General features: G+C 50.2%; 1 protein-coding gene across 1 annotated transcript; it reads left to right on the top strand.

Moving 5' to 3' along the window:
* The first annotated feature begins 9,939 nt into the window (after positions 1-9,939).
* Positions 9,940-47,111, top strand: LOC308571960 (solute carrier family 2, facilitated glucose transporter member 5-like). Its single transcript, XM_081167615.1, has 13 exons — positions 9,940-10,274; positions 12,888-12,969; positions 13,878-13,973; positions 15,203-15,348; positions 16,495-16,619; positions 17,189-17,341; positions 18,743-18,868; positions 22,008-22,195; positions 40,379-40,486; positions 41,249-41,350; positions 43,289-43,364; positions 45,211-45,338; positions 46,878-47,111. Exons 2-13 carry the CDS (start codon positions 12,901-12,903, stop codon positions 47,094-47,096), a joined length of 1,536 nt encoding a protein of 511 aa, XP_081023741.1. The 5' UTR covers positions 9,940-10,274; positions 12,888-12,900; the 3' UTR covers positions 47,097-47,111.
* The last annotated feature ends 11,997 nt before the right edge of the window (positions 47,112-59,108 follow it).

Below are 59,108 nucleotides of genomic sequence, written 5' to 3' on the forward strand. Positions count from 1 at the left end.
AACCCTATCTCGAACCCTAACCGAAACGGTAACCCTAACCCTAACCCTAACCCTAACCCTAACCGAAAAGGAAACCCTAACCCTAACCCTAACCCTAAACCTAACCCTAACCCCAATCCTAACCCTAACCCTAACCCTAACCGTAACCGTAACCCTAACCCTAACCCCAATCCTAACCCTAACCCTAACCCTAACCGAAACGCTAACCCTAACCCTGACCCTAACCATAAAACTAACCGTAAACCTAACCCTAACCCTAACCCTAACCTTGACCCTAACCCTAACCCCAATCCTAACCCTAACCCTAACAATAACCGTTACCCTAACCCTAACCCTAAGCCATCCGAAATGCTAACCCTAACCCTAACAATAACCCTAACCCTAACCAAAACGCTAACCCTAACCGAAATCTAACTTTACCCTAACCCTAACCCTAACCCTAACCCTAACCCTAACGCTAACCCTAACCCTAACCCTAACCCTAACCCTAACCCTAACCCTAACCCTAACCGAAACGCTAAACCTAACCCTAACCCTAACCCTAACCCTAACCCTAACCCTAACCCTAACTCTAACTCTAACCCTAACCCTAACCCTAAACCTAATCCTAACCCTAACCTTAACCCTAACCGAAATGCTAAACCTAACCCTAACCCATACCCCAACCCTAACCCCAACCCTAACCCTAACTCTAACTCTCACCCTAACCCCAACCCTAACCCTAACCCTAATACAAACCCTAACCCTAACCCTAACCGAAACGCTAACCCTAACCGTTACGCTAACCGTTACTGTCACGGGCTGCCTCTGGTCTCAGCTCACAAAAGACCAACGCCAAGCTCTTCTTATATACAAGGATGTTTATTGCAGTTCATTATTGGTTCCACAACCGAGGCGTGCAGCCCCGAGTGTCTAACGTCAGACATTTGAAGTCCCCTCTGACTCGGTCCCGCCCCTGCACCAACTTATGAGGCTTGTGCTAGACCACCGCTTCCTGTCTTTCCTTTTCCGCAGGGTCTTTCTGCCCCCCTGGGTTCCTTCCCTCCTGCTCTCTCCCGAAGCGGATTCCTGAGATGCCTCTTCCCCCCTCCTTCGTGCTTTGGGGCTGGGCTCCTCCTCCGGGCTTTCTCCATTTCCGCGCGCCTCCACATTTGAACTTGGCGCGCGCTCGCTACCCCTGACCTTCCTTTTGACACTGACACTACTCCCTGTACTACTCTCCCCCTCTTCCGGCAGGACGTTCTCCCCAGATCTCCTTCCCCTGTCTCTTTCCTGCTCCGCTCCGTGTGTCACACTGGGAACCCCCCTCTCTTCCCTTCGTTCCTGCTGGGAAGCCGGTCCCGATCTCCCACTCCCGCTCGGGGTTTCCCTGCTGCTTCCCTGCTCCTGGCAGGTCCCCCCTGTGACCCCCCTTGTCCTGACTAGGGGCGCCCCCTCCTGAGAATCCTCCGATTCACTTGAGAGACTCATGGAAGATCTCAAGTCATTGTCATCCTCTTCCTCACTGTCCTGGGATTCTTCCTCGTCGCTCTCCGTCTCCTCCCTCACCTGTGCCTCTGTCTCTGAACCCCTGACATCCATCCCCCCCTCGAAGCCCCCCCTTCCCCCCTCCCGCTGCTCGGGCGCAGGTTCCGGGGGCTCCGTCGTTGCGGAGGTCGCTGCCGGACACAGGTCGTCGACGTCGATCTCCTCTGCTTCCAGTTCATTGTTTGTGTACTCGAACCCATTGTCCTCTCCCAACATGTTCACGTCCTCCCCTAACCCTTTTGCCTGGGTGGGGTCTGCTTGCCAAGGACCCACCCGCCACCTCATGCGCCAGTCCTCTTCTGGTTGGTCGTCCCACCAGTAAGAAGGGTCGGTGTCCACCCCCGAACACGATCCCCTTGGAGGGCTCGACTCTGGCGTCGTCTCCTCTGCGGAGGAGAACCCTCGGAAGGTGCTGGCGGAAAGTGTGGGCGTAAAAAGCCAATCGTCGAAAAACTGTTGGCATGGGCCTGTGTGGGAAAAGGGCATGGAACTCGTCCTTGAGGAGGGGTTCGTCCAAAGCGTAGTCTGGCACCCAACTGTTGGTGCTGGCCGGGGCGCCCTCCCTGGCGAGAAAATATTCTACTCCCTCTTCCCCCCATCTTGAGTCCAGAATCTCTGTGACCTCGTTGACTGGTTCGTCCTTAGGTGACCTCCCCCTCTTGGGCGACTCCCTGCTTGGTTCTGGTGCCGTCCCTGACTCCTGAAATCTGTGTGGGGCCTTGTAGGGGGTGAGCATCGACCTATGAAAGACCGGGTGCATTCTGGAACCCTCGGGGAGGGCCAATCGAAACGCTACGGGATTGATCCTGGCCTCAACTTGGTACGGCCCTAGTTGCCTGTGTCCTAGCTTCTTTTTAGCTAACGACTTGGCCGGCACCGCTTGGGCCGCTAACCATACCCAGTCTCCCACCTGGATGTCTTCCCCCTCCCTCCTGTGTTTGTCCGCCTGCACCTTATAGGCTTGTTTAGCTAGCTCTAAATGTCTCCGTAGCTCATCGTGCACCTCTTGCAATTCTGCTGCGAAATGGTCGGCTTCCTGTGGCTCCCCCTCCCCCGTCGTTACGAGCCCCGGGAAGGTTCTGGGATGCCTTCCATTGTTAGCGAAGAACGGCGTCACCCCCGTAGACGCGTGCTTCGTGTTGTTGTAGGCAAACTCAGCCATCGGCAGGTAATCCACCCAAGCCGCGGGTCGCTGATTGGCGTAACATCTCAGGTACTGCTGCATGATCGCGTTGACCCTCTCTGCTTGGCCGTTGGTCTGCGGATGTCTCGCCGACGACAGGTTGATTTTGACGTGCAGGATCCCTAGGAGCTTCCGCCAGAAACTGGACACAAACTGGCGCCCCCTGTCGGACAGAATGGACCGTGGCAACCCATGCACCTTGAACACGTGGTCGATGAACAGTTTGGCTGTCTGCTCCGCTGTCGCCACCTTCGCGCAAGGAATGAAATGCGCCATCTTGGTGAACAGGTCTACAACCACAAGCACCGCCGTCTTGCCTCGCGAACTGGGCAGATCAGTGACAAAGTCCAGCGCCACCCTCTCCCACGGTTGCAGTGGCGTTTCCAGCGGTTCCAGCAGTCCCGCTGGCTTCTGGTGCACTGGCTTGGACCTTTGGCACGTGTCACACCTGGCGACGTACTCCGCGACCTCCCCTCGCATCTGGGGCCACCAAAAGTCTCTGGCCACTAATTCTGTCGTCTTTTCCTTGCCGAAGTGGCCAGCGCTGGGTGCGTCGTGCAACTGCTGCAGAACTTTCGCGCGGAGATCGTCTCCCGGAATGTAGAGAGCACCTTTACGGGTCAGCAGGCCGTCGCGTATCTGGAACTCGTCGTCCTTCGCTGTGCCCCTCCGCACCTCTTCCATCTTGGACTGTGCGAACGGATCCGCCTGCAACGCGTGACGCACCGCCTCCAGGTCCACGGCGGCTGAAGCGCACGCCCACGCCTGCGGTGCAAAAATGTGCTTGGCTGCCACCGGTGCCGCTGCCTCGAGATACTGCGGTTTCCTGGAGAGCGCATCTGCTATGACATTGCTGTCGCCTGGGATGTACTCTATCCTGAAATCGAAATCCGCAAAGAACTCCGCCCAGCGTATGTGCCTCTGGCTCTGTAGCTTCGCCGTGCGCCAGTACTCTAGGTTCTTGTGGTCCGTGCGGACCTGCACGGTGTGCTTGGCTCCGATGAGAAAGTGCCTCCACGCCTTGAAAGCTGCGTGTATGGCCAGCAACTCCCTGTCCCAAATGGTGTAGTTCTGCTCCGACTTGCTGAGCTTTCTGGAGTAGAAAGCACAGGGCCTCCAGTTTCCCTGCGGGTCTTCCTGTAAGAGGACGGCCCCCACCGCTCTGTCAGATGCGTCAGTCTCCACCCTCATGGGCCTGCCAGGATTCACGTGTAGCAGCTGTTCTTCGGACGCGAAGAGACTCTTAAGTCTCCTGAAGGACTGCTCCGCTTGGTCCGTCCAGGTGAACTTCTTCTTCTTGGAGCTGAGAGTGTCCGTGATAGCTGCCGTCTCCTTGGCGAAACCCCTGATGAACTTGCGGTAAAAGTTGGCGAAGCCGACGAACCTCTGGACCTCTTTCCGATTTCGCGGGCTCTTCCAGTCCAACACCGCGCGGACCTTGGCGCTGTCCATGGCTAGTCCCCTTTCGGACAGCCTATAGCCCAGAAAATCCACCTCCGTCACGTCGAATTGGCACTTCTCCAACTTGGCGTAGAGCCTGTGCTCCCGTAGCCTCTGCAGGACCTCCTTCACGTCGCTCTCGTGAGCCTCCGGCGATTCTGAGAAGATCAGAATGTCGTCGAGGAAACATACGCACGTCTTGTAGAGGAGTCCCGCTAGCACATGATGCATAAAAGCTTGGAAAAAGTGGGAGCCATTTTGGAGACCAAACGGCATAACTCTGTATTCGTAGGTGCCCAACGGCGTGAACATGGCCGTCTTCCACTCATCACCCTCTCGCACGCGTATGAGATTGTAAGCTCCGCGGAGATCCAACTTGGTGAAGATCTTCCCTTTCCGCACCGTCGCGAGCAGGTCGTCGATCTTGGGCATGGGAAAGGCCACGGGCTTTGTCTTTGAGTTTATGAATCTGAAGTCTACGATCAGTCTCTTTTGGGGCGTGTTTTTCTTCTTCACAAAAAACACAGGACTGCCCCCTACAGCCTTCGATTCTCGGATGAATCCCCGCTGTAGATTGTGATCTATGAATTCCCGGAGCTCCTGCAGCTCCTCCTCGGACATGGAATACAGCCTCACAGGCGGCAGCGTTGTCCCTGGCAAGAGGTCAATAGCGCAATCGTAGGGCCGGTGAGGTGGCAACTGGTCAGCCTCCTTCTCGCAGAAAACCTCCAAAAACCCCTTGTACTTGAGGGGTACTGCTTGCGCCATGCTGAGACGTAGCTGCTGCCCCTCCTCTTGACCCTCCTCCTCCTGACCGGTCTGGATGCAATGCTGCGCGCAATAGGACGAGCCCAAGGTGAGCTGTCGCTGGTACCACGCCATGGTCGGGCTGTGCCTATCCAGCCAACTCATGCCTAACACTATAGGCGTGTCTGAGAGGCGGGTGACGTTGAAACTGATGACTTCTCGGTGATTGCCAATCTGCATCACCATGGGCGGCGTCTGTTGTACCACTTGCCCCCCCAGCAGCTTCCTGCCATCCACTGTGACGACGTTCAATGGCAGCGTGGCTGGTAGGAGCTCTATGCGATGCTGCTTGATGAACTGCACCCCCACGAAGTCTGCGTTGCTCCCACTGTCAATTGTGATGGGAACCTCCAGGGTGCGTCCATTAGGTAGCTGGAGGGTTGCAGTGAGCTGCACTACGGGTTTGGGTGGCAGGGGGTCTGTAGGCTGCAAAGGCGCTGGGGACTGCTCTATTGACTTGCCTGGCTGTGCCCCAACATTGCTGATTCCAGCCAGGCATTGTCGTTTCCCTGATACAGCTCTTCATGTTGTGCTGCTGCATTTACTGTCGCCAAGGCTGCAGTGTGCTGCCGGAGCCTCTGGGGACACTCTTTGGCCATGTGCGTTGCACTGTCACAGACGTAACACTTCCTGTTCCCTCTAGGAGGCTGCTTCTTGACTGTTCCGGACGCTGGGGCTCCGGCCACTGACTGAGCCTTTGCACTCCCCAGTTCCATAGGCTCCTCCCCTGGCTGCAGCTGAGGGGAGAGACGCGGACGTCCTGGATTTCTGGGAAACAAAGGAGGCACTCTAGACGGTGCGTGAAGCTGGCTACCCCCCTCATTGCGCCAAGGGCGTTCTTCCTGGCGCACTCCAATGGCAAGCGCACGCTGCACCACGTCTGCCAGGGTTTTAGGTCTGTCCCCCCTAGCCAATTCGTCCTTCACCGGGCCAGAGAGCCCCTCCCAAAATAAGTCTCTGACAGCCAGAGAATCTTTCTCCCATCGCAGCACATTCAGTAAGGCGAAAAAGCGAGCATGGTACTGACGCACGGAAGCCTTGCCTTGCCTTAAACCATGGAGCTGCTGGCGTGCCACATCCACATCCACACTAGACTGGAAACAAGCGTCCATGCATTTGATAAATTCATCAGAGTCCCTTCGAGCAGGGCAATCCTCGCGCCACAGATTGCGCAGCCAAGCCCTCGCTTCCCCATGCAAGTGGGACACAATGAAACCCACTTTTTCCTCTTCATCTTTAAAGTCGTCGCGAAGCAAATGCAACGCATATTCTACGTCTGCCTTAAAACTGGGGTATTGCTGCAGGTTCCCATCGAAGTGGGCTACTAAGTTGCCCCCTCTTCTGCCCAGTGCTACTCCAGCAGCTTTGGTCCCCGGGAACCCCACTTGGCATGCATGATCCCACCTGGCTTGCAGATCTTGGCACCGCTTTTCCGCCTCTTCTCCCCTCTTCTGGGAGATCGTTACCGCAGTGGTAAGCTGGGAGACTGCGTCGCGTAGCTCAGCTATCTGCTGGTCCATACTCATGGCTGCCAAACTTCGTGAGCTTTGCAAAAAAAAAATTTCTGCGTAGTTTTGAGAGGGGACTTACTGTCACGGGCTGCCTCTGGTCTCAGCTCACAAAAGACCAACGCCAAGCTCTTCTTATATACAAGGATGTTTATTGCAGTTCATTATTGGTTCCACAACCGAGGCGTGCAGCCCCGAGTGTCTAACGTCAGACATTTGAAGTCCCCTCTGACTCGGTCCCGCCCCTGCACCAACTTATGAGGCTTGTGCTAGACCACCGCTTCCTGTCTTTCCTTTTCCGCAGGGTCTTTCTGCCCCCCTGGGTTCCTTCCCTCCTGCTCTCTCCCGAAGCGGATTCCTGAGATGCCTCTTCCCCCCTCCTTCGTGCTTTGGGGCTGGGCTCCTCCTCCGGGCTTTCTCCATTTCCGCGCGCCTCCACATTTGAACTTGGCGCGCGCTCGCTACCCCTGACCTTCCTTTTGACACTGACACTACTCCCTGTACTACTCTCCCCCTCTTCCGGCAGGACGTTCTCCCCAGATCTCCTTCCCCTGTCTCTTTCCTGCTCCGCTCCGTGTGTCACACTGGGAACCCCCCTCTCTTCCCTTCGTTCCTGCTGGGAAGCCGGTCCCGATCTCCCACTCCCGCTCGGGGTTTCCCTGCTGCTTCCCTGCTCCTGGCAGGTCCCCCCTGTGACCCCCCTTGTCCTGACTAGGGGCGCCCCCTCCTGAGAATCCTCCGATTCACTTGAGAGACTCATGGAAGATCTCAAGTCATTGTCATCCTCTTCCTCACTGTCCTGGGATTCTTCCTCGTCGCTCTCCGTCTCCTCCCTCACCTGTGCCTCTGTCTCTGAACCCCTGACAGTTACCCTAACCCTAACCCCAACGCTAACCCGAACCCTATTCCTAACCCTAATCCTAACCCTAACCCTAACCCTAACCCCGAACCCAACCCTAACCCTAACTCTAACTCTCACCCTAACCCCAACCCTAACCCTAACCGAAACGCTAACCCTAACCGTAACGCTAACCGTAACCGTAACCCTAACCCCAACGCTAACCCTAACCCTAACCCTATTCCTTACCCTAATCCTAACCCTAACCCTAACCCTAACCCTAACCGAAACCCTAACCGAAACCCTAACCCTAACCCTAACCCTAACCCTAACCGAAACGCTAACCCCAACCGAAACGCTAACCCTAACCCAAGTCCTAACCCTAACCCTAACCCTAAGCCTACCCGTAACTCTAACCGTAACCCAAACCCAAACCCTAACCGTAACCCTAACCCTAACCGAAACCCTAACCCTAACCCTAAACCTAACCCTAACCCTAACCCTAACCCTAACCCCGATCCTGACCCTGACCCTGACCCTGACCCTAACCCTAACCCTAATCCTAACCCTAACGCTAGCCCTAGCCCTAACCCTAACCCTAGCAAAGCGAAGTATAATAAGCCACACAGGTTGTTCGGTGGTCATTCACCCCGACCCTAACCCTAACCCTAACCCTAACCCTAACCCTAACCGTAACCCTAACCCTAACCCTAACCCTAACCGTAACACTAACCGTAACCCTAACCGTAACCGTAACCGTCACCGTAACCGTAACCCTAACCCTAACCCTAACCCTAACCCTAACCCTAATCCTAACCCTAACCCTAACCCCAATCCTAACCCTAACCCTAACCGTTACCGTTACCCTAACTCTAACTCTAACCCTAACCCTAACCCCAATCCTAATCCTAACCCTAACCCTAACCGAAACACTAACCGCAACCGAAACGCTAAGCCTAAGCCTAAGCCTAACCCTAACCCAAATCCTAACCCTAACCCTAACCCTAACCCTAAGCCTACCCGTAACACTAACCGTAACCCTAACCCTAACCGTAACCCTAACCCTAGCCCTAACCATAAAACTAACCGTAACCCAAACCCTAACCGTAACCCTAACCCTAACCCTCACCCTCACCCTATCCCTAACCCTAACCCTATCCCTATCCCGAACCCTAACCCTAACCCTAACCCTAACCCTAACCCTAACCCTAACCCTAACCCTAACCGAAACGGTAACCCTAACCCTAACCCTAACTGTGGGGTCCCAGAGCGGCTGATCTTCATAAAAGGGGAGGGGGAGGGAAGAGAAGGGAAATAAAAGATCAGGCTGAATTCAAATTAAAGGCCAGGCGGAATAGCTCTGTCTTACAGGCCCAATGGAAGGAGGTTAAATCCTGAAGGGCCCTAGTCTCATGGGACAGAGCATTCCACCAGGTCGGAGCCATCACTGAAAAGTCCCTGGCCCTGGTGGAGGATAGCCTGACTTCCTTAGGGCCCGGGACCTCTAAACTATGGTTATTCATGGACCTTAGGTCCTCTGTGGGGCATACCAGGAGAGGTGGTCCCGTAAAGAGAGGTGGCATTGGGGGGTTGCTGGCTTCCAAGGAGCATGCTGGGGCTGTTGCTCTCACCATGGCAGGGGCAGCAGCCAATGCATTCGCTGGAGGCCGAATCTGCTGTCCCTATGAATGCTGCCTCCTAAGGCGGTTGCCTCAACTTGCCTCATGGTTGGGCCGGCCTTGCCAAATCCTTACAGGACTGAGGGGCCCACAACAGTAAGCTTTGTCATGTACACAATTTCCCAGTTCCCACCCACCCAATCTACTGTAGTTGGAAGATTTTTGTTTTTCCAGAATTGGGCCTTGCATCATCATCATCTTGTCCCAATCAGCACACAACTGAGCATTTCTGTATTAGGGGCTCTTAGCTTCTTGTTTGCAATGTTTTGAGATTTCCTGTGACTGCATCCGGGAGAACTGCCTAAAAAAAACGTGTCTGTCGGGGGAAATTTGCCCCAAACCCCTGATGAATCTTTGTGAGGACTTTAAATATCAGAAACCAGTTTAATCCCCACAACAACCCTGTGAGGTAGGTTAGGCTGGTCCAAGGTCAAGAGCAGGGGATCCGAACCCAGGTCACCTACGTCCTAGTCTCCGGAGCCGCATGTGGCTCTTTTACACCTTTGCTGCGGCTCCGGGGCGGATACTAGCGAGGGCAGGAGGCGCATTGTGCGCCCCGACACTCCCCACTGTGGCGGGCGCTGTGCTGGCTGTGGCGTCGCATGGGGGCGGTGCGTGTGTTAGTCATGCACTGTACCGACGTCACCTTCCCACCCGCTCGTTCGCCCGCTACATTGTAAGGGGCATGTACGCTGGTCACTGCATTGAAAGGGGGCATGTATGCTGGTCACTGTTTTGAAGGGGAGTGAAGAACACACACACACAAAAAGGTAACTTGTTAATTTAACGTTTATTTCTATGAGGAGGAGTAATTCTGAGGGGTCAAACAAAGAAATAATAAAAAAGGGACAAAAAAGTTATTTTTATAATGACGAGTCTTGCAGCTCCCAGTTTTTTTTTCTTCAGAAATGGGTCCAAGTGGCTCTTTTTGTCTTAAAGGTTGCAGACCCCTGTCCTAGTCCAACTTCCCAACCACTACGCCATGCTGGCTCTTTCAGTGGGTCTACTCTGAGTAGGGCTCGGCTAGCGACAACCCAATAATAACAATATTGCATGTGGCTGAGTTAAGGCCGCCTGGCATGCTCACTGCTCAGCTGCTCAGCCACGATGGGATCCTGGTATACCTAATTCAATCACCTGGCCTTCCAACTGCCAACAGCTCCCCCAAATGGAATCTTTCAGCATCCTTCCTCTGATTGGCTCTTGCAATACTGCCTACCCTTTGATGTCTTTCAAGAGAAAACAGGGCAGGGCTGATTTCACCCCTCTACTTCCAAGAACAGAAAGCTGCGGTAAGTTTCTGTGCCTTGCATAGCTGTCAGCCTTCCCTTTTTGGGTGGGAAATTCCCTTATTCCAGCGCCGTTTCCCGCTGCTTCCTGCTGCTATCTTGGATTGTTAGATATCCCATAGACTGTCCCCGGGATAAGTGAGGCTGCTGATCCCTTATTTTCAAGGCTGCTGATCCCTTTTCAAAATTGAAAGTTGACAGCTATGGTGCCTTGAGGGGGTGGGTTGGCTCCCTACAGACAGACTTCACCGCTACCCACTTCTGGGACTGTTGACCCAATGGATTACCTTGGAAGACAACTGCTTCAGTTTTCCCTCCATCGTTTCTGACTTGGTTTAAATCTGGGAGTAGGAAACTTGTTGCGCCCACCCCCCCCAGGTGTGGTTGGACCACGACTCCTACCCCTGCTTCCTGTTGGCCATGCTGGCTGGGCCTGATGGGAGTTGAAGTCCAAGAACAGATGGAGCCCATAGGCTCCCTATCCCTGCCTTAATCAGTTGTAATAAAAAGCCAGAACAGGCACTCATGCAGAGACTGAGCAGGAAGCCTCCTTGTCTGGGTGGGGCTCCCAGGAGTCTGCCTCTCTGTGTTCGTGATTTCTTTAAACATTCAGGAGACAAGTCACAGGCTTTCAGTATGTCCCTGCCATGAGCATTCACTACCACAAGATATAGCCCCTAGCTTTTTAGACCTTTTTTGTTTCCCTGGGACTAAAAATATTCAGTGAAAAGTGAGCTATAAACACCACTATTAAGTAAGTAAGTAAATACATTTTGCAGGAGGGTTTCCAGCACATAGCAGAAATTTAGGTTTGTGCAATTGAAGTGGATTAAAAGGCAATATCACCCCGGAGCAATAAACACATTTTTGAAAAGAAAAAAGACTTTTTGCAGTTTGGAAAATGACGTGGAAATGCCTAGAAAAGTATAGAAGGAAGGAATGCCTGACAAGCAAATCAGGCTGAGTGCTGAGCTCACCATCATATCACCATCACCCTGCGAACAATGTGGTATAGTGGTTAGAGTGTCGGACTAAGACCCAGATGGCCAGGATTCAAATGCCTACTCGGCTGTGAAGCTCACTAGGTGACCTTGGGCTGGTCACTGTCCTCTCAGCCTAACCTGCCTCCCAGGGCTGTCATGGGGAGGTGGAGACACATATATGTCACTTTAAGCTTCTTGGAGATAAAGGTGGGATGTAGACTGGATAACTTATTTTAAAAAGAATAAGTGAGGAGGGTGGTGAAATTAAGTTTCAAAAGTTTGAAGAACTGTCAAGTATGTTAATAAACTGGTTGCAATATTATCATCTAAATGAATTGTTTAAAACAGATAAAAAGTTAGGTTTTGGGAACCAATCATTCCAGTTGGAGAGAGACCTGCTAGATATTAGTAATATTAAGGTAATTTCAGAAACGTATAAGATATGCAAACAAAAGATGAGCAAGTGAAATCTTCTATGATACACTGGGCAATGGATAGCGAAAATGTATAAATCTGAATCGAATATTTGCTGGAAGTGCAAAGAAAAAGAAGGTACCTTTTTCCATATGTAGTGGGAAATGATATACAATGAGCTGAAAAAAATGTTCAAGGTAACTTTTTATAAGAAACCAGAGGCTTTTCTTTTAGAGATTAGAGATACCTAAACAATATAAAAACTTGTTTATATATGTGACCACAGCTGCTCGTATGATATTTGTCCAAAGATGGAAAGAAGACAACGTCCCAACCAAAGAAGAATGGCAGCAAAAAACTATTGGAATATGTAGAAATGGCGAAACTCACCGGAAGAATAAGAAATCAATACGACAGTGTCTTTGATTTAGAGTGGAAAACGTTTATTGAATATTTTATAAACTATTGCAAACAGATACACTCATTAGCAGGTTTAACGTAAAGACGTGCAGCGTGATAAAACTAATTTCGAATATATAGGTCAACTAATAATTAGGCTTAAACTGGGAGTTGCAATAAAGATACTATAAATATAAGAAATTGCAGAAAGGGAGGAAGGAGGCAGAAATGGGGTTTTGAAATTTGATGTAAAACTATATCTTTTTTGTTTGATGGAAACTGCAAAATGATACACACACGCGCGCACACAAATATATATAGGAGAAAGGTGGTATATAAATGCAATTTAAAAAATCGATAAATCAAAGTGAACTCTCAGCAAAGACTGGTGATACATTTAAAGGGGACTGTAGCTTGTAAAGGGTTCAGGGAACTGTAGGTCCATAAGGGGCAAACTATAGTTCCCATTATCCTTTGGCGTAAGCCATAGGGTTTAAATGCGTGGTGTGTACATAGCCATAATCAAACCTCTGCAAAAACAAATCAGGAGGGATGCCCAATAAACAGGCTGTCAGGAGGAGCTGTCCATGGACCATTTAGTCAGGCATGGGCAAACTCTGGCCCTCCAGATGTTTTGGAACTACAATTCCCATCATCCCTAGCTAACAGGACCAGTGGTCAGGGATGATGGGAACTGTAGTCTCAAAACATCTGGAGGGCCGGAGTTTGCCTATGCCAGGTTTAGCTATTCTTATGTTCTTAAAGAAGTTGCAAGAGATAATAACCGCCTGACAAAATGTCCCTCTTCTTCCCCCCACAGCTGAGACTCAATTATGGAAACTACCGGAAGAAGCATTGATAGCAAGGCAGTGCCAGAACCAAAGCCCATAGTCCGCAAATGGGTGAGTTTGGACATGGCCAACCCCCTGCAATGCAGGAATATGCAGCTTTCCCACATGGGGATTGAACTTGCAACCTTGGCATTATCCCCACCATGCTCTAACCGTCCAATTTGACCTAGGAGGCCATTTTAAAAATTCAACCCTCCCACATCAAACAAGTGACATCACACAACCAGAATACTGGGGAGCGTTCTGCTTTTGCACTCAGGTCCTGCTACGTTCTTTTATAAATGGTGCTGCCAGCTCCCAGAAGCCTTTAGTCCAGCAATAGGGGGATCTGTGGGCCTTCTAGATACTGCTGGACTGCAGCTCCCACTAGCCCTGACTACTGACCATGCTGGCTTGGGGCTGATGGGAAATGGAGTCCAGCAATACCTGGAGGGCCACAGGTTATATCACCTTGCACCATAAACACTCCTCCTATGAGCAGAACTCTGCCCACACTGCCTTAAGATCCAAGCCATTTGTCTTTCATGAACTATGTCCTATGCATTGATGGGGACACGGGTGGCGCTGTGGGTTAAACCACAGAGCCTAGGGCTTGCCGATCAGAAGGTTGGCGGTTCGAATCCCCGTGACGGGGTGAGCTCCCATTGCTCGGTCCCTGCTCCTGCCAACCTAGCAGTTCGAAAGCACATCAAAGTGCAAGTAGATAAATAGGTACCACTCTGGCGGGAAGGTAAACTGTGTTTCCATGCGCTGCTCTGGTTCGCCAGAAGCGGCTTAGTCATGCTGGCCACATGACCCGGAAGCTGTACGCCGGCTCCCTCGGCCAATAAAGCGAGATGAGCGCCGCAACCCCAGAGTCGGTCACAACTGGACCTAACGGTCAGGGGTCCTTTTACCTTATGCATTGATGAACGCTTTGCCTGACAGATGCTCTTATCTGCTGCTTTGATTTCCTGCAGGAGGTGACAAATTCGCTTCTCCGAACAGTGCTGGTCACCAGCTTGGGATCTATCCAATATGGTTACAACCTCTGGATGGTCTATTCCCCAGTGCTGGTAAGATGACCCTGCAGTACAGGCGGTTTCTTACAACAGGGGCTTCTGACTAAGCTTCTGGGAGTCAGCGAGTCATGGAACAGTAGAGTAGGAAGAGACCCCCAACAGTCATGTAGTTGAGCCCCCTGCGATCCAGGAATCACAGCTAAAGTCATCAGAGATATTTTCAGGTTGTATCTAGGGGTGGAGAGAAATCTGAAATAGTTTGTGTTTTAAGGGCACATCTACATAGAACACACATTCCAAAACAAGTTGCCAACTGGAACACCTGTCAAAATTCTTCTCAGAATTTTGTGGTGCAATGCTTCAGCTAGTGTACAGTGGTACCTCGGGTTACATACGCTTCAGGTTACAGGCTCTGCTAACCCATAAATACAGTAGTACCTCGGGTTAAGAACTTTGCTTCAGGATGAGAACAGAAATTGTGCGGCGGTGGCACAGCAGCAGCAGGAGGAGGCCCCATTAGCTAAAGTGGTGCTTCAGGTTAAGAACAGTTTCAGGTTAAGAACGGACCTCCAGAACGAATTAAGTTCTTAACCTGAGGTACCACTGTGTACAAAAAATAAAATGTGTATATTAGTGCAGATAAATGCATATGTATTAGTTAAAATAAGATAGGCTTCTCACCAAGTTTTACTCAGCGTAGAGCCATAGGGGTCTCCTAACAACTCTCAGCATCCTTAACAAATAAATCATTTGGTGACGATGGAGCCTTGGTCTCTTGCAGCAAAAACTCAAAAGAGTCTAGTGGGACTTTAAAACAGGTGTGGAAGATCTTTCTTCAGCCAAGGCTCACATTCCCTTCTGAGCAACCATTAGTAGATGCCGTTGGTGGAAAAGGCTGGAGGAAGAACCGTTTACAGAAAGAAGAAAACAATGAAATGCTTAGGGTTTTATTTTACAAAGTTGAAATCAACTATTTAAAACCTTTTTAAAAAATTAAAATCAACGGTAAGCTGAAAACCAGATTCAAACAGACACCAACGCTCTATGTGTCTGTATAGGCTTTCTCAAAAGAAAACGTTTTTAGCAGTCGCCGAAAAGAATACAGTGAAGGCGCCTGCTTGATATCAAGAGGCAGGGAGTTCCAAAGTGCAAATGCTGCCACTCTAATAGAGAGAAGTTCTACATATGAGTATTATGTGGCACCTGCAGGGGTGCCAGTTCCTTCTGATTAGGATGTGTTGTGGATACACTAACCCTGCCCATGATATGATTTCCTCTCTTAGCTCATGGAAGACATGGGTCATGCTGCGAAGAATCCAGGAGAGCAGCAGTATCTGCACTTCATGCTAGGCCTTGCCATCAGTTTGTTCCCTATTGGAGGCCTTACTGGAGCACTCATCGCAGGAGTCATGGTGGATGAATATGGAAGGTATATATAGATGACCTGGTGATTAGTGAACTTCCAGTCCTAACTTTGGACGTGGGGCAGGTGGGCAGGGGAGTGGGGCTTCTGCTGAGCCCTGTCTCCCCAGCTGAGGCTCGATTTAACTTCTGGCTGAGGAGGTTCACCCTGTAAAAAGGCATCCCACATTTTAACAAAAGATATTCAGCCAGCTGAAGTAATGCTATCGTCTGGGTGGCATTCGACAAAGCAGACCCATTCAAATGAATGAGCCAGCCTGAGCGAGCCCCCCCTGATTTCATTGGGTCATCTCTGAGCAAAACTCAGCCAATGACTGCCCTTAGATTTTAATCAGAAATGCAAGGAATCTTGCCAAAGACATATTGCCATTGAGATGGCTGGTGTGGATCAGACACCGCATCAAAGGAAAGGAAAGAAGTATCCAGCCTCTGCTTCATGGTTCCCCTTGTTCTGTGGACTTTCTCCATGCTCATAGGGCTGCGTACATACCATGTATTCGAAGCACAAGGCTTTCCCCAAAGAAACCCGAAGACTGCAGTGTACCTTTCACAGTGCTACACTTCCTGGCACCCTTAACAAGCTACCATTCCCAGGATTCTTTGGATTACAGGAACCACTGTTTAGAAAGTGCCCAAGTTTTTATTTTGATTTTCCTATTCCCTCCATATCCCTTTTCCTTCCGTGACTTCTGTTGTTGTTGTGGGAGGGGTCTTTTTAGATTGTAAGCCTGCAGGTAGGGACTGGCTGCCTTGCTTTGGTTTTACTAAGCCTCCCTGGGATCCCTTTTGGTATAAAATTAAGCTAAACATATGACCAGAATTAAATAAGTCTTGAAAATAAGTAGCCGGGTTGCCAGGTTATACGGCTTTATGATCCCAACTACGGTCATTCCCCTTCCCTCTCTGGTCCTGCACCCACCATGTCCTTGGAGGATTCTTCTGGGATGAACAAGTGACGCAGGTGTATCTTTGACTGAGCCGGGATTAGAGATTTAACGCCGGCAAAGCCAGAAATCAGCCCGCTGAGACGCATGACCTCCCAAACTGCTCCTCCTGGCAGATCTTGCTTCCCCCAAAGGATGCGGGGAACTCTTCCAATCATTCCACATGTTCCTTGGCCCAGTCATTCCCTTCCTTTCCCCACTCTTTCCAGGAAAGGGGCCTTGCTGATCAATTGCTTCTGCTCCATGGTGTCCTCTATGTTTATGGTTTGCGCCACTGTGGTGCAAGCCTTCCTGTTTACGATGCTTTCACGCTTCATCGTTGGAATAACCATAGGTGAGTTGGACTACTTCCTGGATTTAGTGAGGGTGTGGGGTTAAGAGAAAATTCCCTGTTCTGAAATCTGAGTTGGGAAGGAACCAGTGCTTGCAATTCAAAGACATCTCAAAAGAAGAACCTCCCCACCACCACCACCTCCATATACTGCTTTGGGGAGCCTCCAGCCCATGGGCCAAACCTGGCCCACCAGCAGGGATGTAGCTGACAATAATGATAGCAATTATAAATATTTTTTAAAAGACCGTTTAGAAAGAGCAACAGCACACACATCGGCCAGATTTGGATCCAAGACAGATACCAGCTACTGAAATAGCAAGTGCCAAAAAGGCAATAGAGAAGGCGCCTGCCTGATACGCAGTGGGAGGGAGTTCCAGAGGCTACGTGCCGCCAAACTAAAGGCCTGATTCTGGCCATCATGTGGAATGGACCTCCTGGTAGGATGGCATCTGCAGGATGCCCTCTCTTGCAGAACACAATGACTAGTTGGGTAAGTGGGAGATGTTTGTATGCTTCTATGGCTGTCACATGCCTACTGTGAATAATGCCTTGATTTATCCCCTAACCAGGCATCTTCTACATCGTGGTCCCATTGTACCTCATAGAGATCTCCCCACTGAACATGAGGGGAGCCATTGGCATGCTGCCGCATTTCTTTCTAGCTGTAGGTGTCCTCCTGGCTCAGATACTCTCTTTTCCTGAAATGCTGGGGAACGAAGAAGGTAAATCAGAGAGGAGCATCTCTTAGCCCAAAGGTCATGGTAGAATTGTAGAGATGGAAGGTATTGCCAGGGGTCATTTAGTCCAACATGCTGCAATGCTGGAAAGAGTCCCCAACAGATGACTCAACTCCCAATGAAGAAGAGCTCGCCACCTTCTGAGGGAGACAGTTCCACGACCCCTCCAGTTCCATGTAGTGCTCACAAGCACCAGTGAACCCCCACCAGTACCACCTATGGTGCCCACAAAAAGTCTTACATGTGCCCACTTGGATCCCAGGATCGGACAGCCAGCGACCCATCAGTTCTGAACAGAGGAGAAGTACAGTGGTAGCTTGGTTCTCAAACTTAATCTATTCCGGAAGTGCATTCCAAAACCAAAGCATTCCAAAACCAAGGCGTGCTTTCCCATAGAAAGTAATGCAAAATGAATTGATCCGTTCCAGACTTTTAAAGACAACTCCTAAAACAGCAATTCAACATGAATTTTACTAACGAGACCATTGATCCATAAAATGAAAGCAATAAACAATGTACTGCAGGCACACAATCAATCAGTAGCTGAACTGGGTTCCACACAGTCACAAAAACAAAAAAAGAGCCACAAAAACGCAAAATAAATAACAAAAACAAACAGACCTCAGCGTACCACTCAAAACGGAAGTGTGGCACTCAAACCAGTGTAACACTTAAAACAGAGGACATTCGGCTTCCGAAAAAAGTTCGCAAACTGGAATACTTACTTCTGGGTTTGCAGTGTTTGGGTTCTAAGTTGTTTTGAGTACCAAGGCGTTTGAGAACCAAGGTACCACTGTACAGAGACCTTCTCTCTGTGAGCAAGCATAGCGATGGCTAATATAGGTGCCTCCCCCTGCCTGTTGATGTGGGGCACACCCATGGTTATGTCTCTTTTCTTTGCTTTTCCCCCCTTTTAAACGTGGCCACCATAACGCCCTGCTTCCACAGCAGCCATTTCCCCACATCCCCACGGCAGCCATTTTGTATTATACCCCCATGGCAGCCATTTTGTCTCATGCCACACTTTCCCTCATGGCAGCCAATGGCTAGCACCGACGGCACTTCCCCAAAGGTGCCCACTGACCCAGGAAGGCCATTGATTCCCTCCCTTAGCGTTGGGCAATTCTGTTGTGCCATCTGAGCTGATACTTTTCAAGAGCCAGGGTGGCATGGTAGTTAGAGTGCCGGGCTAGGACCTGGGAGGCCAGGGTTCAAATCCTGGCTCAGACATTGGGCCATTCCCAGTCTCTCAGCCTAACCTCCCTCACAGGGTTGTTGTGAGGATAAGATGGGGAGGAAGAGAACCACGTACGCCACCTTGAACTCCTTCGAGGAAAGGTGGGGTGTCAATGTAATAAATAAAATGAATTGCTCCTTCTTGCGCAGATTGGCCAATACTGACAAGTGTCCCTGGAATACTGGCATTATTTCAGACCATTGTCGTTCCTTCCTTCCCCGAAAGCCCCAGGTATCTACTGATTCAGAAAAATGATGAAGAAAAGGCCATGCTAGGTAACCACATACATGAACCACTTACATATTGGAGGGTGAGGGATAATAACATTCAAAGTCTTATTAGTGTTGACCTGAGGAGGCAATCTGAGAATACAACTGATAGCGCCTAGTGCTTTTTCTGGATGAAACATGGTGTTGTATGTTTGGTGGGGTGAGTCTGGATGGCCTCTTAGGCAACACCCCAAATCTGTCATTCTTGGTTCTCAGAGAGAGAACAGCTGAAATCATTATACTGAATCATACCATTGGTCCATCTAGCTCAGTATTGCTTACACGGACTGGCAGCAGCTCTCTGGGGTTTCAGGCAGGGATCTCACCTAACCCTTCCCGGCGAGCCTTTTCAGTGGTGGCTCCCCTCTTGTGGAGGGCTCCAGTTTCTTCTTTCGAGGCGACCTCAGTTGTGTTTGTGGCATGTAATCCCTTGGTGCAGTCAAATGCAACATTCCTTGTTTCCCTAGAGTGGGCACAGGCAGGGGACATCCAGGGTAACTTCCTCTTCCACTGGTCTGGAGCATCCTCCCCCTGCATGTGACCTGGGAGATGGGCATGGCTCTGGCTGACTCCATCAAAGAGCCGAGTCATGCAGCTATTTTCTCAGTCTTAATTACTTGCTTCACTTGCTCTCTTGCTTGCTGCTCTCCTGCAGCCATTTTGTTCTCTTATTAATGTACCGTATTTTTCCGTCTATAAGACGCCCCCATGTATAAGACGCCCCCATTTGGGGGGACTTTGATTTAAGAAAATGGGAAAGATCTATCCGTGTATAAGACGCCCCCAAATTTTGGACATTATTTTTTAGGGAAGAAACCTACCGTAGTCTTATACACGGAAAAATACGGTATTTTTTGCTGTCTACTGTCACTCAGCCAGCTCTGAACAACAACAAGCAACATGTTGGCTAATAATATACTGACAATATTTTTTATAACACTACAGTGGTGCCTCGCAAGACGAAATCAATTCGTTCCGCAAGTCTCTTCGTCTTGCGGTTTTTTCGTCTTGCGATGCACGGTTTCCCATAGGAATGCATTGAAAATCAATTAATGCGTTCCTAGGGAAACCGCCTTCAGACCAGGTCCGGGGACAGTCTGTCCCCGGACCTCTTCTGAAGGCTGGGGGGGGGACAAGGGCTTTTCTACTCACCCCCAGCATTTTAAAAAACCCTGGGACAGCGGAGGACTTCTCCGCTGTCCGGGGCGATTTAAAAGCCCCTGGGAAAGCAGGCAGGGGGGGACAAAGACTTTCGCCCCCCGCCCGCCTTCAGAAGGTGTTCCCACCCCCCCGCCCGGCTTCGCAGCAGCGCTACGAAGCCCGGCGGCTGGGGCAGGTGCTCCCGCCCCCCCACCCCGCTTCGGAGCAGCGTTCCGAAGCGGGGTGGCTGGGGCAGGTGTTCCCACCCCCCGCCCGGCTTCGCAGCAGCGCTACGAAGCCCGGCGGCTGGGGCAGGTGCTCCCGCCCCCCCACCCCGCTTCGGAGCAGCGTTCCGAAGCGGTGTGGCTGGGGCAGGTGTTCCCACCCCCCGCCCGGCTTCGCAGCAGCGCTACGAAGCCGGGCGGCTGGGGCAGGTGCTCCCGCCCCCCCACCCCGCTTCGGAGCAGCGTTCCGAAGCGGGGTGGCTGGGGCAGGTGTTCCCACCCCCCGCCCGGCTTCGCAGCAGCGCTACGAAGCCCGGCGGCTGGGGCAGGTGCTCCCGCCCCCCCACCCCGCTTCGCAGCAGCATTCCGAAGCGGGGTGGCTGGGGCAGGTGTTCCCACCCCCCCACCCGGCTTCGGAGCACGGGGAGATCGCTTCTCCCCACCGCCCCTTGCTTCAAAAGAGAAGACCCGCTGTCCCCGGGGCAAGCTTCGTTTTGCGAAGCAAGCCCATAGGGAAATTCATCTTGCGAGGCAACTCGAAAACGAAAAAACCTTTCGTTTTGCGAGTTTTTCGTCTCGCGAGGCGTTCGTCTTGCGGGGTACCACTGTATAAACAGAAGACATATAATATGTGCATGGAGTCACAAACTAATAAGAATCGGATAAATTTTCCATAACCAGGAATGGTAGGATTGGTAAGTCACTGTCAAGGATGACTGAAATAGAGGCAGAATGCCTTTCCACAGTCAATATCCTATCCAAAATATAGTTGGAAGTGAGTTGGAGCATGGTGGTGCTACGGGCACAACACTACAAACGTGAGGTGATGGGTGCGCCAAATGTCACAATAGGGTGCAGCAGACAGAACAGTTCTTTCAGGATAATGAACTGTTTCAATGATGGATCTTCACCAGCAAATTAATAATCCCCAAAGGTACATCAAATGGCCATGGATCAGCTATCACTCAAAAGTAAGCTCTCAGCCAGCAGCACATGAGTTCAGTCTTCATATGAGATGAACTCACAGTTTGTTGGGTAACCGCTAAGTATAGCTTGCCTTTCTGGGATCAAATTGTGAACTGAAATGTGAGTAAACTTTTTGTTAGTTTACTCAGAAAGACTCTTGTGTCTTTATTCTTTTAAGCGGGAATAAACTTACCGTAACTAGGAGATTCAAAAGAATCTGCAAACTAGCTTTCAGCTATATTGAGGGGAATTTGCTCTGCTACACCACTTCACTAGCCTGAGTGAAGGAAGGATAATACTTATTCAATATATCCTTTCCTACTATCTTTAACATTCCCACAGTGTTTTCTGTGAAGCTCCATTGAATGTAGCAGAACACCCATCAATTGATTGATTGATTGATTGATTGATTGATTGATTGACAGGTAATAGAACTAGAACACCATTCTCTTGAAACGGAGGCAGCTTATGTTTGCAGTGCTCCCAAACGCTTAGCTTTGGCGCATGCAGAACAGCTCCTCCTTGGTGTCTTTCTCCAGAGTGACCCTAGGAGCCAGTCCTCAGTGGCCGACTCACCTGTCTTCACTTAGATTGGCTCCAAGCATCACAACGGGTGAGGCGGAACATCTTCTCAGTGGCCAAAAAGCTGGCTGGGTGTCTCTGGGATGCTGGAGACCGGGAACCCACTGCAGAATTTGTAACTGGTCTTTGGCCCCCCTCCACTACACCTCTTGTGTTTGGTACTGCAAGAAACTCTCCCCACCAGCCTCCATCCCCTGCTATTCAAAGGCTTTTCCCTTGCTGCTTCTTTCCAGCCTTGCAGAAGCTGAGGCACAATGAGGACGTGCAGGAGGAGATAGAAGAGCTGCAGCAGGAGAAGATGGCTGAGAAGACGGAGAAGAGCATGAACTCACTTATGCTGCTGTGCTTCCCAAGCCTGCGGTGGCAAGTCGTCTCAGTCATTATCTTGATGTGTGGCCAACAGCTCTCTGGAGTCAACGCAGTAAGGAAGGCAATATCCACAAGCGGTTAGAACAAGGGAGGGGAAGTGGGACCTTGGGTCATCCAGGTGTGGCTGGACTACAGCTCCCATCAACCCCAGCAAGGACGGCCAATGGCTGCGGGTGTTGAGAGTTGGCATTCCAAGGAAGCTGAGCGTTGGAAGATTCAGGACGGAGGAAAGGAAGGACTTCTTCATAGTTAAACTATGGAACTATGGCCCTACACAGGAGGCCGCGATGGCCACCAGCTCAGGCGGCTTTAAAGGAGGATTGGGCAAATTCGTGGCACAGGCAGCACTGCATTTAGGGTCACAAACAGTATGGGCAGAGCTTGTTTTGCATCCAAGCTCCGTCAGCCTTTTGGGGGCCCAGCAGTGGCGTAGCGTGGGTTGTCAGCACCCGGGGCAAGGCAAGTAATTTGCGCCCCCTAACCCGTGGATTTGCGCCCCCTAACCCGTGGATTTACGCACCCTAACCCCCAGATGTTGCACCCGGTGCGGCCAGCCCCCCCCTGCACCCCCCCACGCTACGCCACTGGGGCCCAGTGGCCATGTTTGGAATGTTGAGGGGAGTGCCGTGGGCACCAGTCACAAAATGGCTGCTGGGTGGGGAGGAGACATGAAACAAAATGGCTGCCACATCCAAAAGAGCAGAAAAGGGGGCATCACAACAGCTGCCCCACCAACGGAGGCGGGGAGGAAGGCACCTACATCAGCAACTCTCTCCGAGACAGAAGCTCTTTGATGCTTGTGCTTGGCTTGTGGGTTTCCTGTAGGCATCTGGGTGGCCACTGTGGGAACAGGGGTGTTTTTATGAGCACAAAGAGGAAACAATCTCAAGCAGATTGTAGATTTCTGAGAAGATATTTACCAAGAGCGTTCACAGGCACCACAAGGGGTACTGGTAGTGAGGCATCAGGCATAAGCCTGCATTTTATTAATGTTTGATCAGGACTTGTATATTAAAGAGGGCTTAGATTTTCAAAAGTTTCATGCCAGGCAAGAAGGCTAGCTGCTTAAGAAAATACTGACAGTGTTTTCTTCCTCTTAGACAAAGGGGCCCCTTTTGATTGATAGCAGAAAACAAATCTCAAAGTCGTAAAAGCTGAAATTACAGACTGAGAGTAAGGACACTGACCCTACATGTTATAGAAGATAAAAAAGGCAGAGATAAACATGATTAGGAATGAGTAAATAGTAAAATGATGCCAATGTGCCTCCCAGTAAAATGAGCCAGATCTTCTAAGGTTAAAAAGGCCAAGACCAAATGGAGAAGCATCTAGCTGGGAAGTCTTTTTAAAGCTGTTTCTTAAACTGAGAGAGTTTCAATAAATGTTGGGAAGAGCTAATGGAAACAAAGCAGCTGGCTGAAGCAGCTGGCTGAAGGGGGGGGGAATGTAAACTAAAGAGGTTTCTTCTGAAACTGTTTTAAACTGAGTTCTTTTTTCTTTCTCTCTCTACTTTAAAAAGGCCTTATTCCTTTTAAGAGGCTATCTGTGTTGTGTATTAAATATATTGGCTTAAATGTAATTATGCAAAGGATTTAGAAATGCTAGATTCTTATTTCATATAGTTGTAAAGAGTTGTATTTATCCTGGAATTAAGTCAGACACCAGCCCAGCCCTCTTGCTAGACAAAGAGACGCCATCTGGGCTGTCCTGATATATTAGCTGTCAGACATTTGTTTAGGAACCTTCAAATGAAGGATATCTTTCAATGTTGATGTGAAACTCAAGATCCTTGACATATGTTTAAGATAAAAATTTAAGATTAACCATTTGTTTTAGAAGGCAATAGGGCAAGGAGGGCAAGAGGTGAGCTGGTAATTAAGATTCCTTGTTGAGACACATGTAAGATATATTACTACTTATTTGTCATTTATAGATGTAACAATATATAGCTCTTTGTCCTCCATATAAGGACAGGAGGATATGGGTGTATCTTTTTGTGATTGGTTCTAGCAATCAGCCAATAGGAAATCCAACCAGGCTGATTGGACAGAGGCAGCCAAAGGAGGAGCAAAGGGGGCTGGATTAAGGGAATATAAGGGCTGGCCATAATGGCAGGAGCCAGGCCAGAGCTTGGTAACCATATACCACTGTGCCTCTCATTTATTTGTCTGACAAATAAATAATTATTTTAATTTCTCTATTGCTGCGTTGAATATTTCATTCCAGCTAAGCGTTAACCACAAGCAGGGTGCTACATTTTATGGTGCTCCTGTGACTCGGATAAGTGGTCTGCTGGAACGCAGCCCCTTCGCCCTATTGGGCAGGGTACAAGAGAGAGGATCTCTAAACTGCTTACCCAAGCGCGCACTGGTAAATTTTTCCAGGGGGGACGCAGAAGTCTCGTCTGTCTGATACCCTGCTCACTGGCGGCGACGGACCGGGGGGAAACGGAACCAACCAAGGGTAAGTGCACAAAGGGATTTTTGGCCCTCCAATTAACTGGGAGGAAGAGAAGTCTTGATCAAACTTCTGCGTCTCAGTAAGTGGGAACTGAGTACGCTAGGTGGTTGGATACATCAGATGGTGATCTGGTGGGGGAAAAGGGAAGAATGGGAGGTAGTGTGTGGTGAAGTATCTAGCGCATTGTATGTGTGAGAAAGTACAGAGCAATCTGTAGCTGACCTGAGTGTGGAGTGGGCAGTACTTCGGTTCCTGGTAAGGCGACTTCACCAGGCAAGGAAACCCACGAAGCGTGTGTGTGAGTGACTGAGTGGATACTTCACAGGGCCATACAATGGGAGTTGGGGGTTCAAAAGGGGAAAATACACCTCTTGAATGTATGTTAAATAATTTTAAGAAAGCCTTCTCAGGGGCATATGGAGTCAAAATGACGCCAGAGCGCCTGAGAACGTTATGTGAATTAGAGTGGCCAAAGCAAAATACTGAATGGCCATCTCAAGGAACCTTTGATATAAATTTAGTAAGCAAACTTTGGTCTAACATCGCCAAAGAAATTGGAGGGTGCCCAGAACAATTTTCATATATAGATTCCTGGCTGAGCACATTAAATAAAAATCCTCCATGGATAAGGGAATGCAAAGTCCAACGATGCAAATTATTGGCTGTAAAAGCCGAAGCTAGGAAAGGAATCTTGCCAAATAAACTCAAACCCATTTTTGAGGGACCAGAGGAAGAGCTGCTTCCACCTCCACCCTATGCTCCACATCGAAGGGAGCCTAATCCAAACACTCCACCAGTTGTAACCCCAAGGCAAGAAAGTGGAATGAATAATGGGGCTGGAGTCACAGAACTTGATTCCTTGATAGATTATGATAAATATCTTCAGGAGGCATTGGAGACCTATAATAAAGCCCAAGCAGAAGTGGTTATTCCATCTGTGAGTCCCAGTAGAACTCCATCTACAGTCTCTTTTAGTGAAACAACTGATTGCCTACCCCAAACTCCTGTACATCCAAATCCTAGAGAATTATTACAGAAGTTACAGGGAGACCTTAATCGGTCAGCAAGCAATACAGCCAGGCGTATAAAGCTGCTAAAAGAACGCCTTGGGACAAATACCATCCCCTATGATTTGAGGCCCCTAGAGCAAAGCGAAGAGAAAGATCACGTAGTAGCCCCTCTCAGAAGAGTATTTGATGCACTTGAGGAGCCTGTGCTGGTTAACGGGCAACTCGGACCACGGCCACCTCGAACTTCGACCCTCCAGTACATTCCATTCACAACTACGGATCTGATGAATTGGAAAACACACACCCCATCTTTTGCAGAAAAACCTCAGGCTATGATGGACTTGGTGACTTCAATAATAAATACTCATAGTCCTACTTGGACAGATTGCCGCCAGCTCCTGAATACTCTGTTCACCACTGAGGAAAGGAGAGACATAATTGAAAAGGCACAGATATATTTGCGTGAGCAGGCCAGAGTGGGAAATATTTATAATATTGACCGTCATCTCCAAGACAACTTTCCCTTGGAAGACCCTAATTGGGATCCAAACAATGTAATTCACCTGGCCAGACTTACCACCTACCGCCAGACGCTTGTGCAAGGTATCCGCAGGGCATGCCAGAAGCCCACTAATATGTCTAAAGTCTCAGAAGTAGAACAGAAACCAAATGAGAGTCCAGGAGACTTTTTAGAGAGGCTGCAAGAAGCCTATCGTATATGGACTCCTTTTGACCCTGAAGCCCCTGAAAACAGCAGAATGATTACTGCTACATTTGTGGCCCAGTGCGCTTCTGACATTCGTAAGAAAATTCAGAAATCAGAAGGATGGGAAGGGATGCTGATGAGCCAAATTATGGCCATTGCACGCCGAGTTTATCGGAATAGGGATGAGGCTGAGAAACAAGAGAAGAAGAAGTGGCAGAAGGAAAAGATGGTAATGCTAGCCACAGCAGTGAAGCAAGACTACCGCCCCTTAAATGGAGGAAGAGGGCGGGGAAGGAATCCACCACTGGGAAGGAATCAATGTGCGAATTGCAAGAAGGAGGGTCATTGGAAGCGGGAATGTCCTGAACCCCTGAGGTTGGAAGAAGTACGCCCAGGCCCAGGCCCAGGCCCAGGCTCCGGCCCAAGAAACCAGGGACGGGGACGGGGAATGATCCGAGATGGAAGATATCAGAGACCTGGACAAGGACGGAGTAGGGACAATGTCATTGGACTGGCAGAGGAGGATTTTACCCAAGACTAGGAAAGACCGGACTCCATAAAGTTAGCCTTCCAGGAGCCCACGGTCACGATTCAATTAGGAAGCCATTTAATAGACTTTATGATTGATACTGGGGCTGAATACTCAGTACTCCCAGAACTATTGCAGAAAAAGGCATCCAAAAGTGTAGTCATTAAAAGTGCCACTGGTCAGTCAGCTAAGAGGTCTTTCCTCCAACCTTTGGAATGCCAGATTGGGGGACATCGTTTAACCCATCAGTTTTTGTATATACCTGAGTGTCCAATACCTCTCTTAGGTAGAGATATGCTGTCCAAATTGCAGGCCCAAATCACCTTCACTCCTCGAGGTCCAGAAATGAAATTGCCATCAAAGGCAGCAGGAATAATTTCCCTCTCAGTACCTAAGGAACAATCATGGCGCCTAATGTCAGCCCTGCAAGTCCAACCCACATTGGATACAGAGTTAAACAAGCTCCTCCGAACTCTACAGGTGCCACCAGGAGTATGGGCCGAAAATAGCCCACCAGGAATGGCCAAGAATATAGCTCCAATTGTAGTAACCTTAAAACCTATGGCTACCCCTGTATCTGTAAAGCAATATCCTTTACCCCGGCGAGCAGCAGAGGGCATCCAGAAACATTTGGACCGCCTATTAAAATATGGTCTGCTTAAGCCCTGCCAATCAGAATGGAACACACCCCTTTTGCCTGTTCGAAAACCTGGGACAGATGAATACAGGCCAGTGCAGGACTTGAGGCTCGTAAACCAGGCTATCGAGACCTTGCACCCAAATGTACCAAACCCATACACCCTGCTGAGTTTGATCCCACCAGAAGCAACATTTTTTACTGTATTGGACTTGAAAGATGCATTCTTCTGTTGCCGGCTGGCACCACAGAGCCAACCTATATTTGCCTTCCAGTGGGAAGACCCTTTAACAGGAACAAAAGGCCAGCTAACCTGGACGAGATTGCCCCAGGGATTCAAAAATTCCCCAACTTTATTTGGCACTGCCTTGGCGAAGGATCTAACAAGTTACCCCTCAATACCTGGAGAAAAGGTGGTTCTGCAATATGTAGATGACCTTATACTAGCAGCAAAGGATTTTGATACCTGTAAAGAAGGTACAGAGGAACTGCTCCACTTGCTCTGGGAAGCTGGCTACCGAGTTTCCCAGAAAAAGGCACAGTTATGTTTAGAAAAGGTCAAATATTTGGGCTTTGACATCTCACACCAACAACGAGCATTGAGACCAGAGAGGAAAGAAGCTATTTGCCTTATCAAGGAACCTACCACAAGGAAACAACTCAGAGGATTCCTGGGAACAGCAGGGTTTTGTAGACTATGGATACCTGATGTCAGGGGTTTAGGAGCAGAGGCACGGGCAAGGGAGGAAACAGAGAGCGAAGGGGAGGAGGCAGAAGAAAAGATGAGTGATGACGACGACCCGAGATCTCCTAGTCTTTCCAGTGAATCAGAGGATTCACAGAAAGGAGCACCAGTGGCCAGGGCAAGGGGGGAGTCAAGGGGGGCACCCCAGGAAGATAGAGCCAGAAGGGACTCAGGGGGGAGCAGCTGGAAATCGGGACCAGCGTCACCGCCAGGAAGCAGGGAAGAGGAAGGGAGCCAGGGGGGAAGCGCTGGCAGCTCACCACAGGAGGGAGGGCATGAGTCAGGAGTGGCCACACCTCCATCGGGGAGCGAAGAAACGGTTAAGAGGAAGGTGGAAGGTTGGGCGCGCGCGCCAAGTTCAAATGCAGAGGAAGGCGGCGCAGTAAGCAGCCCCGAAAGGGAACCAGGTCCTAAAGCCCGGCGCAAGGAGGCAGGAGGGTCCGGGTCAGCGTCAGAAGAATCCCGGAAGGAAGAAGCCCCGGGGGGTAGAGGGACCCAGAGGAGGACAGTCAGGCGGAAAAGGTGGAGCAAGGCTAGGATATTAAGTTGGTGCACACGGGGCGGAGACTCAGACGGAGCTTCGCCGATCTAGCTACTAGACGTAGAGTTTGCGCGCAGCAGCGTGAGAATGGAAACTGTAATTCAATAAAGACTTTTACTCAATGATCGCTGGCTAGCGTGATCCTCTGTGAGCTAGGATCTTCAAGCAGCTCTGACAGTAAGCTCCGTCTCTCCATTGTGGGCATCTACAGCCTCGAGGAGGGGAGAGAAACAGGTGCCTACTAGCGAGCTCACGAACGGCAGACGACATGACGGCTGAGCAGCAGATAGAGGACCTCAGAAAAGCAGTGGCACAACTGAACGCCGAGGTTCTCGCATCCAGGAAGAGAGAGGAGGAGGCAGCTGCCGCCTGCAGGGATCTCCAGGTCAGGTTAGACGTGCTGACAAAGCAGACACCCCGGCAGGAGGGAATTGGGTTGGCGAGACGGGCAGGCGGGCTGGTCTCTCACTTCGATGGGAACCTGCAACAGTATCCCAACTTTAGAGCCGACGTACTGTGCGCACTGCAACTGCCGCATAAAGACTTTAGAGATGAACAAGAGAGAGTGGGGTTCATCATGTCCCATCTGCATGGGGATGCGAAAGCATGGCTACGCAATTTATGGAGAGATAAGGATCCGGCGCTCCAGAATGCGGATGCCTTTATTAAAGCGATGGATGGGTGCTTTTTATCAAGTATTGACGTGGATCTTGCACGGAAGGAGGTGCATGGGCTGAGACAAGGGAGGGCCAGCGTCAGGCAGTATCATGCCCGCTTTTTCGCCTTGGTCAGTGCCCTGGAATGGGACAGAGATTCGGCTCCTGTAAGAGACCTCTTTTGGGAAGGGCTGCACAACTCGATTAAAGATGAGATCGCGAGGGGGGAGAGACCCCGAACCACCCAGGAGGTCGTTCAGAGGGCACTGGCAGTGGGGGTGAGGCTGGAAGGACGTCCGTGGAGCAAGGACGAAGGGCGTGGAGGGCGCGAACCAGCCGGGGGCCCCTCCTTCCTTCCCAGAGAAGCAGCGCGGGCGCAATCCACGCCTCCGCCAGGAGGAGGAGCCGAACCTATGGAGGTTGGAGGTGCAAGGGCTCAGTCAGCAACCAGAGCCCTAGCACCGGCAGCAGTGAAAGCGAAGCCTCCTAGAGGGAACAGGAAGTGTTACGTCTGTGAGGAACCAGGGCATATGGCAAAAGAGTGTCCCCAGAGGCCCCACAAGCTCACTGCAGCCTCAGCAATGGTGACTGCAGCAACGCAGCAAGGAGGACCACAGCAGGGAAACGACGCAGTCTGGCTGGAGGAAGAGGCACTGGGGCCCAGCCAGACGTGTTAGTGACGCAGTCCCCAGAGATTTTACAGCCCGTGAACCCCCTCCCGCCCAAACCAGTAGTGAGGCTCACAGCATCTCTCCAGCTGCCCAATGGAATCACCATAGACGTGCCAATCACCATTGACTCAGGCAGCAATGCGGACTTTATAGGGCAGGACTTTGTCGACAGGCACGCTGTGCAGTTGCTGCCGGCCACACTGCCCCTGCAGGTTGTCACGGTGGATGGCAGGGAGCTGCTCGGGGGGCAAGTGGTGAAGCAGACGCCACCAATGGTGATGCGACTTGGGAATCACAGAGAAATCATCAGCTTCAACGTCACTCAACTATCTGACACGCCCGTTGTATTGGGCATGAGTTGGCTGGACAAGCACAGCCCAACGATGGCTTGGTACCAGAGGCAGCTGACCTTCGGCTCTTCCTTTTGTGCGGAACACTGCATCGTGCCCAGGCAGGAAGGAGAGGAAGAGGAGTCACAACTGCTGCTAGGCACGCTGCAAGCGATTCCCCACAAGTACGCTGAATTTTTGGAAGTTTTCTGCGAGAAGGAGGCAGACAGGCTACCCCCTCACAGACCATATGACTGCAAAATTGACCTGCTGCCGGGGGCGGCGCTGCCTAAAGGGAGACTGTATTCCATGTCAGAGGACGAACTGCAAGAACTCAAGGAGTTCATTGATCATAATTTGCAGCGCGGCTTCATCCGGGAGTCCAAGGCAGTGGGGGGCAGTCCCGTATTCTTTGTTAAGAAGCGGGACACGCCCCAAAAGAGACTCGTAGTGGATTACAGGATTTTGAACAGTGTGACTAGGCCATCGGACTTCCCCATGCCCCGAATTGACGACCTCCTCGCAAAGGTACGGAAGGGCAGAGTGTTCACCAAGTTGGACCTGCGGGGGGCGTACAACCTCATTCGCATGCGGGAGGGTGATGAGTGGAAGACAGCCATGTTCACGCCACTGGGGACCTACGAATATAGAGTTATGCCTTTTGGATTGCAAAATGGCTCCCACGTTTTTCAAGCATTTATGCATCACGTGTTGGCGGGACTTCTCTACAAGACGTGCGTCTGTTTCTTAGATGACATCCTGATCTTTTCGGAGTCGCAGCAGGAGCATGACAAACACGTCAAGGAAGTGCTGAGCAGGCTAAAGCAACATAGGCTCTACGCCAAGCTGGAGAAGTGCCAATTTGACGTGCCGGAGGTGGATTTTCTGGGCTACAAGCTGTCTGACAAGGGGCTCGCCATGGACAGCGCCAAGGTTCGAGCGGTGTTGGATTGGAAGAGCCCGCGCAACCGGAAGGAGGTCCAACGGTTTGTCGGCTTTGCGAACTTCTATCGCAAGTTTATCAAGGGCTTCGCGATGCAGACGGCGGCCATCACTGACACGCTTAGCTCCAAGAAAAAGAAGTTCATTTGGACAGAGCAGGCGGAGCAGTCCTTTCAGGCACTCAAGCGTCTCTTCGCGTCGGAAGAGCAGCTGCTTCATGTCAACCCCAGCAAGCCGATGAGGGTGGAGACAGACGCTTCGGACAGAGCCGTGGGGGCGGTCCTGCTGCAGAAAGACCCGCAGGGGGTGTGGCGACCGGGAGCGTTTTACTCCAGGAAGCTCAGCAAGTCCGAGCAGAACTACACCATATGGGACAGGGAGTTGCTGGCCATTCACGCAGCGTTCAAGGCGTGGAGGCACTTTCTGATCGGCGCCAAGCACACGGTGCAGGTTTGCACGGACCACAAGAATCTAGAGCACTGGCGCACGGCACAGTTCCTGAACCAAAGGCAGATACGTTGGGCTGAGTTCTTTGCGAACTTCGACTTCCGAATAGAGTATGTCCCGGGGGACACCAACATCATGGCAGACGCTCTCTCCCGTAAGCCACAGTATCTGGAGGACGCAACACCAGCGGCCGCCATGCACATCTTCGCACCGACAGTGTGGGCGTGCGCCGCGGCGACCGTGGACCTAGAGGCGGTGCGACGAGCGTTGCAGGGGGACTCCTTCGCACAAGCAAAGATGGCAGAGGTGCAAAGGGGCAAGGCAGCGGCCGACGGTTTCCAGCTAAGAGATGGATTGCTCATCCGTAAAGGGGCCATCTACGTGCCGGGAGACGAACTTCGAGCCAAGGTGCTGCAGCAGCTGCACGACGCGCCCACGGCCGGGCACTTTGGCAAGGAGAAGACGGTGGAATTAGTAGCCAGGGATTTCTGGTGGCCTGGAATGAGAGGGGAGGTCGCAGACTACGTGGCGAGGTGTGACACCTGCCAGAGGGCCAAACCAGTGCACAGACCGCCGGCCGGACTGTTGGAACCGCTGCAAACTCCGGTCGAACCTTGGGAAAGGGTGGCCCTGGACTTTGTCACGGATCTGCCCAGCTCAAGGGGCAAGACGGCAGTGCTGGTGGTGGTGGACCTGTTTTCCAAGATGGCCCATTTCATTCCGTGTGCTAAGGTGGCCACGGCGGAGCAAACCGCCAAACTGTTCATAGACCACGTGTTCAAGGTTCACGGTCTGCCACGGTCTATTCTGTCCGACCGGGGGCGGCAGTTCATCTCGAATTTCTGGCAGAAGCTGATGGGCTTCCTGAACGTCAAGATCAACCTGGCGTCGGCGAGACACCCGCAGACCAACGGGCAAGCGGAGCGGGTCAATGCCATCATGCAGCAGTACCTGAGATGTTATGCAAATCAACAGCCTGCGACGTGGGTGGATTACCTGCCGCTTGCCGAGTTCGCCTACAACAACACGAAGCACGTGTCCACGGGGGTCACGCCGTTCTTCGCCAACAACGGGAGGCACCCCAGAACCTTCCCGGGACTGGAAAGAATGGGGGAGGGGGAGCCGCAGACAGCAGATGCGTTCGCGTCGGAGCTGCAGGAAGTCCACGATCAGCTGAGGCGCCACCTGGAGCTGGCCAAGCACGCATACAAGGTACAAGCAGACAAGCACAGAAGGGTTGGAGAAGAGCTCCACGTGGGAGACTGGGTTTGGTTAGCAGCCCACGCAGTGCCGGCCAGGTCGTTGGCCAAGAAGAAACTAGGGCATAAGCAACTGGGGCCCTACCAAGTCGAAGAACAGGTCAACCCGGTAGCTTTCAGACTGGCACTTCCGGAGGGTTCCAGAATGCATCCGGTATTCCACAGATCGGTGCTCACTCCCTACAAGGCACCGCACAGGTTCCAGGAACCCGGAACGGCGCCGAGTCCGGCCAGAGACAGAACAGGGCACGCGGGAGTGGCACAGAAGGAGCGCATCAACGAAGTCACGGAGATTTTGGACTCCAGATGGGGGGAAGAGGGGGTAGAATACTTTCTCGCCAAGGAGGGCACCCCGGCCAGTGCGAACAGCTGGGTGCCGGGCTACGCCTTAGACGAACCTCTGCTCAAAGACGAGTTTCATGCCCTCTTCCCACATAGACCTATGCCAGCAGACTTTTTCGACGACTGGCTTTTCACGCCCACGCTTTCGGCCAGCACGTTCCGGGGGTTCGACTCGGACGAGGAACCGACACGAGACGTCCGTTCCCCGGAGGGGTCACCCTCGGGATCCGCCTCAGAACCCTCGTATTGGTGGGACGATAGGCCAGAGGAGCAGTTCCGCAGAAAGTGGCTGGAATGCTCAGGACGAGCAACGCCGCCAGGAGGAAGTGAGGGAGAGACGGACATGGACATTTTCGGGGACGACCCTGGTTTCGAGCACGGCGGCACAGAGATGGAAGCGGAGGTGACCGTCGTCGACGAGAGCAGGGAGGAAGAACCGGAAGACTTCAGATGGAGGCCCGCCACGGGAAGCGACCGATATCCGACGTTCGTCCCTTTGCAACAGCAGCCCCCAGCTCCAGCACCGGAAGGAGGGGAGGGGGGAATGGGGGGCTTCGAGGGGGGGATGGATGTCAGGGGTTTAGGAGCAGAGGCACGGGCAAGGGAGGAAACAGAGAGCGAAGGGGAGGAGGCAGAAGAAAAGATGAGTGATGACGACGACCCGAGATCTCCTAGTCTTTCCAGTGAATCAGAGGATTCACAGAAAGGAGCACCAGTGGCCAGGGCAAGGGGGGAGTCAAGGGGGGCACCCCAGGAAGATAGAGCCAGAAGGGACTCAGGGGGGAGCAGCTGGAAATCGGGACCAGCGTCACCGCCAGGAAGCAGGGAAGAGGAAGGGAGCCAGGGGGGAAGCGCTGGCAGCTCACCACAGGAGGGAGGGCATGAGTCAGGAGTGGCCACACCTCCATCGGGGAGCGAAGAAACGGTTAAGAGGAAGGTGGAAGGTTGGGCGCGCGCGCCAAGTTCAAATGCAGAGGAAGGCGGCGCAGTAAGCAGCCCCGAAAGGGAACCAGGTCCTAAAGCCCGGCGCAAGGAGGCAGGAGGGTCCGGGTCAGCGTCAGAAGAATCCCGGAAGGAAGAAGCCCCGGGGGGTAGAGGGACCCAGAGGAGGACAGTCAGGCGGAAAAGGTGGAGCAAGGCTAGGATATTAAGTTGGTGCACACGGGGCGGAGACTCAGACGGAGCTTCGCCGATCTAGCTACTAGACGTAGAGTTTGCGCGCAGCAGCGTGAGAATGGAAACTGTAATTCAATAAAGACTTTTACTCAATGATCGCTGGCTAGCGTGATCCTCTGTGAGCTAGGATCTTCAAGCAGCTCTGACACCTGATTTCAGCAGTCTGGCCAAACCCTTACATGAAAGCACTCGAGGTGCAGAAAAGGACCCATTCGTATGGGGACCTGAGCAGCAACAAGCCTTTTTAGTTATCAAACAACGACTTATGGAGGCCCCAGCCCTTGGACTGCCTAATTCGGAAAAACCCTTTCAGCTGTATGTACATGAACAGAATGGGATTGCAGCGGCAGTCCTGACCCAGAGATTAGGAAGTTGGAACCGTCCAGTAGCTTATTTGTCAAAACAATTGGACTCAGTAGCAAAAGGATGGCCTCCATGCCTAAGGGCAGTAGCGGCCACTGCAAGCCTTGTCAAAGAAGCTGATAAATTTACCTTCGGCCAGACGATGTATGTGAATGTACCTCATGCTGTTCTGACACTCATGGAATATAAGGGTAGTTATTGGCTAACGAACCCAAGGATGGCTAGGTACCAAGGCCTATTGTGTGAAAATCCCAGGATTCATCTACGAGTAGTGAATATGCTCAATCCAGCGACTTTGCTGCCCCTACCAGAGGTAGATGATGAAGAATCACATGATTGTCTCCAAATAATGGATGAAGTTTATTCCAGTAGACCCGATCTGAAAGATGAACCATTGAAAAATCCAGATGTTGTATATTATACTGATGGTAGCAGTTACCTGCATGAAGGTGCCAGACGAGCAGGATATGCTGTGGTCACCAATGAGGAAGTTGTGGAAGCTGAAGCTTTGCCTGCTGGCACCTCAGCACAAAAAGCTGAACTTATAGGTTTAACTAGAGCTCTGCAATTGGCAGCCGGATGTAAGGCAAACATCTATACTGATTCTAAATATGCCTTCTTAACCCTGCATGCACATGGTGCTCTATGGAAAGAAAGAGGTCTAATAGGAGCCCACGGGAAGGCCTTGAAATATGGACCTGAAGTAGAAATCCTGTTAGAAGCAGTATGGGCTCCAGAACAGATTGCTGTAATGCACTGCAAAGGTCATGGACGAGGAAGGGATCCAATAACCAGAGGAAATCATGCTGCTGACAAAGCAGCCCGAGAGGCAGCCCAAAAGCCTGTGGGAGGATTTATAGCAGCCCTCATACCAGAGGTAGTTCCAGAAGAAGTTAAACCTCACTATACCCCAGAAGAGAGGAAGTGGGCTGAACAGGAAGGAGCAGTTGTGAAGGACGGTTGGATGATCCTGCCAGACAATAGGATTTATGTACCTCATCATCTAGCAGGCACAATTGTAAGAAATTATCATGAATCTACTCACCTTGGCGGTACTGCAACCAGAGAGAGTCTCAGTCGGAAGTTGTATATTATTAACCTATCACAATTAGCAACTTGCATTTCACAGAAATGTGTTCTTTGTGCTAAAAACAATCCCAGGCAGGGACCGGTACAACCTCCTGGAATCCAACATGTGGGATATGTCCCCATGGAAAGCCTAATTGTGGACTTCACAGAGCTGGTCCCTTCTAAGGGATTCAAGTATCTCCTTGTGTTTGTAGATACTCTTACCGGATGGGTTGAAGCTTTTCCCACCCGAACTGAAAAGGCACGAGAGGTAACTAAGAGACTCCTGACTGAATTGATCCCGAGGTTTGGGTTACCTAGATGCATTGGAAGTGATAATGGGCCAGCGTTCATTGATCAAGTAGTACAAGAAGTATGTCGAGTCCTACAAGTGAAATGGAGACTGCATGCAGCCTATAGGCCTCAGAGTTCAGGGAAAACTGAAAGAATGAATCGGACTCTGAAAACCCAATTGGCAAAATTAACCCAGGAAACGGGATTGGGATGGGTAGATGTGTTACCCATAACACTGTTTCGTGTTCGGTGTGCACCCACAAAAAGACTTAAGTTGTCACCTTTTGAGCTCCTGTATGGGAGACCGCCCTCCTTTGTTCAGGATATTTCAGCTGATCTTAAACAAATAGGAGACCATGTGACACAGGGACAAGTGCAATCTCTCTCCCGTGTTTTTGTTTCTCTTAACAGGTGGGCCCTCGAGCGCACGCCGTGCAGCATTGCCGAGCCGATTCATCAGTTCCAGGCTGGCGATAGCGTATGGGTGAAAGAGTGGAAACGTGATCCACTTGCACCTAAGTGGCGTGGACCTTACACCGTCTTGCTCTCTACTCCAACAGCGGTGAAGGTAGCTGAGGTGACCCCCTGGATTCATCACTCCCGTTTGAAGAAATCCGAAGGCAGTTGGACGTGCAAAGGTGACCCCTCTAATCCTCTTAAACTGACTCTCTCCAAAAACCCCTGTATCTAGCCCTACCGGGAACGGGCTAGGTCACGGGCAACATTTGACGACCGGCCTGCTGCAGCCACAACCTGGAAGCTGGCTGACCTGCGCACGCCTGAAGCTTGAGGAGCATCTGAACCAGCGATTGTGAAAGGAAAGATTCTCTTATACAATTAATTGACTGCCCACCCCCTTGTGGAACAATTATCAGATATTACTCATTGGGGATCCTCGGGATATATGTTTTGGTCTTGGTGGTTCCCCATTCCTGTCACTGGGGGAATTATATTGGGACTAATATTTATTTGCTATCACAATAAGGTAATCTTTTGTGGGAGGAATGCATATGCTAGACATCAACATGATTTTATTATTAATCCTGATCCCTTGGGAAGGGGAAGGGTCCTTGAATCTGACCAAATTGACTAAATATGGATTCCGCCATGACCACAATATGTGGGTAGGTTTAGCTGAAATGGTAGCCAATGTTGCAAATAGGACCAATTGCCTTGTTTGCTCTCTCGGGCCAGATGATTCAGAGGGAGGTATGCCCTTATTACCGATACCATTAGATGCCATTGGTATGGTAAGCGAAATACCACACCAAACAGAAGTACAGAATTTCCCCGGATGGAACTCAACTAAACCATTACGAGTTATACCTGTACAAGGGGAATTCTGTGTACATAAATCATCAGATGCAGCTGATTCTACTATGATAGGCTCTTCTCATTGTCACTATACTTGGGATAATATTAAGAATACCTGGGCACACGATACTACCTATCGAACTCGGAATGCCTTGCCCTGTGCACCTCCTTTTATTCATGCATGGAAAGTGGTATGGAACATAACTGTGACAGAAAAAGGCAATCTAACATACTGCACTGTGAACTCTCTACCTCTTTTGCTATTTCGCCTTCTGTACTCCACGTACCAAAGACCTCAGACCCGATGGTTGTGGTGGATATGTGGAGAATGGGCATACAAGAAACTCCCCTCCAAATGGAGTGGGACTTGTTTCCTGGGATGGGTATTACCACCAATGTGGATTATGCCCACTAATTTGGCCAAGCGAACACGAAGAAACGCTGATATTTCTCATATAGCAGGAGGAAGTACCCAAAGTTGGAGCGGTACTGATGATTGGCCACCAGAGCGCATTATAGCCTATTATGATCCTGCCTCCTGGAATCCTGGTGAGCTCATACAAGGGGCACGGGATCCTATTTATAATCTAAACAGAATAATTCGATTGCAAGCAGTAGTGGAACTTGTAACCAATGCAACGGCCCGGAGTTTGAGACTTATTGCACAACAGTTGGATGAAAGTAGAGCCGCCATTTTACAGCTGAAAATGGGAATGGATTATGTACTTGCCAAGCAGGGAGGCCTATGTGGAGTCTTGAACTTGACAGGGAATGCCTGTTGCTTTAACATTTCAGATAATGGTGAGGCAATCCGTGTGTTGGCCACAAAGATGGAGAATATAGCACATGTCCCAGTACAAACATGGGAAGGATGGGATATGGGATGGCTCACCAATTGGTTACCTAATGTCACAGGACTCAAAGGGATACTATTGTCTTGCTTGTTTTTCTTGACAGTAGTGGTAATGGTTTTATGTATGATGCCATGTATCATTTCATGTTTTAGAAGTACAATTAGCAAGATGGTTTCAAATGAAACTCTACCTCATATCATGGCCCTATACAGAGCTTTACCTCAGGAACATGATGAAGGTCAAGCTATCAAGGACACTTGGGACGAAGGTCCTTGAGCTTGAAAGGGGGGAATGAGGCATCAGGCATAAGCCTGCATTTTATTAATGTTTGATCAGGACTTGTATATTAAAGAGGGCTTAGATTTTCAAAAGTTTCATGCCAGGCAAGAAGGCTAGCTGCTTAAGAAAATACTGACAGTGTTTTCTTCCTCTTAGACAAAGGGGCCCCTTTTGATTGATAGCAGAAAACAAATCTCAAAGTCGTAAAAGCTGAAATTACAGACTGAGAGTAAGGACACTGACCCTACATGTTATAGAAGATAAAAAAGGCAGAGATAAACATGATTAGGAATGAGTAAATAGTAAAATGATGCCAATGTGCCTCCCAGTAAAATGAGCCAGATCTTCTAAGGTTAAAAAGGCCAAGACCAAATGGAGAAGCATCTAGCTGGGAAGTCTTTTTAAAGCTGTTTCTTAAACTGAGAGAGTTTCAATAAATGTTGGGAAGAGCTAATGGAAACAAAGCAGCTGGCTGAAGCAGCTGGCTGAAGGGGGGGGGAATGTAAACTAAAGAGGTTTCTTCTGAAACTGTTTTAAACTGAGTTCTTTTTTCTTTCTCTCTCTACTTTAAAAAGGCCTTATTCCTTTTAAGAGGCTATCTGTGTTGTGTATTAAATATATTGGCTTAAATGTAATTATGCAAAGGATTTAGAAATGCTAGATTCTTATTTCATATAGTTGTAAAGAGTTGTATTTATCCTGGAATTAAGTCAGACACCAGCCCAGCCCTCTTGCTAGACAAAGAGACGCCATCTGGGCTGTCCTGATATATTAGCTGTCAGACATTTGTTTAGGAACCTTCAAATGAAGGATATCTTTCAATGTTGATGTGAAACTCAAGATCCTTGACATATGTTTAAGATAAAAATTTAAGATTAACCATTTGTTTTAGAAGGCAATAGGGCAAGGAGGGCAAGAGGTGAGCTGGTAATTAAGATTCCTTGTTGAGACACATGTAAGATATATTACTACTTATTTGTCATTTATAGATGTAACAATATATAGCTCTTTGTCCTCCATATAAGGACAGGAGGATATGGGTGTATCTTTTTGTGATTGGTTCTAGCAATCAGCCAATAGGAAATCCAACCAGGCTGATTGGACAGAGGCAGCCAAAGGAGGAGCAAAGGGGGCTGGATTAAGGGAATATAAGGGCTGGCCATAATGGCAGGAGCCAGGCCAGAGCTTGGTAACCATATACCACTGTGCCTCTCATTTATTTGTCTGACAAATAAATAATTATTTTAATTTCTCTATTGCTGCGTTGAATATTTCATTCCAGCTAAGCGTTAACCACAAGCAGGGTGCTACAGTAGGTACACCCACCCCTTGAGGGCACGACTGCAGTGACCTTTGATTCCCATATAGCCAGAGATTCAGAGGATTGCCTGCCTATGTTTGTTGGCAACTGCAAACAGTTCTTGTCTGTGCAGAAGAAATGTGAAGAGCTGGATTTAAGGCTGGAAAAGAAACAAATTTTCCCATCCCTAGTTTGGAGTTGGAGAGAAAGGATCTTAGGCTTCATTTTGTAGACAGTGCCTCCAAACCCTGAGTCAGCCACAGGACCATCGCCCAGTAAGCTAAAAGTCTCAGTTGTTTTGGTCTCATTTCAGGTATACTTTTATACAGAGAGAATCTACCTGTCTACAGGAACTGACCTAAATAATATCCCATACATCCGTTTAGCATCAAGCGTTGCCATCATTTCAGTCTTTGTCGGGGTAAGCCTGCCTTACTTTCGCCTTTTTTTCTGCCCCTTAAAGTCTCAAAGCTCAGTCTGCTCCAAAGGATGTTCCTGCGCTGCAAACTTTAGCAGCAGTTTTGTGCCAGCACTTAGGGATACAGTGTACATACGCTTCAGGTTACAGACTCCGCTAACCCAGAAATAGTGCTTCAGGTTAAGAACTTTGCTTCAGGATGAGAACAGAAATTGTGCTCCGGTGGCACAGCAGCAGCAGGAGGCTCCATTAGCTAAAGTGGTGCTTCAGGAACGAATTAAGTACTTAACCCGAGGTACCACTGTACAGGAAGGCACCTTATACCAAGTCAGATACTTTGTGCATCTAACTCTGTATTGTCCACACTGACTGGCAGCAGCTCTCCAGGCTTTCAGCCTTTCCTGGCCTACCTGGCCTGAGCTTTGGAGGGAGGGGCTCACAGCATTGACACTCCAACAGATCTTGCCTCCTCGTGAGGTTCCCAGGGAGATCACCAAGGCTAGTATAGAGCAGTATGTTCTTCTGTATGTCCAGCTTCCAGCACCAGCCAAAGTTCATACATACTCTCACTACACACAGCCCCACTTGGCTCCCTGTTCTCTATCAAGGTGAGGTGGTAAAAGACCCACCCGTTTGTTTCTGAGCCCTCTCTCTCACCCCCATTTTAAACTTACTAAGAACCCTGCAAGGTTGGTTAAGCTGAGACTGAGTGCTGCGTCCTTCCTTTTTCACATGCTTTCTTTCCCTTGCTGTTACATTCTCTAGATATTTTACGTTGACTCAATGGGGCGAAAGTTCCTGCTGCTCCTTGCTTTTGGCATGTGCACCATCCTCTGCATCGTATTAACCATGAACCTTGAACTTCAGGTTGGTTGGTTTTTCCCGAACTCTTCAAGCACCGATGTCCTCGAAAGCCAAGCGTTACTCCGTCGATTGCTCCTTGGCTATGTGCACGCTAGCAACTGAAAGAGCATCACTCCTTTTGATGGCTCTTTCTCTGTATACGCATTAATACTTTGAAATGCAGCAACGTCGCTTCTCTTCTGCTGCGTTTCAAGTTGTGTTTTCACATTGCTGTGCACACCAGAGAGGAGGCACCTGGTGCATACTGCATGTTGGGTTTCCCCACCTCTGCAATCCACCTGCCCGCAGACAGATGAAGCTGTCAACTGCATATTTCTTTCACAAAATTTATATACCACTTGTTCATTAAATTAAAAAAGCCCTCAGAGTTTCACAATAGGAATAAAACAATGAAATTATTTAAACAGTTTATAACCACTACAGTCGTACCTTGAATCCCGGACACCCTGGAACTTGAACGTTTTGGCTCCTGAATGCCAGAAACCTGGAAGTGAGTGTTCCGGTTTGCGAACATTCTTTTGGAAATTGAACGTCTGATGGGGCTTCCACGGCTTCTGATTGACTGCAGGAGATTCCTGCAGCAAATCAGAAGCTGCAATTTGGTTTTAGACTTCCAAGGTACAACTGTATCTTGAAACCTTTATTAAAAAAATTAAAACATGTGCTGGCATTCTACATTTCACCTAAACTGTTGAGCTAAGTCTGGGACTTTTTGCAGACCAAAAACTGCATGCCAGTGGTGGGTGGGGCTAGAAGCAAAAGTAGGCTGAGCAATGAACTCACATCATTTGCCTTTGTAGAATAGGCTGGTTTCTGCACACACCTTCCCAAACTCCTCTCTCGCCTCTATCCAGGCATGCAAGAGGCATGATCAGAGTTCAAAGAGCACATTTCCAGCTGGGCAAAAACACACTGAAGGAGGGTGTGTGGAGCAAGGCTGATATGGCCTTGGAATAGGTAGCAGCTCTCTATAAATGAGTGTGAGTGATCGAGGCCTCGCATTAACATCGCTCCTATTTACACAGTTGATACGTGGGGACCATACCTTTATCAAAATGTCATATTTGGTTTGGATAATAATAATAATAATAATAATAATAATAATAATAATAATAATAATTTATTTATACCCCACCCATCTGGCTGAGTTTCCCCAGCCACTCTGGGCGGCTCCCAATCAAGTGTTAAAAACAGTACAGCATTAAATATTAAAAACTTCCCTGAACAGGGCTGCCTTCAGATGTCTTTTAAAGATAGGATAACTGCTTATTTCCTTCACCTCTGAAGGGAGGGTGTTCCATAGGGTGGGCGCCACTACCAAGAAGGCCCTCTGTCTGGTTCCCTGTAACCTCACTTTTCGCAATGAGGGAACTGCCAGAAGGCCCTCAGCGCTGGATCTCAGTGTCCGGGCTGAACGATGGGGTGGAGACGCTCCTTCAGGTATACAGGACCATCAGGTATACAGGACCGAAGATTCTAACAACCCTTCTGTGCAGCACAAGGTGCTTAAAAAAGGACCAGATCTTTCCCTTGCTATCCCATCAGAGATGCTCCTCTGGCACTGGCACATTTTCAAGAAGGGGGCCAGGCCTCCCCCAAACCCTGCAGCAATCCTCAAGAGGACGCACCAGGACGAAGATGCTTGGCTGTACCGCGTCCTTTTGAGAATCGCCAGGGATGTGGCAGGGTGAAGCATGTTCGCAGGCCAAGTCAGCCTGGCCAGGTTGGGAGGGGTGTCGTGCGTGTGACATCATGCACATGTGGTGGGCGCAACTCATTTTGGGCACAACTCAGTGCCACTGTCCTCTGGATTCTTCCCAATGGGAAGTGATCTCTCATGAGTAAACAGCGTCTGATTGACCAATAACATCAGCGATTACATCAAAAGCGCTTTGCCCAAACCTAGCAAGCTTGACACGCTCTCACAACTCTCTCCAACAGGGAGATGCCTTGTGGATGTCTTACGTCAATGCGCTCCTCATCAATATTTTCCTCATGGGACATGCCGTCGGACCTAGTAAGTGCTCAGGTGATACGCAGAGTTCCTTGGAGGAGGCGCAGGATGTGAAGAGCAAAAGGTTTCCCAGGACCGAGGGTGGTCAGGCATCCAAAGCCTTTATTTATCCTCAGCCCCTTCCACTACAGTGTGTCAGGAGCCAGAGTCAGGTGTAGATCAGCAATATAAAAAACACAGTGCCAGCAAAAACTCTTACAAAACAGCGCAGCCCTCATGATCCCAGCAACTCTTCCCTTTCCAGTGAGGTTAGGCCGACTCTCTCCTTGTCCTTCCACTGGCAGGTGAAGACTGTTTTATTCTGGCAGGCCTTTGGGAACTGACTGTTTTGTTGTTTTTAAGGAAAGGGTCGTAGTGTTTTTAGTGTTTTTATTATCTGCATTTTAACAGATTTTGGGCTTCTTTGTTTTTTCATTGTTTTAATCCCGTTACAGTTTAATGCAGAAGTCAGCAAACTTTTTCAGCAGGGGGCCGATCCACTGTCCCTCAGACCTAGTGGGGGGCCGGACTATATTTTGAAAAATATGTATGCACTAATTCCTATGCCCCACAAATAACCCAGAGATGCATTTTAAATAAAAGCACACATTCTACTCATGTAAAAACACCAGGCAGGCCCCACAAATAACCCAGAGATGCATTTTAAATAAAAGCACACATTCTACTCATGTAAAAACATGCTGATTCCCGGACCGTCCGCGGGCCAGATTTAGAAGGCGATTGGGCCGGATCCAGCCCCCGAGCCTTAGTTTGCCTACCCATGGTTTAACGTAATGGGATTAAATATGAGGTTACAGTTTTGTAAGATCCCTTGAGTCCCAGGTTCTGTGGAAAGAGCAGGGTACAAAAGAATAATGAAAATAATAGTAGATGGGTTTCTAAGACTGAAGAACACTGATCTACTGGGCTTCGTAGTGAACCACAGAAGTCCCACGATCCTGTTTTCTGTTGATGTTTGTTAATGGTATGTTCAGAAAATCTCCGAATAAAAGTAGTTTGTAGCACTTTACATGAAAAAACCATTTAAAAAATGGAATGCCATTTTGAGGCCAATGGTTTTATAGTATTAAAGACTGTTTGAAAGGTTTCTAATCTGCTTTTCAAGGGGGGAGACTTCACAAAGTGGTGTAGAAAATAAGCATCAAAGTATGGCCCAACTTTACAAGGGACGCGGGTGGCGCTGTGCGTTAAACCACAGAGCCTAGGACTTGCCAATCAGAAGGTTGGCGGTTCAAATCCCCGCAATGGGGTGAGCTCCCGTTGCTCAGTCCCTGCTCCTGCCAACCTAGCAGTTCGAAAGCATCTCAAAGTGCAAGTAGATAAATAGATACCGCTCCGACGGGAAGGTAAATGGTGTTTCCGTGCGCTGCTCTGGTTCACCAGAAGCGGCTTAGTCATGTTGGCCACATGACCCGGAAAAACTGTCTGTGGATAAACATTGGCTCCCTCGGCCAATAAAGCGAGATGAGCGCTGCAACCCCAGAGTCGGTCACGACTGGACCTAATGGTCAGGGGTCCCTTTACCTTTATGGCCCAACTTTAAAACTTTTTAAAAATCTTCTTTGTGGTTAAAAAATATATAACAACAAATGGCCCCAACAAAATACCTCAATGCATGAGATGTGTGTGTGTGTTATTTTGTTGTTTTTGTTTTAACTATTTACTTGCGTTTTTACCTTGTATTTTATCCTGTGAACGGCCCTGAGAATATATATAAACATATATATAAACAGTTAAGCAGTTACTAAACAGAGGCAAGATTAAACCACTTTAAGAATAGTTCCCTTTTTTAAAAATAAAAATAAAAAAATCTCCTCCCAACGAGCAGTGAACTCTTTTCTCTACACAGGTGCTCTTCCCAACCTGATAATAGCAGAGATTTTCCTTCAGTCCTCGCGGTCCTCAGCCTATGTGGTTGGGGGTTTTGTGCATTGGTTCCTAAACTTCTTCAGCATTGTGACCTTCCTCAATATCCAGGTGAGTGATTCTGGTGGTCCGTGGGTGTTCTGAACCTTCTACAGCGAAGGGCTGTAGCTCAGCAGTAGAGCATCTGCTTGGCATGCAGAAGGATGTTGAGGACCTAAGAAGCTGCCTTGTCCTTCACTAGTCCATCTAGCTAAGCACTGTCTACACTGACTACCAGAGGCTCTCTAGGGTTTCAGACAGGGAGTCTTTCTCAGTCCTACTTGGAGTCGTCGGGGGTTGAACTGAGCACCTTCTACATGCAAGGCAGATGCTCTGACACTGAACTATGGTATTTCCTGTAAAAAAACAAAACAAAACGTAAGATTCTAGTCCTCCTAATTCTAGGTAAAGGGTTGAATACAAACATAAGAAGCTGCCTTATATCAAGCCAGTAGTGTCTACACGGACTGGCAGTGGCTCTCCAAGGTTTCAGAGAAGGGGCCGCTCCCAGTTCCCCCTGGACTTGCCAGGGATTGAATTTGCCCCAGCCATGGGCATAGCCGGGGGGGGGGGAGCTCTCCTCCCCTCCCCCCAAAATCAAGTAATTAAATAAAAATACTTAAGTAAAAGAATAAATTGTAGAAAAATATTGGCAGATTTTTCCCCCGAGCACTTGGGGTCAAAAGAAAGGAATTTAAAACAACTGCTGCTGAGACATTTCATTCTGAATCTGCTAGACAGAGCCAGACAGAGGATGATGACAGGTAGGTGTTCTCCCTGCCCCCTAAATCCTGGCTAGGCCTATGGCCATAGACCTTTCCCACCTTAGGTAGGATGGAGAAAGCACATTCCACGCCTACCCTCACCTGGTCCCAAAACTTCCCTTCTGGGGTGTTACTAGAGAGAGAGATGGAAACCAAGCCTTATGAGGAACAGTTGAAGGAGTTGGGTATGTTTAGCCTGGATAAGAGAAGACAGAGCACTGACAGAGAATTGTAGAGTTGGGCTCAAGTGTCATCTGGTAGCTATCTTCAAATATCTGAAGGGCTGCCACATAGAATACAGAGCAAGCTCTCCCCCCCCCCCATTGCTCCAGAGGACAGGGCCCAAACTAATGTAGTCAAATGGCAAGAAAGAATATCCCAGGTAAACATCAGGCAGAACTGTCGACAGTGGAACCAGCTATGTCAGAGGATTCTCTGGCTGTAAATTCTGCACTGTAGCAGGGGGTGGGACCAGAATACCCTTGCCAGGGGGTCCCTTCCAAACCTTCAATTCTATGATTCTATGAGATAACCCGGCCTTGAGTTCCTTGAAGGAAAAAAGCACTGGGGAAATATAATGTGCTAAATTAATAAGCTTATGCCTTTCTGTGGGTGGATCTACACACGGGGGGGGGGGGGGAACCCACTATAGATAAGTCATAAAAATTAAATCTTTATAACAAAAGAAAAAAAAACCCTCTATGTAAAATCACATAGAAAAGTTTCCTGCTCTACAGCGCCATCTGGTGTTGCATGTTTATAATACATTTAAAACTCAGTTTTTTGACTCATGTTGCTGAGCCCTGTTTCTCTCTCTGTGTGTGTTGCTGCTCCTGTTCCTTTCCAGAAATACATCGGATTCTTCAGCTTCCTCATCTGCTGTCCGATATGTGCTGCCACCTTCTTTTTCATCTTAAAGATGATCCCAGAAACCACGCACCAGACTTTTCTGGAAATCAGGAAGCAACTGCCCATCTACGTGGCCCAAAGGCAGATCAACAAGATGGAGCGAATGCCGAGGAGAAACACCAGGCGGGCGTTGGGGGAGGGGCAAAACCCCGTGTAGAATTTGATTATAAACATTTATATTCGAGCCATGATCCCAAGGGAATCTCTACGGTTGTCCATCAGCTGTCTCAGCACCGTTGACACGCCAGTATTGAGGTTTTGCCTCGGTTAATTCATTGCCCACCCTCCACCCTAAAGTGTGGGCTCCAAACTTAGGTGGGGTCCGAGAAATAACACACCTCAAGGGTCAAAAGCCCAAGTAGAGAGGTGCGTCTTCCACATTTGATAGAAACTGCATAATGCCAGGCACATCGCCGTGGGGAGGGAATTCGACATCTTAGCGAATGACACAAAAAAGGGGGGTAGTGTGGGGTGGGTGGGAGGCCATGGCTCCGGGCACAGATTTCTGGGGGGACGTGAGGTGGGGCAGCCAGGTGCGTCCACAACAGGCTCCTTCATCAAGACCTGAGCCATTGGGGGACAAGGCAAGGTGCACCCGGGCTCGGCCTTCAGGCCTGGGGTGGTAGCGGCGCCTCTTTCTTCTTGTGACCAGCGAAGGAACGCCCGCGTACCTCCCACCCCTGGGCTGGCTGAGAGGAAGGGAGTGTGGGCCCTGCTGCTGCCGCCTACTGAAAAGAGGTGAGAGGCTCCACCTGGATGGGGAGGGTGAGAGGCAGGCGGGGAAAGAGCAGTCATGTTCTCCAGTCAGACCATTGCGGCTCGGTCGCTCCAGTGGCGTTGGCGGTGAGGGCTGGGATGGTACAGCAGGCTCTGTTCAGCCTCCATTAGGGCGGTTCATTAATATTTTTTTTTAAAAAAATGCCTGCTCCAAAGGTCTTATCTTACTACACTAGGGATTACCGTATTTTTTTGCTCCATAAGACACACTCTTTCCCTCCTGAAAAGTAAGAAATGTGTGTGCAAGTGGGAGGCAGGGAGAAAAGCCCCCAAGAGCCGCGTCAGTCCCTTCTCCCTCCTCGTAGAAAAGCCCACAGGAGCCGCGCGCTCTTTAAAGGGTGTGCCGGCTTCTGCTGGCTTTTTTAGGAGGTGGGGTTTTTTTAGGAGCTGCTGGCTTTTTTAGGAGCGTGTGTGCGGCTCTTGGGGGCTTTTCCCCCTGAGGAGGGAGAAGGGCAGCCCGTCAGTGGGATGGGATACAGGCTCTGCTCAGCGCTCCCTTTTAAAATATTTTTTTTCTTGCATTCCCCTTCTAAAAACTAGGTGCATCTAATGGTCAGGTGCGTCTTATGGAGCGAAAAATGCGGTATATAGCTATATCCGAAATTTCATGCATATCAGTTAATATCTTGACCCTCCTCCATGAAAACAGCTGTTTACTTGGCCGTTTTCCTATGTCATGAAGGCTGAAATTTCAATTCAGGGGAGCAGGGTCAAGATATTAACTGACATGCATGAAATTTCACATATAGCTATATAATCCCTAGTGTAGTAAGGTAAGACCTTTGAAGCAGGCATTTTTTTAAAAAAAAGTTTTTTATGAACCACCCTAGCCTCCGTGCCTCACCCTGGCATGCCCCCCTCATGCTCCCACACACCTCGGCCTGCCTACACACACCTGGGCACCATCAACCCATGGTACGCCTCTGGACACAAAGAAGGCTGTCGCCCTACCTTACATGAGCAGCCAAGTCTTTAGCATATGCGCCGCCAGGGTGCAAAGATCTGGCCAGAGCCCCCAAATTTAGTTTAGCCCCCAAATTAACTTTGATTAGAAAGGAGGAAAAAGAAACAAACTTTTTTATGTGCTCATTTATTTACAATACGCTTATACTTCAGTATACAATACCACCACACTTAAACTTATAAGTATTGTTTAGGCACGTACTTAGGAGAAACATCAGTCGTGTCAAAGTGCTGCTGACCCCACTGCCGCATAGCAGCTCAATACAATACGTAACTGTCAGAGCTGCTTGAAGATCCTAGCTCACAGAGGATCACGCTAGCCAGCGATCATTAAGTAAAAGTCTTTATTGAATTACAGTTTCCATTCTCACGCTGCTGCGCGCAAACTCTACGTCTAGTAGCTAGATCGGCGAAGCTCCGTCTGAGTCTCCGCCCCGTGAGCACCAGCTTAATATCCTAGCCTTGCTCCACCTTTTCCGCCTGACTGTCCTCCTCTGGGTCCCTCTACCCCCCGGGGCCTCCTCCTTCCGGGATTCTTCTGACGCTGACCCGGACCCTCCTGCCTCCTTGCGCCGGGCTTTAGGACCTGGTTCCCTTTCGGGGCTGCTTACTGCGCCGCCTTCCTCTGCATTTGAACTTGGCGCGCGCGCCCAACCTTCCACCTTCCTCTTAACCGTTTCTTCGCTCCCCGATGGAGGTGTGGCCACTCCTGACTCATGCCCTCCCTCCTGTGGTGAGCTGCCAGCGCTTCCCCCCTGGCTCCCTTCCTCTTCCCTGCTTCCTGGCGGTGACGCTGGTCCCGATTTCCAGCTGCTCCCCCCTGAGTCCCTTCTGGCTCTATCTTCCTGGGGTGCCCCCCTTGCCCTGGCCACTGGTGCTCCTTTCTGTGAATCCTCTGATTCACTGGAAAGACTAGGAGATCTCGGGTCGTCGTCATCACTCATCTTTTCTTCTGCCTCCTCCCCTTCGCTCTCTGTTTCCTCCCTTGCCCGTGCCTCTGCTCCTAAACCCCTGACATCCATCCCCCCCTCGAAGCCCCCCATTCCCCCCTCCCCTCCTTCCGGTGCTGGAGCTGGGGGCTGCTGTTGCAAAGGGACGAACGTCGGATATCGGTCGCTTCCCGTGGCGGGCCTCCATCTGAAGTCTTCCGGTTCTTCCTCCCTGCTCTCGTCGACGACGGTCACCTCCGCTTCCATCTCTGTGCCGCCGTGCTCGAAACCAGGGTCGTCCCCGAAAATGTCCATGTCCGTCTCTCCCTCACTTCCTCCTGGCGGCGTTGCTCGTCCTGAGCATTCCAGCCACTTTCTGCGGAACTGCTCCTCTGGCCTATCGTCCCACCAATACGAGGGTTCCGAGGCGGATCCCGAGGGTGACCCCTCCGGGGAACGGACGTCTCGTGTCGGTTCCTCGTCCGAGTCGAACCCCCGGAACGTGCTGGCCGAAAGCGTGGGCGTGAAAAGCCAGTCGTCGAAAAAGTCTGCTGGCATAGGTCTATGTGGGAAGAGGGCATGAAACTCGTCTTTGAGCAGAGGTTCGTCTAAGGCGTATCCCGGCACCCAGCTGTTCGCACTGGCCGGGGTGCCCTCCTTGGCGAGAAAGTATTCTACCCCCTCTTCCCCCCATCTGGAGTCCAAAATCTCCGTGACTTCGTTGATGCGCTCCTTCTGTGCCACTTCCGCGTGCCCTGTTCTGTCTCTGGCCGGACTCGGCGCCGTTCCGGGTTCCTGGAACCTGTGCGGTGCCTTGTAGGGAGTGAGCACCGATCTGTGGAATACTGGATGCATCCTGGAACCCTCCGGAAGTGCCAGTCTGAAAGCTACCGGGTTGACCTGCTCTTCGACTTGGTAGGGCCCCAGTTGCTTATGCCCTAGTTTCTTCTTGGCCAACGACCTGGCCGGCACTGCATGGGCTGCTAACCAAACCCAGTCTCCCACGTGGAGCTCTTCTCCAACCCTTCTGTGCTTGTCTGCTTGTACCTTGTATGCGTGCTTGGCCAGCTCCAGGTGGCGCCTCAGCTGATCGTGGACTTCCTGCAGCTCCGACGCGAACGCATCTGCTGTCTGCGGCTCCCCCTCCCCCATTCTTTCCAGTCCCGGGAAGGTTCTGGGGTGTCTCCCGTTGTTGGCGAAGAACGGCGTGACCCCCGTGGACACGTGCTTCGTGTTGTTGTAGGCGAATTCGGCAAGCGGCAGGTAATCCACCCACGTCGCAGGCTGTTGATTTGCATAACATCTCAGGTACTGCTGCATGATGGCATTGACCCGCTCCGCTTGCCCGTTGGTCTGCGGGTGTCTCGCCGACGCCAGGTTGATCTTGACGTTCAGGAAGCCCATCAGCTTCTGCCAGAAATTCGAGATGAACTGCCGCCCCCGGTCGGACAGAATAGACCGTGGCAGACCGTGAACCTTGAACACGTGGTCTATGAACAGTTTGGCGGTGTGCTCCGCCGTGGCCACCTTAGCACACGGAATGAAATGGGCCATCTTGGAAAACAGGTCCACCACCACCAGCACTGCCGTCTTGCCCCTTGAGCTGGGCAGATCCGTGACAAAGTCCAGGGCCACCCTTTCCCAAGGTTCGACCGGAGTTTGCAGCGGTTCCAACAGTCCGGCCGGCGGTTTGTGCACCGGTTTGGCCCTCTGGCAGGTGTCACACCTCGCCACGTAGTCTGCGACCTCCCCTCTCATTCCAGGCCACCAGAAATCCCTGGCTACTAATTCCACCGTCTTCTCCTTGCCAAAGTGCCCGGCCGTGGGCGCGTCGTGCAGCTGCTGCAGCACCTTGGCTCGAAGTTCGTCTCCCGGCACGTAGATGGCCCCTTTACGGATGAGCAATCCATCTCTTAGCTGGAAACCGTCGGCCGCTGCCTTGCCCCTTTGCACCTCTGCCATCTTTGCTCGTGCGAAGGAGTCCCCCTGCAACGCTCGTCGCACCGCCTCTAGGTCCACGGTCGCCGCGGCGCACGCCCACACTGTCGGTGCGAAGATGTGCATGGCGGCCGCTGGTGTTGCGTCCTCCAGATACTGTGGCTTACGGGAGAGAGCGTCTGCCATGATGTTGGTGTCCCCCGGGACATACTCTATTCGGAAGTCGAAGTTCGCAAAGAACTCAGCCCAACGTATCTGCCTCTGATTCAGGAACTGTGCCGTGCGCCAGTGCTCTAGATTCTTGTGGTCCGTGCAAACCTGCACCGTGTGCTTGGCGCCGATCAGAAAGTGCCTCCACGCCTTGAACGCTGCGTGAATGGCCAGCAACTCCCTGTCCCATATGGTGTAGTTCTGCTCGGACTTGCTGAGCTTCCTGGAGTAAAACGCTCCCGGTCGCCACACCCCCTGCGGGTCTTTCTGCAGCAGGACCGCCCCCACGGCTCTGTCCGAAGCGTCTGTCTCCACCCTCATCGGCTTGCTGGGGTTGACATGAAGCAGCTGCTCTTCCGACGCGAAGAGACGCTTGAGTGCCTGAAAGGACTGCTCCGCTTGCTCTGTCCAAATGAACTTCTTTTTCTTGGAGCTAAGCGTGTCAGTGATGGCCGCCGTCTGCATCGCGAAGCCCTTGATAAACTTGCGATAGAAGTTCGCAAAGCCGACAAACCGTTGGACCTCCTTCCGGTTGCGCGGGCTCTTCCAATCCAACACCGCTCGAACCTTGGCGCTGTCCATGGCGAGCCCCTTGTCAGACAGCTTGTAGCCCAGAAAATCCACCTCCGTCACGTCGAATTGGCACTTCTCCAGCTTGGCGTAGAGCCTATGTTGCTTTAGCCTGCTCAGCACTTCCTTGACGTGTTTGTCATGCTCCTGCTGCGACTCCGAAAAGATCAGGATGTCATCTAAGAAACAGACGCACGTCTTGTAGAGAAGTCCCGCCAACACGTGATGCATAAAAGCTTGAAAAACGTGGGAGCCATTTTGCAATCCAAAAGGCATAACTCTATATTCGTAGGTCCCCAGTGGCGTGAACATGGCTGTCTTCCACTCATCACCCTCCCGCATGCGAATGAGGTTGTACGCCCCCCGCAGGTCCAACTTGGTGAACACTCTGCCCTTCCGTACCTTTGCGAGGAGGTCGTCAATTCGGGGCATGGGGAAGTCCGATGGCCTAGTCACACTGTTCAAAATCCTGTAATCCACTACGAGTCTCTTTTGGGGCGTGTCCCGCTTCTTAACAAAGAATACGGGACTGCCCCCCACTGCCTTGGACTCCCGGATGAAGCCGCGCTGCAAATTATGATCAATGAACTCCTTGAGTTCTTGCAGTTCGTCCTCTGACATGGAATACAGTCTCCCTTTAGGCAGCGCCGCCCCCGGCAGCAGGTCAATTTTGCAGTCATATGGTCTGTGAGGGGGTAGCCTGTCTGCCTCCTTCTCGCAGAAAACTTCCAAAAATTCAGCGTACTTGTGGGGAATCGCTTGCAGCGTGCCGAGCAGCAGCTGTGACTCCTCTTCCTCTCCTTCCTGCCTGGGCACGATGCAGTGTTCAGCACAAAAGGAAGAGCCGAAGATCAACTGCCTCTGGTACCAAGCCATCGTTGGGCTGTGCTTGTCCAGCCAACTCATGCCCAATACAACGGGCGTGTCAGATAGTTGAGTGACGTTGAAGCTGATGATTTCTTTGTGATTCCCAAGTCGCATCACCATTGGTGGCGTCTGCTTCACCACTTGCCCCCCGAGCAGCTCCCTGCCATCCACCGTGACAACCTGCAGGGGCAGTGTGGCCGGCAGCAACTGCACAGCGTGCCTGTCGACAAAGTCCTGCCCTATAAAGTCCGCATTGCTGCCTGAGTCAATGGTGATTGGCACGTCTATGGTGATTCCATTGGGCAGCTGGAGAGATGCTGTGAGCCTCACTACTGGTTTGGGCGGGAGGGGGTTCACGGGCTGTAAAATCTCTGGGGACTGCGTCACTAACACGTCTGGCTGGGCCCCAGTGCCTCTTCCTCCAGCCAGACCGCGTCGTTTCCCTGCTGTGGTCCTCCTTGCTGCGTTGCTGCAGTCACCATTGCTGAGGCTGCAGTGAGCTTGTGGGGCCTCTGGGGACACTCTTTTGCCATATGCCCTGGTTCCTCACAGACGTAACACTTCCTGTTCCCTCTAGGAGGCTTCGCTTTCACTGCTGCCGGTGCTAGGGCTCTGGTTGCTGACTGAGCCCTTGCACCTCCAACCTCCATAGGTTCGGCTCCTCCTCCTGGCGGAGGCGTGGATTGCGCCCGCGCTGCTTCTCTGGGAAGGAAGGAGGGGCCCCCGGCTGGTTCGCGCCCTCCACGCCCTTCGTCCTTGCTCCACGGACGTCCTTCCAGCCTCACCCCCACTGCCAGTGCCCTCTGAACGACCTCCTGGGTGGTTCGGGGTCTCTCCCCCCTCGCGATCTCATCTTTAATCGAGTTGTGCAGCCCCTCCCAAAAGAGGTCTCTTACAGGAGCCGAATCTCTGTCCCATTCCAGGGCACTGACCAAGGCGAAAAAGCGGGCATGATACTGCCTGACGCTGGCCCTCCCTTGTCTCAGCCCATGCACCTCCTTCCGTGCAAGATCCACGTCAATACTTGATAAAAAGCACCCACATCCCGGCGCATCCGCATTCTGGAGCGCCGGATCCTTATCTCTCCATAAATTGCGTAGCCATGCTTTCGCATCCCCATGCAGATGGGACATGATGAACCCCACTCTCTCTTGTTCATCTCTAAAGTCTTTATGCAGCAGTTGCAGTGCGCACAGTACGTCGGCTCTAAAGTTGGGATACTGTTGCAGGTTCCCATCGAAGTGAGAGACCAGCCCGCCTGTCCGTCTCGCCAACCCAATTCCCTCCTGCCGGGGTGTCTGCTTTGTCAGCACGTCTAACCTGACCTGGAGATCCCTGCAGGCGGCAGCTGCCTCCTCCTCTCTCTTCCTGGATGCGAGAACCTCGGCGTTCAGTTGTGCCACTGCTTTTCTGAGGTCCTCTATCTGCTGCTCAGCCGTCATGTCGTCTGCCGTTCGTGAGCTCGCTAGTAGGCACCTGTTTCTCTCCCCTCCTCGAGGCTGTAGATGCCCACAATGGAGAGACGGAGCTTACTGTCAGAGCTGCTTGAAGATCCTAGCTCACAGAGGATCACGCTAGCCAGCGATCATTAAGTAAAAGTCTTTATTGAATTACAGTTTCCTTTCTCACGCTGCTGCGCGCAAACTCTACGTCTAGTAGCTAGATCGGCGAAGCTCCGTCTGAGTCTCCGCCCCGTGAGCACCAGCTTAATATCCTAGCCTTGCTCCACCTTTTCCGCCTGACTGTCCTCCTCTGGGTCCCTCTACCCCCCGGGGCCTCCTCCTTCCGGGATTCTTCTGACGCTGACCCGGACCCTCCTGCCTCCTTGCGCCGGGCTTTAGGACCTGGTTCCCTTTCGGGGCTGCTTACTGCGCCGCCTTCCTCTGCATTTGAACTTGGCGCGCGCGCCCAACCTTCCACCTTCCTCTTAACCGTTTCTTCGCTCCCCGATGGAGGTGTGGCCACTCCTGACTCATGCCCTCCCTCCTGTGGTGAGCTGCCAGCGCTTCCCCCCTGGCTCCCTTCCTCTTCCCTGCTTCCTGGCGGTGACGCTGGTCCCGATTTCCAGCTGCTCCCCCCTGAGTCCCTTCTGGCTCTATCTTCCTGGGGTGCCCCCCTTGCCCTGGCCACTGGTGCTCCTTTCTGTGAATCCTCTGATTCACTGGAAAGACTAGGAGATCTCGGGTCGTCGTCATCACTCATCTTTTCTTCTGCCTCCTCCCCTTCGCTCTCTGTTTCCTCCCTTGCCCGTGCCTCTGCTCCTAAACCCCTGACAGTAACATAATATTTTGATGTAAGAGTTAATTTCATGTGCATGGCAGAAATCGAAAGAACAGAAATCGGGCTCCGGCAGCGTGGCAGCAGCGGGAGGCCCCATTAGCTAAAGTGGTGCTTCAGGTTAAGAACAGTTTCAGGTTAAGTACGGACCTCTGGAACGAATTAAGTACTTAACCTGAGGTACCACTGTATGTATTTTGTTTTTCTTACTTGATCAAAATTATTTATTATTTCATAACAGGTAGATGGTTAAGAACTTAGGCAGCTTCAGCAGCAGAAATTGGCGCCCGGGTGCCCTGCACCCCTTGCACCCCCTGGTAAAGACGGCCCTGTACGTGAGCATCTGAGGGCAGAGAAACCACTAAGAGGATGGAGGTGGTCTTTCAGATATTTTTCACTCTATAAGACGCACCAGACCACAAGACGCACCTAGTTTTTGGAGGAGGAAAACAAGAAGAAAAATATTCTGAATCTCAGAAGCCAGAACAGCAAGAGGGTTCGCTGCACAGTGAAAGCAGCAATCCCTCTTGCTGTTCTGGCTTCTGGGATAGCTGCACAGCCTGCATTCTCTCCATAAGACGCACACATGTTTCCCCTTACTTTTTAGGAGGGAAAAAGTAAGTCTTCTAGAGCAAAAAATACGGTAGATCCCATGAGACTGCTCAGGAAGCTGAGTTCTGCAGATTCCTCTTCCACCCACAGATTGTCCCCATGAGAACTATGAGCTCTACCCGTGAGCTGTGGCCTCTGAGCAGCAACTTCTTTGTAGGTTCACAGTTAAGCGTGGGGCCTGTTTGTTATTACCCTGAGCGCCCGTCTTTCAAAGTGTCTCGGCAAACATTATCCAAAAAAAGGTCACGTTAAAGCGTTGCTCGTTGAAGTGGTTTGCAAAGTGCGAACCACAATGCAGGAGTCAAATAAGAACAGAATAACTTGTCCCAAGGCTAGGGACGAAGGGGAGAAATTTGATTCCGTTCACATTTAAAGACAAAATGCCCAACTTTCAGAAACAATTCACAAACGGAGCACAGCCATCCTTTGATATTGGCGATTTCCGCAATGCAGTTGTGCATTGTGCAAAAATGCATATAAAGTGTGCATTAAAATGTACCTATTGTAGAAGGTAGCATATGAAAAGGCATTTATACGTTGGGGAAATTCACCCAGCCATCTCATTTCACAGTCTCTCTCCGGTAGTAGACAGCCTCCGAACCCCCACAAACACAGCATGGTGACTAACTTTTCCCCCTCTCTGTCGCCAACAGCCTTTAGTGCTATTGGGTTATTTTGTCTTTCTATATGGCTCATACTGTTCGGATACTGCCAGGGAGATAAAGTCCATCATGGCCCAAGCCGTGTGCCGGACGATCCATCGACCTCCCGTAGGCACGCAGTATCATCGATTAGCGACACGAGTTTCTAGAAAATATCTTGCCACATTCCAGAGCTCATGCACACTCTTATCAGCAGATAATTGACAGCAGAAGTCGCACTCAGGAGAGCATTATTTACAAGCTTTATTCAGCGTTGATCAGAACAGAGAAAGACATGACTGCCTGCGTCAGTGTCTCCGACAGAGAGAGAAAAACGAAAGCAATAGCAAACATAAACATCCTGTGAACAGGAAATACGCAGGCTGTGACACAAACATCCTGCTCCCTTTTAAGGTGGAACGGAAATATCCGAACACATACACACTGATAAGACTTATTCTCCATGGATCGTTTTCAAAAGCCGTCTAAGCTGGCAAACCTTAATCAAGCGTATAATCCAGTTCACAACCCACAAAATTAAGCCTGGATTTCAGAATGAAAAGTCCCGTTATCCATTGCTTTTGGCAAACACTGTCTATAGTAGGAGAGAAACGGGGTGGGGTGGGGAGTGGATCAGTCCAATGGTCGATTTAAGTCCCGCATCCTGTTCTCACTGGGGGGAAGCAGATGCTTGTGGGAAATTCACACACAAGAAAACTCTGCCCTCCTACAGCTTCCAGCAACTGGTGCTCAGAAACATGACAGAGCACAGACATGGTGGCTGTTAGCCATCGAGAGCCTTCTGCACCATGAATTTGAAGATTAAAGTCATCCAAGTTGGTGGCCATCACTGCGGGAGTTTAACTATGTGCTGCATGAAGAAGTCCTTTTTTTATCTGTCCCTGAATAATAATAATAATAATAATAATAATAATAATAATAATAATAATAATAATAATAATAATAATAATTTATTGTTTATACCCTGCCCATCTTCCAACATTCATCATCACTGGATGTCCACAAATCTAATGATAAAAATCTAATTTTAAATTGTTGTAGCCTGCCCTGGGACCTACTGGTGAAGGGTGAGCAATATTATCATTATCATCATTTATTGCTGATCAGTCCTCTTTTTGTCTTGTTATGAATTAATGTTTTTTAATGGAAGTGAGAGCTGGACCATAAAGAAGGCTGATCGCCAAAGAATTGATGCTTTTGAATTATGGTGCTGGAGGAGACTCTTGAGAGTCCCATGGACTGCAAGAAGATCAAACCTATCCATTCTTCAGGAAATCAGTGCTCACTGGAAGGACAGATCGTGAAGCTGGAAAGGGCCCCCAGGGGTCATCTAGTCCAACCCCCAAGGCAGGAATCTCAACTAAAGCAACCTCCGCTTTCAAAACCTCCAAGGAGAGCCCACAACTTCCCAAGGTTTTCCCAGCTAAGTTATACTCATAGAAGACCCATTGAAATTAATAAATTTCGGTGAGCTGTGTCCATTCACTTCAACGGGTTGTTAGTGCAAGACTAGTCCTACTCAGAGTAGACCCATTGAAGATAATGGGCATGGCTCACTTACTGTAGGTTAATTAGTGCCTATGAGATCATATTACCCCATATATGCCCACTTGAGCACTTTGATCTGCAGAACTGGCACTGTTGCAGGTTTTATTCTGCGTTTGCCAAGAAATTGATTTTTTGGAACTCACTGCCTATTGATAGCAAGCAGACACTTTTGGGCATGTGTGTTTCAATGTGACTTTTAGCTTATCGTTGATTTAAATCCTTTTTTTTTAAGGTTATAAATAGTTGGTTTTAACCAATAATTTCATTGTTCTATTCTTTTTGTAAACTGCTGTTACAAGACTGCTTTAAGGTTGGTTTTTGTTTTCTTAAAAAGTATTATATACTTTTTGTGAAATAATTAAATAATTTCCAACAGGTCTACTTTGAGCTACACTAAATGTCTTTTAACCTTTTTGTACACGGTTTGTATTGTATGTTTTTATGTATTTTCAGTGCTTTTCTTCTGGGCAGACGCAGGGTTACGCTTACCCCTAAACATTTTGTGAATCTACGTTTGGCCTTATTGAGGGGCAGTATTTCAATATGAGTAGGAAAATGAGAGTACCACTAGATATTTTTTAAGAAAAAAAGGACTCTGCATTTTTTATATAAATGCCCTAAATATTTTCAGAAATGGGGGGGATCAAACCTGCTTGGCAACAGTCCAATGAGTCTTGTTATAGATCTGGGGGCGCAGGGGTGGGGGAGGGAATCCTCCGAAGCCCTAGGAATGAAGGAAATGTTTGGATTTTGATTAATTGGGATATGGACTAAGACACCAAGTGTAGAGCTGGGCCAGACAGGAAAATCCTGGGC

This window comes from Podarcis bocagei (genome assembly GCF_964188305.1).
Source record: "Podarcis bocagei genome assembly, chromosome: 13".
NCBI classification, from domain to species: domain Eukaryota; kingdom Metazoa; phylum Chordata; class Lepidosauria; order Squamata; family Lacertidae; genus Podarcis; species Podarcis bocagei.

Excerpts from the sequence above, each read along its gene's own strand:
- LOC308571960 (XM_081167615.1), top strand. The coding sequence starts at position 12,901 with ATGGAAACTACCGGAAGAAGCATTGATAGCAAGGCAGTGCCAGAACCA. Across the intron at positions 17,342-18,742 it reads AATGCTGGGGAACGAAGAAG|ATTGGCCAATACTGACAAGT; the intron begins GTAAATCAGAGA and ends CTTCTTGCGCAG. Across the intron at positions 45,339-46,877 it reads TGACCTTCCTCAATATCCAG|AAATACATCGGATTCTTCAG; the intron begins GTGAGTGATTCT and ends GTTCCTTTCCAG.